The following is a 72089-nucleotide window of genomic DNA, read 5'->3' as shown; positions in this document are numbered from 1 at the left end:
CACAGCCTCTCCCCCATACAGCCCTCTACCTATAATAACACAGCCTCTCCCCATACAGCACTCTACCTATAATAACACAGCCTCCCCCCATACAGCCCTCTACCTATAATAACACAGCCTCCCCCCCATACAGCACTCTACCTATAATAACACAGCCTCCCCCCCATACAGCACTCTACCTATAATAACACAGCCTCCCCCATACAGCCCTCTACCTATAATAACACAGCCTCCCCCCCATACAGCACTCTACCTATAATAACACAGCCTCCCCCATACAGCACTCTACCTATAATAACACAGCCTCCCCCCATACAGCACTCTACCTATAATAACACAGCCTCCCCCCCATACAGCACTCTACCTATAATAACACAGCCTCCCCCCATACAGCACTCTATCTATAATAACACAGCCTCTCCCCATACAGCACTCTACCTATAATAACACAGCCTCCCCCCATACAGCCCTCTACCTATAATAACACAGCCTCCCCCCCATACAGCACTCTACCTATAATAATACAGCCTCCCCCATACAGCCCTCTACCTATAATAACACAGCCTCCCCCCCATACAGCTCTCTACCTATAATAACACAGCCCCCCCCCCATACAGCCCTCTACCTATAATAACACAGCCTCCCCCCCATATAGCACTCTACCTATAATAACACAGCCTCCCCCCATACAGCACTCTACCTATAATAACACAGCCTCTCCCCATACAGCACTCTACCTATAATAACACAGCCTCCCCCATACAGCACTCTACCTATAATAACACAGCCTCCCCCCATACAGCACTCTACCTATAATAACACAGCCTCCCCCATACAGCACTCTATCTATAATAACACAGCCTCCCCCCATACAGCCCTCTACCTATTACACAGCCTCCCCCCATACAGCACTCTACCTATAATAACACAGCCTCCCCCCATACAGCACTCTACCTATAATAATACAGCCTCTCCCCATACAGCCCTCTACCTATAATAACACAGCCTCCCCCATACAGCACTCTACCTATAATAACACAGCCTCTCCCCATACAGCACTCTACCTATAATAACACAGCCTCCCACATACAGCACTCTACCTATAATAACACAGCCTCCCCCATACAGCACTCTACCTATAATAACACAGCCTCCCCCCATACAGCACTCTACCTATAATAACACTGCCTTCCCCCCCATACAGCACTCTACCTATAATAACACTGCCCCCCATACAGCACTCTACCTATCATAACATTGCCCCCCCATACAGTACTTTACCTATAATAACACAGCCTTCCCCTCCATACAGCACTCTACCTATCATAACACTGCCCCGCCCATACAGCACACTATCATAACACTGCCCCCCCATACAGCACTCTATCATAACACTGCCCCCCCATACAGCACTCTACATATCATAACACTGCCCCCCATACAGCACTCTACCTATCGTAACACAGCCTCCCCCCCCATACAGCACTCTATCATAACACTGCCCCCCCATACAGCACTCTATCATAACACTGCCCCCCCATACAGCACTCTACCTATCGTAACACAGCCTCCCCCCCCATACAGCACTCTATCATAACACTGCCCCCCCATACAGCACTCTATCATAACACTGCCCCCCCATACAGCACTCTACCTATCGTAACACAGCCTCCCCCCCCATACAGCACTCTATCATAACACTGCCCCTCTCCCCCCATCCATTCAGTACTGACAAGTTATTTATTAATATCTGCTGTATTAGCAAATTATATATAAAAAACCTAAAGGCGAGGAATTGGACACAAACCCAAATATTTCTGTGACATATAAAGTTCTGAGTCTCTGGCCAGCACTTCAGATTAGTTTTTCCATGAAGGGGCAGATGGTCTATGGGAAAGGTAACTCTCAACCAATTGGTAAAATTGATTTAAAATCCAGTAACCCATTGTCCTGCCTCTTACAGCAGATCACGAGGAAGAGACGTGGTATGTCAATAGAATCCGCTTTACTTCATCTGTCAGTTTGTGGAGTAGATTCATTCCTGCACTTCATGGAATAACTGCTGGTCACCAATGAATAGCCCAATGCTGGCATTGAACACAAAGGAAGAACCGGATTGGCTGGGGAGACTTAGCCACGTTCTTTTTGGAAGTGTCTCAAACTGTGGACATATCTTGTTATTTATTTTTCACAAATGATCTTTCTTTGCATTTTTATAAAGTCATGTCTCCATAGCATATTACGGAGGGGGGAGCAGCTTCAGCGGGTAGCACTTCAACACATTCCACTGTTTGATAAAGAAAAACTACAAAACTGGTAAAAAATAAAGACTTTTTATTATTAACATCTAAATAAATATAAAGAGTACAAATGAGAGAGTGACATAACGATGGCAGAAAGATTGAGATGTTATGGAGATGGCATGGCACTTGGCACAGAGAGCAGACTGAGGATTGGATGCCAATGACTTGGGCATCAGGCTCAGCTATTCAACAGCATGAAGTCACTAGGGAGAGCACAGATGGGATCTCATTGGGGATCATGGAAATTCTTTGGAGAATCCTATAAGCCAAAGGAAAAAATAGAGAGATCAGTAATCTGCATGACAAATCATGAGACACAACGGACTGTGAGGTCTGGACATAGCAATACCAGGGTACTCTTTATATAGAAAAGACAGGGAAGGCAATAAAGGGGGAGGGGTGGCCCTGTATGTGAAGGATAGCATAAAATCTAGCCTAATAAAGGTTAGTGAGACGAACATAGAGTCCATTTGGGTTACGTTAGAATTTGGTAATCACACAGTAGTTCGTGTAGGTGTGATTTATAGGCCCCCAGGACAAATTGAAGAGTTAGATAATCTACTAGTTGAAGAAATAGCTAAAATGACAATGAAGGGGGAAGTTATCATCATGGGTGACTTTAATCTTCCTGATGTGAATTGTAAAACAAAAATAGCTACTTGTGCCAGGAGCACACATATTCTAAACTCCCTACTGGGATTATCTCTAAAATAAGTCGTTGAGGATCCAACTCGTAAAGAGGCCATACTAGATTTAGTGTTGGAGATTTGGTATCAGATATTACTGTAGGTGAAAGTTTAGGATCCAGTGATCATCAGTCAGTGTGGTTTAATATAAGAACAGTGACTGAGTCACAACACACAAAAACAAAAGTTTTAGACTTTAGAAAAACAGACTATTCTAAAATTAGAATATGTGTAAAGGAGTCATTATCAGACTGGAGCAATTTAAATGGAGTCCAAAAGAAATGGGATTATTTAAAAGTTGCACTACTGAAGGCAACAGAAAATTGCATTAGGCTTGTCAGTAAAAGCAAAAAATTCAAGAAACACTGTGGTACTCCGCAGATGTGGCCAAAATAGTAAAAAACAAAAAGTTAGCATTTAGTAATTATAAAAAAAACCAGAGTGAGGAAGACAGAATGACCTATAAGATTAGGCAGAAAGAGGCTAAGCAAGTTAAAAGAGCTTCCAAATCACACACAGAAGAGAAAATAGCACAGTCAGTAAAAAAGGGGGACAAAACTTTTTTTAGATACATAAGTGAGAAAAGAAAAGTAAAACAAGGATTAGTTAGATTAAAAACAAAAGAAGGAAGGTATGTAGATGAGGATAAAGGTCTAGCTGACTGCCTCAATGAATATTTTTGTTCGGTATTTACAGATGAAAATGAAGGAAAGGGACCTCAGTTAAGAAAAAGGATAAATGAGTCATTTATTACACGTGAGTTTACAGAGGAACAGGTTCTATTTCAACTGTCAAAAGTAAAGACAAATAAGTCAATGGGACCTGATGGAATACACCCGGTCACTTAAAATTTTTTTTAAAAAAAATGTAAATCATAAACAGAGCTGAATACCCTCAGGCTTATTAACTAAAGTGTGCATTGTCAGGAGTTCATAGCGAATTTCACATTTTAGACTAAAATTGGCTATATTTTCAGTTTTGGCTATTTTGTAGCCAAAAGAAAGCCATGAAGATCACTGGAAATGTTGAAACATCGAGACGTTATTCCGCCATCTCGTGGTATTTTCACCAGACTAACATTTATCTTCAAGCTTCGTAAAAAAGATCCTGGCCTACAGTCCAATCCAGGGACAGTCTGAAGCGCTTCCAATTTTGCAACAAAGTAGGAAAAGAAAACTTCTTGACCCCAAAATAACAGTCAGATGTCTCCTTGGATCAAGCAGCTATTACCCCACTAATTAGAAATTATATCCCTGTATGTTATGTTTTTGCAAGTATTTATCCAATTGCAGTTTAAACACCTGTATGGACTCTGACAAAACCACCTCTTCAGGCAGAGAATTCCATATCCTTATTGCTCTTACTGTAAAGAAATCCTATCCTTTGCCTTAGATGAAATCTTCTTTCTTCCAGTCTAAACGTGTGACCTTGTGTCCTATGTAAAGTCCGCTTTGTGAATAGATGTCCACACAATGGCTTGTATTGGCCCCGAATATATTTGTATATTGCTATCATATCCCCTCTTGGGTGCCCTTTTTCTAAACTAAAGAGGTTTAAATTCAACCTTTATTCATAGCTAAAATATTAAATTCCTCTTTCTAATTTTGTAGTCTCTGAATTTTTCCTAGTGCCATAATATCCTTCTTTAGAACAGGTGCCCAAAATTGCACAGCATATTCGAGATGTGGTCTTACTAGTGATTTATAAAGAGGCAAAAATATATATTCATCCCAAGAATTAATTTATTTTTCTTATACATGACATAACCTTACTGACCTCAGTCGCTGCTGCTTGACATTGCACATTGTTCCATAGTTTTCTGCTTATAACAATTCCTAAATCCTTCTCTGTTGTTATCCCTAATTCACTACCATTTAGGGTGTACTGGAACATTCTATGGAATATCTTGCTACTCTGGGAGGTTTGGTTATCATGGAAATTATGTATACCAACATGGCACTTCCTGCATCATGGCTTTTAGCAGGATCCCACTTGGACCAGAGCCAAGTATCTAGGGGCCAAAGGGGTCTCTGAGAGGAGGAGAATCCACTCCTTACTCAGGGCTCAATGAACCATTAACCCTTTTATAACAAGTGCACGTCACATTTTTACTGGCAGTCTGTTACCGTGCTCCGTCACAAAAGGCGACACTGTGTATGATTTTACTGTGGGCTACGGTGAATGATGCAATGGCTAGTGCCATTGAAGCACCCTGAGTCTTTATTCTAAAGTGGTACTTACCATGCTTGATGTGTGCAGCGACATCGGGGTGCAGAGCATCCTGCCGTTTCCCAAGGGTAAACCCCAATATGGACAGAACCAGAGCATCAAATGTTCCTAGGATGGCTAGGACAAAGCCCCAATGCACAGAGCAGCCCCCCAACTCATATCTGTCCGAACGATGCCCACAGAGGGAGCGCACCATGGGGGAGTCCCATCCATCAGGGAAAAGGAGGCAGGCAATGGCCTGGCAAGAGGCTGAAATAAACCGGAAAATGGTAGGAAACTCACATAAACCCCCCGCCACAGGGCTCCCTCTTCACCATCACACCCCTCTACTCACCAACACAGCCTTTCACCCCCAGTTACTGCACACAGTGCACCCCTACTCACCACGAACCCCCGAGCCATGATACATGATGCACCCCCCCACTCACCGACACACCACGAACACCCCCACTCATCAATACATGATGCAGCCCCCATACTCACTGAAACACAATGCTCCCCCAACTCACTGGCACACAGTGCAACCCCCATATTATCACCGACACACAACGCAGTCCCTTACGCACCGACACACAAAGAACCCCCCCCACTCACCGGCAGACAGCTGAAGCCAAGCACATAGTTTGAAGACGGTTCCTGAGTGACAAAACCACAAGAGTCCAGAGCAGCCCAAACTGAGCAGCACCAGCAACAGTGCCCCGACCATGAATCCGGCAGCAGTTTGGAAAGATGGCAGAGCCTGCAGGGCCCCTGGGGAACCTCGACACTCTGGCCCCCAATTAGAATCCTCACACACCTGGTAAAGGCCAAAGTGTCCACTTCCCTCTGCACCTAAAACCCACGATGGCTCCAACAGCACCACAATCTCCAGTACCCCAAGGAACAGGGTACACGCTGCCCACAGGGCGGCGACAGCGCGACCATTCCGGACAAAGGCTGTGTCAAGCATAGGAACATGCTCCAGGGCGTACCTAGGGGGGGCATCTAGAGAAAAAGCAAAACATTACATCATGCAGGCGGCCCACCAGTTACTGTTTAGGAGATATAAGATGTGGGACAGCACACGGCACAAAACAGTGGAGAGACACTCCACTGTCCAAACAGAAAAATAATCACCCAATTAATACATGCTTGCATTTAATGAGGCATTTTTTTTAATTGTGGTTATATCTAAAATTGGCTTGCAAAACCTGCAGTTATTTTTCTGCACTTTAGCTTTGTAACCCCACACACAGCGACGCACAGTCTATCACCCCCACTTACTGCACACACACCCTATCACCCCCAGTTACTGCACACACAGTAACACACAGCCTATCACCCCCAGTTTCTGCACACACAGTGACACACAGCCTATCAAACCCAGTTACTGCACACACAGTGACACACAGCATATCACCCCCAGTTACTGCCCACAGTGACACACAGCATATCACCCCCAGTTACTGCACACAGTGACACACAGCCTATCACCCCCAGTTACTGCACACAGCGACACACAGCATATCACCCCCAGTTACTGCACACAGTGACACACAGCCTATCACCCCCAGTTACTGCACACAGTGACACACAGCATATCACCCCCACTTACTGCACACACAGTGACACACAGCCTATCACCCCCAGTTACTGCACACAGTGACACACAGCCTATCACCCCCAGTTACTGCACACAGTGACACACAGCCTATCACCCCCAGTTACTGCACACACAGTCACACACAGCCTATCACCCCAGTTACTGCACACACAGCCCATCACCCCCAGTTACTGCACACACAGTGACACACAGCCTATCACCCCAGCTACTGCACACACAGTGACACACAGCCTATCACCCCAGTTACTGCACACACAGCCTATCCCCCCCAGTTACTGCACACAGTGACACACAGCATATCACCCCCAGTTACTGCACACACAGTGACACACAGCCTATCACCCCCACTTACTGCACACACAGCCTATCACCCCCAGTTACTGCACACAAAGTGACACACAGCCTATCACCCCCAGTTACTGCACACACAGTGACACACAGCCTATCACCCCCAGTTACTGCAAACAGTGACACACAGGCAGGGCCGCCACCAGAAATTTTGGGGCCCCTAACTCAGCTCAGGGTCTGGGCCCCCTGGGGCCCGCCTCCAAATACCGCTCACTGGGTCCACACACAGACACAAACGCACACACTGATACATACTAACAGACACACATACTGAAACAGACATACACGCATACAGGCATACATACTGACACATACACACAGGCATACATAGTGACAGACAGACACACATACATACAGACACCGACATACATACATACACACACACACACACATTCATACATACAGACACCGACATACATACACACATACATTCATAATGGCATACAGACATACAGACTGACATACATGCATATATACAGACATACTGACAGACATACATGCATACAGACATCCATACACACATACACACAGACCTACGTTCATAATAATATGCAGACATACATTCATACTGACATACATATATAATGACATACAGACATACATACATACATACAGACATACATGTATGCATACAGACCTACACAAACATACATAGACAGACATACATACGTAGACATGCATGCATGCAGTCAGACAGACATAGACATACACACAGACATGCATCCAGACATACATACAGACATACATACATACACACAGACATACGGACAGACATACATGCATGCAGACAGACAGACATACATACACAGACAGACATACATACACATACATGCATACAGACATGCAGACAGACATACATACACATACATGCATCCAGACACACAGACATACACGCATACAGACAGACATAGACATACAGACAGACATGCATGCATCCAGACAGACATACATAGACATACAGACAGACAGACATACAGACACACAGACATGCATACAGACACACAGACATGCATACAGACACACAGACATGCATACAGACACACAGATAGACAGACAGACATACACATACATACATACATGCACACACACAGCTCATTTTCCAGCCACCCTCCTGTCTCTTACCTTTTCTTTGCAGGAGGGTGGCTGGGGATGATGGGAGTCGGCGCTGCTCCCTCTTCATTGCCGGGCTCTCCCTCTTTACGGCTGGGCGGGCGCGCTCCTCCCGCGCGGAGTGAGCTGGGAGGAAGTGAGCACTTCCTCCCAGCAGCACTTGCGGCTGCTTTTTTTTTTTTTTTTTAAAGGGGCCTGGTCGCGCTATACAACGGCCATAGCGCTGACCGGGCCCCTGAAGGAGGGGGCTCATCGGGTGGCCCTAAGTGTGTGGGCCACCCGATGGGCCCCACATGTGGGGCCCGGGCCGCCGGGCCCCCCAGGGCCGCCGGGCCCCCCAGGGCCGCCGGGCCCATGACAACTGTTATGGTTGTCATGCCCTGATGGCGGCCCTGCACACAGCCTATCACCCCCAGTTACTGCACACACAGCCTATCACCCCCAGTTACTGCACACACAGCCTATCACCCCCAGTTACTGCACACACAGTGACACACAGCCTATCACCCCCAGTTACTGCACACACAGCCTATCACCCCCAGTTACTGCACACAGTGACACACAGCATATCACCCCCAGTTACTGCACACACAGCGACACACAGCCTATCACCCCCAGTTACTGCACACACAGTGACACACAGCCTATCACCCCCAGTTACTGCACACAGTGACACACAGCATATCACCCCCAGTTACTGCACACACAGCGACACACAGCCTATCACCCTCAGTTACTGCACACAGTGACACACAGCCTATCACCCCCAGTTACTGCACACAGTGACACACAGCATATCACCCCCAGTTACTGCACACAGTGACACACAGCCTATCACCCCCAGTTACTGCACACAGTGACACACAGCCTATCACCCCCAGTTACTGCACACACAGTGACACACAGCATATCACCCCCAGTTACGGCAAACAGTGACACACAGCATATCACCCTCAGTTACTGCACACAGTGACACATAGCCTATCACCCCCAGTTACTGCACACAGTGACACACAGCATATCACCCCCAGTTACTGCACACACAGTGACACACAGCATATCACCCCCAGTTACTGCACACAGTGACACACAGCATATCACCCCCAGTTACTGCACACACAGTGACACACAGCCTATCACCCCCAGTTACTGCACACACAGCGACACACAGCATATCACCCCCAGTTACTGCACACACAGCGACACACAGCATATCACCCCCAGTTACTGCACACACAGCGACACACAGCATATCACCCCCAGTTACTGCACACAGTGACACACAGCATATCACCCCCAGTTACTGCACACACAGCGACACACAGCCTATCACCCTCAGTTACTGCACACACAGTGACACACAGCATATCACCCCCAGTTACTGCACACAGTGACACACAGCATATCACCCCCAGTTACTGCACACACAGCGACACACAGCCTATCACCCTCAGTTACTGCACACACAGCGACACACAGCATATCACCCTCAGTTACTGCACACAGTGACACACAGCCTATCACCCCAGTTACTGCACACAGTGACACACAGCATATCACCCCCAGTTACTGCACACAGTGACACACAGCCTATCACCCCCAGTTACTGCACACAGTGACACACAGCCTATCACCCCCAGTTACTGCACACAGTGACACACAGCCTATCACCCCCAGTTACTGCACACACAGTGACACACAGCATATCACCCCCAGTTACGGCAAACAGTGACACACAGCATATCACCCTCAGTTACTGCACACAGTGACACATAGCCTATCACCCCCAGTTACTGCACACAGTGACACACAGCATATCACCCCCAGTTACTGCACACAGTGACACACAGCATATCACCCCCAGTTACTGCACACACAGTGACACACAGCCTATCACCCCCAGTTACTGCACACACAGCGACACACAGCATATCACCCCCAGTTACTGCACACACAGCGACACACAGCATATCACCCCCAGTTACTGCACACACAGCGACACACAGCATATCACCCCCAGTTACTGCACACAGTGACACACAGCCTATCACCCCCAGTTACTGCACACAGTGACACACAGCCTATCACCCCCAGTTACTGCACACAGTGACACACAGCATATCACCCCCAGTTACTGCACACACAGTGACACACAGCATATCACCCCCAGTTACTGCACACACAGTGACACACAGCATATCACCCCCAGTTACTGCACACACAGTGACACACAGCCTATCACCCCCAGTTACTGCACACAGTGACACACAGCATATCACCCCCAGTTACTGCACACAGTGACACACAGCATATCACCCCCAGTTACTGCACACACAGCGACACACAGCCTATCACCCTCAGTTACTGCACACACAGTGACACACAGCATATCACCCCCAGTTACTGCACACAGTGACACACAGCATATCACCCCCAGTTACTGCACACACAGCGACACACAGCCTATCACCCTCAGTTACTGCACACACAGCGACACACAGCATATCACCCTCAGTTACTGCACACAGTGACACACAGCCTATCACCCCCAGTTACTGCACACAGTGACACACAGCATATCACCCCCAGTTACTGCACACAGTGACACACAGCCTATCACCCCCAGTTACTGCACACAGTGACACACAGCCTATCACCCCCAGTTACTGCACACAGTGACACACAGCCTATCACCCCCAGTTACTGCACACACAGTGACACACAGCATATCACCCCCAGTTACGGCAAACAGTGACACACAGCATATCACCCTCAGTTACTGCACACAGTGACACATAGCCTATCACCCCCAGTTACTGCACACAGTGACACACAGCATATCACCCCCAGTTACTGCACACAGTGACACACAGCATATCACCCCCAGTTACTGCACACACAGTGACACACAGCCTATCACCCCCAGTTACTGCACACACAGCGACACACAGCATATCACCCCCAGTTACTGCACACACAGCGACACACAGCATATCACCCCCAGTTACTGCACACACAGCGACACACAGCATATCACCCCCAGTTACTGCACACAGTGACACACAGCATATCACCCCCAGTTACTGCACACACAGCGACACACAGCCTATCACCCTCAGTTACTGCACACACAGTGACACACAGCATATCACCCCCAGTTACTGCACACAGTGACACACAGCATATCACCCCCAGTTACTGCACACACAGCGACACACAGCCTATCACCCTCAGTTACTGCACACACAGCGACACACAGCATATCACCCTCAGTTACTGCACACAGTGACACACAGCCTATCACCCCCAGTTACTGCACACAGTGACACACAGCATATCACCCCCAGTTACTGCACACAGTGACACACAGCCTATCACCCCCAGTTACTGCACACAGTGACACACAGCCTATCACCCCCAGTTACTGCACACAGTGACACACAGCCTATCACCCCCAGTTACTGCACACACAGTGACACACAGCATATCACCCCCAGTTACGGCAAACAGTGACACACAGCATATCACCCTCAGTTACTGCACACAGTGACACATAGCCTATCACCCCCAGTTACTGCACACAGTGACACACAGCATATCACCCCCAGTTACTGCACACAGTGACACACAGCATATCACCCCCAGTTACTGCACACACAGTGACACACAGCCTATCACCCCCAGTTACTGCACACACAGCGACACACAGCATATCACCCCCAGTTACTGCACACACAGCGACACACAGCATATCACCCCCAGTTACTGCACACACAGCGACACACAGCATATCACCCCCAGTTACTGCACACAGTGACACACAGCATATCACCCCCAGTTACTGCACACACAGCGACACACAGCCTATCACCCTCAGTTACTGCACACACAGTGACACACAGCATATCACCCCCAGTTACTGCACACAGTGACACACAGCATATCACCCCCAGTTACTGCACACACAGCGACACACAGCCTATCACCCTCAGTTACTGCACACACAGCGACACACAGCATATCACCCTCAGTTACTGCACACAGTGACACACAGCCTATCACCCCCAGTTACTGCACACAGTGACACACAGCATATCACCCCCAGTTACTGCACACAGTGACACACAGCCTATCACCCCCAGTTACTGCACACAGTGACACACAGCCTATCACCCCCAGTTACTGCACACAGTGACACACAGCCTATCACCCCCAGTTACTGCACACACAGTGACACACAGCATATCACCCCCAGTTACGGCAAACAGTGACACACAGCATATCACCCTCAGTTACTGCACACAGTGACACATAGCCTATCACCCCCAGTTACTGCACACAGTGACACACAGCATATCACCCCCAGTTACTGCACACAGTGACACACAGCATATCACCCCCAGTTACTGCACACACAGTGACACACAGCCTATCACCCCCAGTTACTGCACACACAGCGACACACAGCATATCACCCCCAGTTACTGCACACACAGCGACACACAGCATATCACCCCCAGTTACTGCACACACAGCGACACACAGCATATCACCCCCAGTTACTGCACACAGTGACACACAGCCTATCACCCCCAGTTACTGCACACAGTGACACACAGCCTATCACCCCCAGTTACTGCACACAGTGACACACAGCATATCACCCCCAGTTACTGCACACACAGTGACACACAGCATATCACCCCCAGTTACTGCACACACAGTGACACACAGCATATCACCCCCAGTTACTGCACACACAGTGACACACAGCCTATCACCCCCAGTTACTGCACACAGTGACACACAGCATATCACCCCCAGTTACTGCACACAGTGACACACAGCATATCACCCCCAGTTACTGCACACACAGTGACACACAGCCTATCACCCCCAGTTACTGCACACACAGTGACACACAGCCTATCACCCCCAGTTACTGCACACACAGCGACACACAGCATATCACCCCCAGTTACTGCACACACAGTGACACACAGCATATCACCCCCAGTTACGGCAAACAGTGACACACAGCATATAACCCTCAGTTACTGCACACAGTGACACATAGCCTATCACCCCCAGTTACTGCACACAGTGACACACAGCATATCACCCCCAGTTACTGCACACAGTGACACACAGCATATCACCCCCAGTTACTGCACACACAGTGACACACAGCCTATCACCCCCAGTTACTGCACACACAGCGACACACAGCATATCACCCCCAGTTACTGCACACACAGCGACACACAGCATATCACCCCCAGTTACTGCACACACAGCGACACACAGCATATCACCCCCAGTTACTGCACACAGTGACACACAGCCTATCACCCCCAGTTACTGCACACAGTGACACACAACCTATCACCCCCAGTTACTGCACACAGTGACACACAGCATATCACCCCCAGTTACTGCACACACAGTGACACACAGCATATCACCCCCAGTTACTGCACACACAGTGACACACAGCATATCACCCCCAGTTACTGCACACAGTGACACACAGCATATCACCCCCAGTTACTGCACACACAGTGACACACAGCCTATCACCCCCAGTTACTGCACACACAGTGACACACAGCCTATCACCCCCAGTTACTGCACACACAGTGACACACAGCCTATCACCCCCAGTTACTGCACACACAGTGACACACAGCCTATCACCCCCAGTTACTGCACACACAGTGACACACAGCCTATCAAACCCAGTTACTGCACACACAGTGACACACAGCCTATCACCCCCAGTTACTGCACACACAGTGACACACAGCATATCACCCCCAGTTACTGCACACACAGTGACACACAGCCTATCACCCCCAGTTACTGCACACACAGCGACACACAGCATATCACCCCCAGTTACTGCACACACAGTGACACACAGCATATCACCCCCAGTTACTGCACACAGTGACACACAGCATATCACCCCCAGTTACTGCACACACAGTGACACACAGCCTATCACCCCCAGTTACTGCACACACAGTGACACACAGCCTATCACCCCCAGTTACTGCACACACAGCGACACACAGCATATCACCCCCAGTTACTGCACACACAGTGACACACAGCCTATCACCCCCAGTTACTGCACACACAGTGACACACAGCCTATCAAACCCAGTTACTGCACACACAGTGACACACAGCCTATCACCCCCAGTTACTGCACACAGCGACACACAGCATATCACCCCCAGTTACTGCACACACAGTGACACACAGCCTATCACCCCCAGTTACTGCACACACAGCGACACACAGCATATCACCCTCAGTTACTGCACACAGTGACACACAGCCTATCACCCCCAGTTACTGCACACACAGTGACACACAGCATATCACCCCCAGTTACTGCACACACAGTGACACACAGCCTATCACCCCCAGTTACTGCACACAGCGACACACAGCATATCACCCCCAGTTACTGCACACACAGTGACACACAGCCTATCACCCCCAGTTACTGCACACACAGTGACACACAGCCTATCACCCCCAGTTACTGCACACACAGCGACACACAGCCTATCACCCTCAGTTACTGCACACAGTGACACACAGCATATCACCCCCAGTTACTGCACACACAGCGACACACAGCCTATCACCCTCAGTTACTGCACACAGTGACACACAGCATATCACCCCCAGTTACTGCACACAGTGACACACAGCATATCACCCCCACTTACTGCACACACAGTGACACACAGCCTATCACCCCCAGTTACTGCACACAGTGACACACAGCATATCACCCCCAGTTACTGCACACAGTGACACACAGCCTATCACCCCCAGTTACTGCACACACAGTGACACACAGCCTATCACCCCCAGTTACTGCACACACAGTGACACACAGCCTATCACCCCCAGTTACTGCAAACAGTGACACACAGCCTATCACCCCCAGTTACTGCAAACAGTGACACACAGCATATCACCCCCAAATACTGCACACACAGTGACACACAGCCTATCACCCCCAGTTACTGCACACACAGTGACACACAGCATATCACCCCCAGTTACTGCACACACAGTGACACACAGCCTATCACCCCCAGTTACTGCACACAGCGACACACAGCATATCACCCCCAGTTACTGCACACACAGTGACACACAGCCTATCACCCCCAGTTACTGCACACACAGTGACACACAGCCTATCACCCCCAGTTACTGCACACACAGCGACACACAGCCTATCACCCTCAGTTACTGCACACAGTGACACACAGCATATCACCCCCAGTTACTGCACACACAGCGACACACAGCCTATCACCCTCAGTTACTGCACACAGTGACACACAGCATATCACCCCCAGTTACTGCACACAGTGACACACAGCATATCACCCCCACTTACTGCACACACAGTGACACACAGCCTATCACCCCCAGTTACTGCACACAGTGACACACAGCCTATCACCCCCAGTTACTGCACACAGTGACACACAGCATATCACCCCCAGTTACTGCACACAGCGACACACAGCCTATCACCCCCAGTTACTGTCCACAGTGACACACAGCATATCACCCCAGTTACTGCACACACAGCCTATCACCCCCAGTTACTGCACACATAGTGACACACAGCATATCACCCCCAGTTACTGCACACAGTGACACACAGTCTATCACCCCAGTTACTGCACACACAGCCTATCACCCCCAGTTACTGCACACACAGTGACACACAGCCCATCACCCCCAGTTACTGCACACACAGTGACACACAGCCTATCAAACCCAGTTACTGCACACAGTGACACACAGCATATCACCCCCAGTTACTGCACACACAGTCACACACAGCAGATCATCCCCCGGTTACTGCACACACAGTCACACACAGCCCACCACCCCCAGTTACTGCACACACAGTGTGTCCTATTAGTCTCTCTAACACATGTCATGATATTCAATTATCCAATTATTTGGACTCACCCAGAGCCATTTCCTCCTTGTCTCATTACACACATCGAGGTGAACCATGCAATCCTTCTCTAATCCAGGAGAACAAAGACCCTCCCTCTCTGCAGCTCACATATCCCTCCCTACACATTATATACAGTCACCGCACCTCCTATCTCTCCCTACACATTATTTACAGTCACCGCACACCCTATCTCTCCCTACACATTATATACAGTCACCGCACCTCCTATCCCTCCCTACACATTATATACAGTCACCGCACACCCTATCTCTCCCTACACATTATATACAGTCACCGCACACCCTATCTCTCCCTACACATTATATAGTCACCGCACCTCCTATCTCTCCCTACACATTATATACAGTCACCGCACCTCCTATCTCTCCCTACACATTATATACAGTCACCGCACACCCTATCTCTCCCTACACATTATATACAGTCACCGCACCTCCTATCCCTCCCTACACATTATATACAGTCACCGCACACCCTCTCTCTCCCTACACATTATATACAGTCACCGCACACCCTATCTCTCCCTACACATTATATACAGTCACCGCACACCCTATCTCTCCCTACACATTATATACAGTCACCGCACACCCTATCTCTCCCTACACATTATATACAGTCACCGCACACCCTATCTCTCCCTACACATTATATACAGTCACCGCACCTCCTATCTCTCCCTACACATTATATACAGTCACCCCACACCCTATCTCTCCCTACACATTATATACAGTCACCGCACACCCTCTCTCTCCCTACACATTATATACAGTCACCGCACACCCTATCTCTCCCTACACATTATATACAGTCACCGCACACCCTATCTCTCCCTACACAATATATACAGTCACCGCACACCCTCTCTCTCCCTACACATTATATACAGTCACCGCACCTCCTATCTCTCCCTACACATTATATACAGTCACCGCACACCCTATCTCTCCCTACACATTATATACAGTCACCGCACCTCCTATCCCGCCCTACACATTATATACAGTCACCGCACCTCCTATCCCTCCCTACACATTATATACAGTCACCGCACCTCCTATCCCTCCCTACACATTATATACAGTCACCGCACCTCCTATCTCTCCCTACACATTATATACAGTCACCGCACACCCTATCTCTCCCTACACATTATATACAGTCACCGCACACCCTATCTCTCCCTACACATTATATACAGTCACCGCACCTCCTATCTCTCCCTACACATTATATACAGTCACCGCACACCCTATCTCTCCCTACACATTATATACAGTCACCGCACACCCTATCTCTCCCTACACATTATATACAGTCACCGCACCTCCTATCCCTCCCTACACATTATATACAGTCACCGCACCTCCTATCTCTCCCTACACATTATATACAGTCACCGCACACCCTCTCTCTCCCTACACATTATATACAGTCACTGCACACCCTATCTCTCCCTACACATTATATACAGTCACCGCACCTCCTATCTCTCCCTACACATTATATACAGTCACCGCACACCCTCTCTCCCTACACATTATATACAGTCACCGCACACCCTATCTCTCCCTACACATTATATACAGTCACCGCACACCCTATCTCTCCCTACACATTATATACAGTCATCGCACCTCCTATCTCTCCCTACACATTATATACAGTCACCCCACACCCTATCTCTCCCTACACATTATATACAGTCACCGCACACCCTATCTCTCCCTACACATTATATACAGTCACCGCACACCCTATCTCTCCCTACACATTATATACAGTCACCGCACACCCTCTCTCTCCCTACACATTATATACAGTCACCGCACCTCCTATCTCTCCCTACACATTATATACAGTCACCGCAAACCCTATCTCTCCCTACACATTATATACAGTCACCGCACCTCCTATCCCGCCCTACACATTATATACAGTCACCGCACCTCCTATCCCTCCCTACACATTATATACAGTCACCGCACCTCCTATCCCTCCCTACACATTATATACAGTCACCGCACCTCCTATCTCTCCCTACACATTATATACAGTCACCGCACACCCTATCTCTCCCTACACATTATATACAGTCACCGCACACCCTATCTCTCCCTACACATTATATACAGTCACCGCACCTCCTATCTCTCCCTACACATTATATACAGTAACCGCACACCCTCTCTCCCTACACATTATATACAGTCACCGCACACCCTATCTCTCCCTACACATTATATACAGTCACCGCACCTCCTATCCCTCCCTACACATTATATACAGTCACCGCACCTCCTATCCCTCCCTACACATTATATACAGTCACCGCACCTCCTATCTCTCCCTACACATTATATACAGTCACCGCACACCCTATCTCTCCCTACACATTATATACAGTCACTGCACACCCTATCTCTCCCTACACATTATATACAGTCACCGCACCTCCTATCTCTCCCTACACATTATATACAGTCACCGCACACCCTCTCTCCCTACACATTATATACAGTCACCGCACCTCCTATCTCTCCCTACACATTATATACAGTCACCGCACCTCCTATCTCTCCCTACACATTATATACAGTCACCGCACACCCTATCCCTCCCTACACATTATATACAGTCACCTCACACCCTATCTCTCCCTACACATTATATACAGTCACCGCACACCCTCTCTCCCTACACATTATATACAGTCACCGCACACCCTATCTCTCCCTACACATTATATACAGTCACCGCACCTCCTATCCCTCCCTACACATTATATACAGTCACCGCACCTCCTATCCCTCCCTACACATTATATACAGTCACCGCACCTCCTATCTCTCCCTACACATTATATACAGTCACCGCACACCCTATCTCTCCCTACACATTATATACAGTCACTGCACACCCTATCTCTCCCTACACATTATATACAGTCACCGCACCTCCTATCTCTCCCTACACATTATATACAGTCACCGCACACCCTCTCTCCCTACACATTATATACAGTCACCGCACCTCCTATCTCTCCCTACACATTATATACAGTCACCGCACCTCCTATCTCTCCCTACACATTATATACAGTCACCGCACACCCTATCCCTCCCTACACATTATATACAGTCACCTCACACCCTATCTCTCCCTACACATTATATACAGTCACCGCACCTCCTCTCTCCCTACACATTATATACAGTCACCGCACACCCTATCTCTCCCTACACATTATATACAGTCACCGCACCTCCTATCTCTCCCTACACATTATATACAGTCACCGCACACCCTATCTCTCCCTACACATTATATACAGTCACCGCACCTCCTATCTCTCCCTACACATTATATACAGTCACCGCACCTCCTATCTCCCTACACATTATATAGTCACCCCAACTCCTATCTCTCCTTACACACTATATACACAAAGTTTTCTCGTGTGAGGGTCTGTTTATGCATAGTCTCCAATTCATTAATGGTTTTAATGAGGGATTGCATCCTGGATTTGTGGTCTCTTTTAAGTCTGGATCTCCATTTAATCAGGATTCCTCTAATGACTCCTGTGGCCAGGGGAGGGCTGGCAGCCTCAGGCCTGGGGGGCAAATCCAGTCAAGTGGCCCATTGCACCCCTGAATTAGCTCACCATCCATGGCCACCTTTTCCTGGTTTTATAACGGATATTGATATTATGCTAATTAGTAGCTCTTTGCCATACCCACTCCTTTGCGCCTCTGACTTTCAATGTTGTTAGAGCGCAGGCTGAGAATCTCTGAGCCTGTGCTCTGACTCACTAACAGAGCGCCGGAACCACGAGGGAGAGGATATGATCTGACGGCACCTACTGCTGGTGCGCACCAGTGGACCACCAGCGAATCGTTTAAATTAAATATGCTGGTGTACCCAACTTGTGAGCTGTGTTGGCCGCCGGGCGCCTCTGTTGTTATTGCGCCCTACATGACCCCACAGCTTGCATACCTCAAAGGCTGGCCCTGCTGACAGACACACTGGACCTCACTCTCAATAACATACACACACAAACCCTGACAAACACTCACTGACAGGCAGACACATACACACACACACTGACAGGCAGACACACACACACACATTCACTGACAGACACTTACTTGACAGACACACTTGCTGACACACACACACACTGACAGACACTGGGGCCCTGCCTACACAACTTACAGGAATAAAAATGTAAATTGTAGATACAACGAAGATTATATTTAGAAGTACCTCCAACAAATGCAATGCATACATTCAATACATACACACAGACTGCCGAATGCAGTCACACACCGACTGCTGAATGCATACACACGACGACTGATGAATACACGCATACAGACTGACGAATAGACACACACACACACACACAGACTGCTGAGTACACATAGAGAGTGCTGAATACATACACAGTCCGCTGAATACAAATATACACAAACATACACACAGACGGCTGAATACATACACAGACGGCTGAATACACAGACACAACAGTGAGGGGTGCAGTGTATGTGTTTGTGTGTATGGGTGCGGTGTGTGTGGGATGCTGTGTGTGTGTGGAATGCTATGTGAGTGTGGGGTTCTCTGTGTGTGTGTGGAGTGCTATGTGAGTGGGGTGCTGTGTGTGTGTGTGTGTGTGGAGTGCTATGTGAGTGGGGTGCTGCGTGTGTGTGGAGTGCTATATGTGTGTTGGGTGCTGTGTGTGTGTTTGAGGGGTGCAGGTAGCAAATGTTTTTTGTTTTTTAATACTACTATACGTTAAATAAAATCTATATGTCCCCCCCACCCTTCTTCTTACCTTTGGTGAAAGAGGCTGGGACACAGCCAGCCCTGGTGGTCCAGTTGTGAATTCTGTACAGCCTGCAGCTTGTCTGGCTGCAGGCTATCTCCTGTCCTACTGCGCGCAGAATGCTGTGTGGAGCATTGCAATGGTAATGCGCTGCAACGCTCCACACAGCCTGCTTGCGGGAGGAACGATCTGCCTTACAGGTCGGCCTCTCCTGCAGCCCTGGGTCCTAGGCAGCTTCCTCTCTCCCCGATTGAATTGAGATCTCCCTCATCGGCACAAGGCCAGAAAACAAGGCCACCTCTCCGTTGGCTGGCAGGGGAGATCAAAGGATCTCCCCTGTCGGCCGGGCATGCTGGGCAGCGCGGTAGGGCCCCATGCGGAAAGACGTCCCTGACAGACACACACAAACACTTCCAGACACACACACACTTCCAGACACACACACACACACTTCCAGACACACACACTTCCACACACACACACACACTTCCAGACACACACACACACACACACACTTCCAGACACACACACACACACTTCCAGACACACACACACTTCCAGACACACACACACATTTCCAGACACACACACACACGCACACTTCCAGACACACACACACACACACTTACACTTCCTGACACACACACTTCCAGACACACACACACACACACACACACTTCCAGACACACACACGCACACACACTTCCAGACACACACACACACTTCCAGACACACACACACACGCACACTTCCAGACACACACACACACACACTTACACTTCCTGACACACACACTTCCAGACACACACACACACACACACTTACACACAAACACACACTTCCAGACACACACACACGCACACACACTTCCAGACACACACACACTTCCAGACACACACACACACTTCCAGACACACACACACACACACTTACACTTCCTGACACACACACTTACACACACACACACACACACACACGCACACACACGCACACTTCCAGACACACACACACTTCCAGACACACACACACTCAGACACACACACACACACACACACACACAGACTCTTACACTTCCTGACACACACACACACACTTCCAGACACACACACACACTTCCAGACACACACACACTTCCAGACACACACACACTTCCAGACACACACACACACACACACTCACACTTCCTGACACACACACTTCCAGACACACACACACACACACACACTTACACACACACACACACTTCCAGACACACACACGCACACACACTTCCAGACACACACACACACACTTCCAGACACACACACACACACACACACGCACACACACTTCCAGACACACACACACACACTTCCAGACACACACACACACACACTTACACTTCCTGACACACACACTTCCAGACACACACACACACACTTACACACACACACGCACACACACACACGCACACACACGCACACGCACACTTCCAGACACACACACACTTCCAGACACACACACACACACACACTTACACTTCCTGACACACACACACACACACACTTACAGACACAAACACACACACACACACTTACTTTCAGACACACACACACAAATGTATTTTATTTCTTGTTGCTCCTACCTTTAGGAGTGCTCTGGGTCCTTTCCCCGGGGTCCAGTGACTTCCTCCGTGATATTCCTGCTCCTCTCTGCTCCCTCACGCAGTTTAGTGATGCAGGGCCGGAATGACGTCATATTCCGGCTCCCGACATCAACAGAGAGGGCGCGCGAGGGAGCAGGAAGATCATCAGCAGAGCTCCCTCGCTGCTGCATGCCTCCTTCCTCACCCGGCCGGTATATTGCTGCAGAGTAGGCACCTGCCATCTGGGACAAGCAGGTGCCTACTCTGCCTTGCTACTGGGGCACTGTAAGTGGCCAGCTGGCCACCTGCTGGGCTCCTTGTGACAGGCTATCAGCCTGCTCCGCGCGGCACCCCCTCCTCCTGGCGCCCAGGACCGGCCCTGCAGTGGCCATTTTTCTAATTACTTAGGGCGGCCTGGGGGGCAATTGCCTCCCTGCCCCCCGGCCCAGCCCGCCCCTGCCTGTGGCGGAACCATCCTCGCCACTGGGCATTGGAAAAGCCTGTTTGCCCGCCTCCTGCCTGCTGACTATGGCCCCTGGGAGATTTGACCCTTTAAATACAGGATTTGGGCATGTTGTATTGTATTATGCTGCTACTGGCCCTTTAAGAACCATCTGGGGACATACTGTGGAGTTACTGGGTGGCCACCATTTCATGTATCAGAGGCACATGGTGAGAACAATGGATGAAGCACATGGTGAGAACAATGGATGGCGGCCATTTTAACTCACAGACACTGTTGTGACTTTTCTACACGGTGCCATCTCGACGGTATTTGGTGCACGGAGACATCGTACAGTGGTTTTGAACTGTACAACAGGGGACACATTGTACAGTGATTGTTTTTTATATAATCTGTATATGTTCTGCGGAATCTGCATTAAACTGTATCTTCCAAACTACTTAATGGATCTGGGTGAATTTTGGATATGTGGTTCACCCAGATCCCCCGGTTCTGAGGATATACTTTATATGGGGTTGTTGAATGTTTTGGGGTCCCTGTGGTATGTTTTATAAAACTGTATTTCTCTGTCTGTGATAATTATATAACCCATTGTGTTCAGTAATCATATCACAGGCAGAGGGGAGGATTTTGTGTGGGAGTGTCTGTGTGTATTGTACGTATTGATTGGTTGTTCTGTAAAACCCTGTGGGCAGTACTATGTTTGTGGATTGGGAATAAAAGAGGCTGTATGTGCCAGTACAGTCAGTTCTGCTTGACCTCAAAACGAAGTATCATCTCATTATTGGGGGAATTGGATTGTATGCTGATTGCCAGGAGTGTAAGCTGACTGTATGCTTTTCCTGTTCAGCTGTTTACAGCATTCATATGCTTGAGAGCATTCGTATGCTTCTCTGGTTCGGTGGTTGTGGTGTCTGCTGCAGTGCTTGAAGTCCTCAGGAAGCGCTAGGAGCATCCTTCAACGGAGGTACCCAGTCGGGGTGCCCGTCGATCCGTTACAACTCCCTTATGTGCCTCCTATACCCAGGGGACTGTAGTATCGGGTGTAGTATTCTCTTCAAAATACCTGCTCAATGTTGTGTGGAGATCTTCCTCTACCCAAGGGTCATCTAGGAGAGTATCGTTCAGGCGCCAGTTGTTGTTGCATCTGGTGCCACCCTGTGTGTTTATAGTCAGGAATATAGGGTGTAACGGAATGCAGTATATTAGTCCACGATATCCGTTGGTATCCTCAGGAAATCCACAGTCAGAGCAGAAAGCACGGCAATATTCCCCATCCTCCCAATAACCGGACGAAACACAGTTTGGGAGTCAACTAACTCAGTTTATTCACAGGCTGGCATATTTAAGCAGTTCCCCATGCAAGGGGTTTCCTTACAGATAATCCAGGGGATTTCTTCCAACATGCATTGTTCTTTTCCCAGCAGGCATTGCTGCACGAGAGGGATACTCCCACTAAAATGGACGATTAAGTGGATTATCCCCTCGTGCAGCAGAACTGACAATTTACTTTAAAATACATATTTTCCACAATATTCGGTATTTTAAGATGACTGAACGTTCGGTAGATAGCTGGGGTCGAAGCGCATACTTCGTGGGAATACCGCTTCGATCCCAGCTGAATTGACCGAACGCCGCACAAAACACATTAAAACATTGAGTTCGGTTTAAAAGTACAGCTAGGGGGAACAGAACGTGCCGAACGCGGAACTCCCGAACGCTCTGGAAGTCCAGCGGTGTTCGGATCATTGAGTAGCCGTTTTCAGTTCCAGGCTCTCGACGACCGAACACCGCTGCAGAGACAAAGGATCCAAGATGGCCGACCGCCGCATGGTCGGTAGCCGAACGACGGCTACCTAGGAGAGCCCTTAATTACCGATTGCAACATTGTTGCAATCGGTTAATTGGTGCCACACGACTTGTGAATGGGTGGTCTACCTGGGGAGCCCGCATTCGTACGGCGAACGGCTGGGATAGCCGTGTTTCGTCGAACGAATGCTTTGTATGCTGGCAGCGTACGGCTGCCAGCATGCGAACGGCCATAACACAGCACATATACAGGTAAGGACACACAGTATGCATTCAGCCTATGGACAACCTACAGTAAATATAGTTCAGAAGTGGCTAGGTTTGCCACAATGCTCCCCCAGAACCAAGCCGGCATACACAGTCTGATCCCAACGGATCGGCTTGGGGATGTCCGGGAGAGTACTCACAGATCACTTCTCGAGTTCAGTCTGTCTGGATAACCCGTCAGCGTTACAGTTTTGTTTTCCTGGCCGGTAATGGATGGTAAAGTCAAAGGGCTGCAGCGCCAAACTCCAGCGCAGCAGCCTGGCATTGTCTCCAGACACACGGTTTAGCCACACCAACGGGTTGTGATCTGTGAGTAAGGAAAAAGGTTGTCCATACAAATACGGCTGTAACTTTTTAAGGGCCCACACCACGGCCAGGCATTCTTTCTCAATGGCGGCGTAGCTCACTTCACGGGGCAACAACTTGCGGCTTAAGTAGGCTACGGGATGTTCTCCGCCATCGGCTCCCACTTGACTCAGCACTGCCCCCAATCCAAACATTGAAGCGTCTGTGTGGACAAGAAATCTTTTAGTTGGATCAGGAGCAGTTAACACAGGAGCATTAGTTAGGGCTGTCTTGAGTTGTTGGAATGCCTGCTCACACTCTGGGGCCCAGACAACCAGTCGGGGAAGGTTCTTTTTGGTCAGGTCCGTCAGGGGTTTGGCCAGGGTGCTGTAGTCGGGTACAAATTTCCTATAATACCCTGCAGTCCCTAGAAACGCTAGCACCTGAGTTTTGGTCCTTGGGGTAGGCCACTTAGCTACGGCCTCAATTTTGGCTGGCTCGGGTCTCTGCTGCCCACACCCTACTCGGTGTCCCAGATACTGCACCTCGGCCATACCTACGTGGCACTTACTAGGTTTTAAAGTTAACCCGGCTTCCCCAATACGGTCCAAGATCGCCCCTATATGGTGTAGGTGATCTTCCCAGGTCTGGCTGAAGATGGCTATGTCATCCAGATAGGCACAGGCATACTCCTGGAAGCCGTCCAGTAGCCGATCTACCATCCGCTGAAAGGTAGCCGGAGCGTTTTTCATTCCGAAGGGCATGACCTTAAACTGGTACAGGCCAAACGGAGTGACAAACGCCGACTTGGGGATGGCATCATCGGCTAGAGGAATTTGCCAGTATCCCTTACACAAGTCAATGGTAGTGAGATACTGACCCCGTGCCATCTTATCTAGCAGATCGTCTATCCGAGGCATCGGGTAGGCATCAGACACTGTCTTGTCATTCAGCCTCTGGTAGTCAACGCAGAATCGGGTAGTGCCGTCCTTTTTAGGCACCAGGACTACCGGCGATGCCCAGGGGCTATCTGAGGGTTCGATAACTCCTAGCTGCAGCATTTCATCTAACTCGGCCTTCATATGGGTCCGGACTGATTCCGGAACCCTATATGGAGCCTGTCGCATAGGTAGCTGTCCCGGGGTTTCGACTCGGTGGGTGGCTAGCGGAGTGTACCCAGGTAAATTGGAGAAGGTAGCCCCTTTAGCTACGATCAGCGCCTGTACCTGAGCACGCTCGTGAGGGCTTAGCCGCTCCCACAGCTGGACCCCCCGGGAGGGCTCTATCGGTTCTTCCGGTTCTAGTAGATCAGGTAGTGGCAGGTTCTCCTGATCTTCTAAGGCGGAGGCACAGATGGCCGTCACATCCTCTATCCTCTCATGGTAGGGTTTGAGCATGTTTACGTGGAGCATGCGTCTCTTCCCTACCCCTGAGCAGGGGCCGATCACATAGGTAGTGTCGCATCGCTGCTCTACTACCTGGTATGGGCCTTGCCAGATGGCCTGCAGCTTGTCTGTGCGGACAGGTTTTAAAATCAAAACCTTCTGTCCCACTTGAAAGCTGCGGTCCCTGGCTCCTCTATCGTACCAGCGTCGCTGACGTTGTTGCGCCGCCTGGAGGTTGGTGTGCACAGCCTGAGTTAGCGCCTCCAGACGGTCTCTGAACTCCAGTACATATGATACGATAGGGGTTTCGCTAGCCGTACTCTCCCCCTCCCAGTGTTCCCTAATCAAGTTCAAGGGTCCCCGTACCCTTCTCCCAAACAATAGTTCAAATGGGGAGAACCCGGTCGATTCTTGGGGAACCTCTCTATACGCAAAGAGCAGGTGAGGCAGGAACCTCTCCCAGTCTTTGTGGGTTTCCCCGAACGTCCGAAGCATCTGCTTCAGCGTCCCATTGAATCTCTCACATAGTCCATTGGACTGGGGGTGGTAGGCGGAATTGAATATTGGCTTAATGCCACATACCTTCCACATATGTTGGGTGACCTCGGCAGTAAATTGGGTGCCCCGGTCGGATATTATTTCTTGGGGGAATCCTACCCTGGAAAACACTTTCATTAAGGCTTCAGCTACGGTTTCAGCATGAATGTTAGTGAGGGCCACCGCTTCGGGGTACCTGGTGGCGTAGTCCACCACGGTTAAAATATACTTTTTGCCAGAGGGACTGGGTTTTGGCAGGGGCCCTACTATGTCTACCGCTACCCTGCTGAAGGGTTCGGCAATAATGGGTAGGGGGCATAACTTGGCCTTGTGGCGATTCCCTCGTTTACCTACTCGCTGGCAAACGTCGCAGGAGGTGCAATACTGTCGCACATCCTGTGAGATTCCGGGCCAGAAAAACGCATGCGTCAGGCGGTATCGGGTGCGGGTCATCCCTAGGTGTCCCGACAAGGGGATATCATGAGCAATTCTAAGCAGCTCCTGCCTATACTTCTGTGGTACCACTAACTATTTGTTAGTCAAGGTGACAGATCCCCCCACGTCCTTGGCCGTGACACGGTACAATAATCCTTTCTCCCACGTGTAATGCTCCCCCTCTAGCCCCGTCTGGTTAGCTTGTGCCCGGTCCCTGTAGACTTGTAGAGTGGGATCGGTCTGTACTTCAGTGACAAAGGTAGTCGGGGTATCCCAGGACATGGGAGTCGGGTGGGTGTCATGATTTCTTACCTGAGCCTCAGAGTGTATTGGTGTAGCCGTGGTGCGAGCCTGTTGCCGTGTGGTTTCTGGATGGGCTTCCTGGTAGGGAGCCTGTGGAACAAAGGCAGAGGTCATCTGGCCCAAATCATTCCCTAGTACAACATCTGCTGGTAAGTTCTGCATTAGTCCCACTTCTACTGTCCCCTCTCCCGCACCCCAGTTCAAATGTACTTTCGCCGTGGGTAGTCGGTATACAGCTCCCCCGGCTACCCGAACGGCCACAGATCCACCAGTATGCGTGCCCTCCGATACCAAATGGGGTGCTATCAGGGTTAAGGTAGCTCCCGAATCCCGCAGTCCCTGAACCTCGTTCCCCTCAAGCGTTACCAGCTGCCGGTGATGTTGCCGGTTATCGGTGGCTCGGACCGACATTACCTCGTGCAAGATACCCAGGGGTTCCTCCGCATGAACACTCCACAACTCCTGAGTGGCTGGTTCCCTCTGGAAATGGTGAGCAGCCGCCCTGGGTACGGGGTTTGGACGCCCCTGATTCCAGGTGGGCCTGCCACGATTCTGGGTGCATTCTCGGGCCATATGCCCCCATTGTTTACAGGAATGGCACTGGATGTTGGCCCGCCCGTTGTATCTGGAAGGGGGCGGTACATGTCCTTGTGAAGGACGGAACGGGGTGGCTGTGGGTGCTAGAGGTGGTGGAGTGCTAGGTAGTCCTGTGGGTCGGGAGTAGCTTTTGGCTACAGGTCCCTGGTGCCTCCGGGCATCAAAGTGTTGATCGGCCAATCTAGCTGCTTCAGGTAGGGTGAGGGGTTTTCTGTCCCGCACCCATTCTTGAGTCTCCGGGGATAATCCATTAAAAAATTGCTCCAGCAACATCATCTGACGCAATTCCTCCATGGTGGTGGCGTTGCTGGCCTGTATCCACCCTTGGGAGGCTTGATCCAGTTTGTGTGCCCATTCGGCATGCGAATCTCGCTCTGGTTTGCGTAAGTGTCTGAACTTGCGCCGGTATGCCTCTGGGGTAATGGCATACCTCTCCAAGATTGCGCGCTTCACTTTTTCGTAATCTTTGCTGTCCTCACTGGGCACAGCACGGTAAGCGTCAGCTGCCCTACCTGCTAGTTTGCTTGCTAGCAGTTGCACCCATACTGACCGTTCTAGCTCATGTAGATCACACAGTCTTTCAAAGTCCTGCAAGTACCCATCGATCTCGTCCTTTTCCTCGCAAAAGGCTCTGAAGGCCTGGTACGGGAGCTTGGGCTTTACCGGGTTGTAAAGGGACCCTGTGTTGGACTCGGTTCGAGTCAAGGCGTGCTGCGGGCTGTGTGCCATTACGTATTCCTGCACGTTGGCCATCACCATATTCAACATGGCATCCGATATAGGCTGCGGCAAAAATGCTAGCCTGGTCCTCATCTCTCTTTCATAGAGCGTTTCTTCCATAACTACTGGGGGTGTAGCGCTGCGGGCTTGGTCTCCCTCCATCAGCTCGGCAATTAGTACCGCCTTGGTATTGCTGCTGGCTACTTTCCCCCTGGCTTCCAGTAGTTCTTTTAAAGTCTGTCGTTTCAGTATGGTATAATCAATCTCCATACAAATTGCCCTTGCTTTCCTTGTTCGGTAGTTCCAGTTACACGAACTCTGCTTTTCGGCTGTAAGGTTCGGATCCCGTCGCTTGCCACCAATTGTAACGGAATGCAGTATATTAGTCCACGATATCCGTTGGTATCCTCAGGAAATCCACAGTCAGAGCAGAAAGCACGGCAATATTCCCCATCCTCCCAATAACCGGACGAAACACAGTTTGGGAGTCAACTAACTCAGTTTATTCACAGGCTGGCATATTTAAGCAGTTCCCCATGCAAGGGGTTTCCTTACAGATAATCCAGGGGATTTCTCCCAACATGCATTGTTCTTTTCCCAGCAGGCATTGCTGCACGAGAGGGATACTCCCACTAAAATGGACGATTAAGTGGATTATCCCCTCGTGCAGCAGAACTGACAATTTACTTTAAAATACATATTTTCCACAATATTCGGTATTTTAAGATGACTGAACGTTCGGTAGATAGCTGGGGTCGAAGCGCATACTTCGTGGGAATACCGCTTCGATCCCAGCTGAATTGACCGAACGCCGCACAAAACACATTAAAACATTGAGTTCGGTTTAAAAGTACCGAACAGCTAGGGGGAACAGAACGTGCCGAACGCGGGACTCCCGAACGCTCTGGAAGTCCAGCGGTGTTCGGATCATTGAGTAGCCGTTTTCAGTTCCAGGCTCTCGACGACCGAACACCACTGCAGAGACAAAGGATCCAAGATGGCCGACCGCCGCATGGTCGGTAGCCGAACGACGGCCACCTAGGAGAGCCCTTAATTACCGATTGCAACATTGTTGCAATCGGTTAATTGGTGCCACACGACTTGTGAATGGGTGGTCTACCTGGGGAGCCCGCATTCGTACGGCGAACGGCTGGGATAGCCGTGTTTCGTCGAACGAATGCTTTGTATGCTGGCAGCGTACGGCTGCCAGCATGCGAACGGCCATAACACAGCACATATACAGGTAAGGACACACAGTATGCATTAAGCCTATGGACAACCTACAGTAAATATAGTTCAGAAGTGGCTAGGTTTGCCACATAGGGGCGTGGTCAGTCCAGGTGATATTACCTATGGATGCTTCCCTTACCAAATGAAGGTGTCTGTGGCGTAGGAGGAGTAACTGCCCGCTTCCTGAACCCCTGCTCTGGGTGATTATTGGATATGTTGTTCACCCAGATCAGGGCTATCCAGTGATGTATAATTTATGTGGATATGTGGTGTTCTCTCCCAAGCAGAGGGGAGGTGTGGCAGACCTCTCTGCCTTTGGATTATTATTTAAAACTTGATTTGTCTGTTTGTTCGGTTATTACAGGTCGTTCGTATGTTTTCTGTTTGCATTCACCCGAATACAAACAAACTACCGAATGGCAGGCCACCCAGCAGGGAAGTGTGCTGCTCGTTAACCTTTCTGCCCTCATTAACATTGTGGTTAACCGCAGACACTTCCAACTCCCGAACGGTCGGCTGGGTGGTCGTCGTTCGTATGAACGAACACGTGGCGGCAGCCATCTTGGACAGTCGAACGCCCAGCGGTGTTCGCCAACAAAGTCATGGAACTGATTTCAGACACGGCTTCCCACGAACACCGCTGAAATCACCGTCCCTCCATCGGTCTGTTTCAAGTTCATACGAACGCCGTGCCATTCGGTAAATTTACAATGCACGAATGGAACTGTACCAGATAGCAAACCCATGGAGCTTATTCGTTTAGTCAAACGCACAATGTACAAGACTTTAACTCCATGGCGATTGAACTGCATATATGGGATCTGAGCGCAGTTCGGTTATATTGAGCGCTCAGATCTAAGCTATCTGGGGATACGTTGAATGTGGAGGTTCCGTTCGGTATATTTGGAAATATATATTTTTCTGTGTTTTTACCAGTAATGTAAAATGGAGGATATTCTATATACCTGGAGGTAATTGAGTTGCTTCAAGCACTTAACCCAATTATCTCCAGGATAGAGAGGAGGAGTTGCACTGTTTGTGTTGGAGTGTTTGCATTCTGTGTTACCCTCTGCCAGGCCTCTGCCTACTTATTCCCTATTATTATTAGCGCTGACCTCTTAACTTTTTACATTCTGTATTTGGACATGATTGGTTACTGTAAAAACTGTCTCAGTCTTCCACAAGGTCCCTATGAGAGTGTCCCTTGCTGGAAGACCTGCATAAAATGCTGACATGTAGCCCCCATTAAACCGATCCTGCTTGACCCTCAATACAGAGCCTCGTCTCGTATTTGGGGGGATAATTTGTATGATTCCTGTTCGGTGCTTAGGAGTGTTCGGTAACTGACTTCGTATTCGGGAAAAAGAACAGCTTTGGCGGTGTTAACCCCTTCCCTACTCGGGGTGCCGTTACAGGAGGGTTTGTGTACATTATCTGGGAGTGTCTAACTATACAAGTCTGTCCTGATTGGTTTTGCAACGTTGTATCCTGTGTACCACAAGGTCCATGTGGGTGGTAACCTTGTGGGAAAAACATGTATATAAGAGACAATAAACCCTCAGACTGCTTAGTTCTTGTTTTACCCTCAACATACAGCCTCGTCTCATGTGTGGGGGAAAAGGCTGCATCTACACTGGGGATTGCTATACGCTGTATACTCCCCTGGCTACAATCACTAAGCTCTTTTAAGAGCTTGTTCCTGCTTCGCTCTCTGAAGGAAGAGAGGTTCACCCACTGGAGCCTGGTCGTAGGTCCAGGGTGGCTAGGAGACGGCGAGACCCCCAACCAAGCTGCGGCGGTTCGTGGAGCCTGCAGTGCTTATGGTGTCAAGTGGAGCGCTTGGAGCCCTCGGGAAGCACTTGGAGCATCCATCAACGGAGGTACCCAGTCGGGGTGCTAGGTGATCCGTTACAACCATATTCCAATCACTCTCCACTATAAGAATCCCCTCTACAAACCCCTCCAATTTCCTCAGGCAGGAGCGGGCAAAGGCAATCTGACCCAAATTCGGAGCATATACATTAGCCAGGGTAACAAGCTGGTCATTTACGTTCCCCTTGACAAATAACATCCTCCATCCTCAATAAACCAAATGCGCTCTCAGATAACCAAAGAAGTGGAAACCACAAGAGGGCGAGAAATAAATTGGCTTATATAGCCCTTCCCATTCATTTATTGGTGGACCGGGATCACCTGACTCCAGGACGTGCGTGTGCGTTCTTTGTGTGACCGCACATGCACGTCTGTGTGACCTCTAACTCTGCTGGAGACAGGGCTATATCTTCTGCTGCTTTTACAGCGGCCGGCGTACAAAGGAACGCCGCGCTCGCTTGGGATGGACACGCCGGCGTATCTGGCTGTGATCTGCTGCAACTTAGGTAAGTCTATTTTATTTTTTAAGTGACCGCAACGAAAGGGAGGCGGGCATGGAAAGAGTGGAGAAGACGACCCTCATGGATGTCCAACGCGAGAACCCAGGAGTGTTCCTCAAGACCATATCCCTTCCATTCTACCAGGTATTGCAAAGAACCACGAGTCAGCCGTGAGTCCAAAATAGAACGGATTTCATACTCCTCCTGACCTCCAACCACCGAAGGAGAAGGACGGACAGAAGGAGAGATATAACGATTACACACGAGTGGTTTGAGCAAAGACACATGGAAAGTACGGAGGAATACGGAGTCTGGCAGGAAGGTCAAGCACATAAGATACAGGGTTAATCCTACGTAAGACCCGAAAAGGTCCAGTATATCAAGGGGCAAACTTTTTGCCGATGTAATGATTGGTAAAGAGGTGAGGAGTGGAGTTAGTGAGGGCTTTGTAGGTGTGTTAGCAGTGTGAAGATTACAGGAAGCCGATGTAATGATTGGTAAAGGAGTGAGGCGTAAGGCATGGAGTTAGTGAGGGTGTTCTAAGTTAGTGTTAGCAGTTTGAAGGGTACAGGAAGCCAATGTAATGATTGGTAAAGGAGTGAGGAGTGGAGTTAGTGAGGGCTTTGTAGGTTAGTTTTTCAGTTTGAAGGGTACAGGAAGCCAATGTAATGATTGGTAAAGGGGTGAGGAGTGAAGTTAGTGAGGGATTTGTAGGTTAGTATTAGCAGTTTGAATGGTACAGTAAGCCAATGTAATGATAGGTAGAGGGGTGAGGAATGGAGTTAGTGGGGCTTTGTAGGTTAGTATTAGCAGTTTGAAGGGTAAAGGAAGCCGATGTAATGATAGGTAGAGGGGTGAGGAATGGAGTTAGTGGGGCTTTGTAGGTTAGTGTTAGCAGTTTGAAGGGTACAGGAAGCCGATGTAATGATTGTGAAGGGGTGAGGAATGGAGTTGGTGAGGGCTTTGTAGGTTAGTGTAACGGATCACCTGGCACCACGATTGGGTACCTCCGTTGAAGGATGCTTCTAGCGCTTCCTGAGGGCACTCCTGAGGGCACTCCAAGCACTCCTGCCGACACCATAACCACCGTAGACTCCTTCAGAGAGCAAGACCGGAACAAGCTTTTACAAGAGCTTAGTAGTAATATAGCAAGGGAGTATGACTAGCATAGCAATCTCTCGTAGCAGATTCCCCCAATAAGAGACGGCACTCCAAATGGAGGGTGAAGTAGAATTGACAGAGCTGTGGGTTTATTGTTCTTATATACACATTCTTACACATTAGTACCACCCACAGGGTTTTGAAGTACAACCAATCAATACATACAATACACTCAGACACTACCACACAAAATCCTCCCCTCTGCCTGTGATATAATTACTGAACACAATGGTCTACCTTAATTATCACAGGCAGGAAAAGACACAGTTTTACACAATATTCATAACTCCAAAAGTATACACCACATTCACATAAACACACACTTACATTTTCAGAATCAGCATACTTCGAATATAAATATATTCAAAAATCATTCAAATTGGTCCAGTGGTTCAAAAGTTAGGTCGAAAGTCCTTTGTGATCACTAAAGCATGGATTTTCTGCCCAAAACCAGTTCCACAGAGTCTTCTATCCTGGAGATAATTTGGAAGTAATCCAATTATCTCCAAGGACAGAGGCAAAACTCCATTAACCACATGGCTTGCAAAATACAATAAAATACATAAAAATATATAACTGTGCAGCTATTGCATAAAACAGGTACATTCAACATATCCTCAGATAGCTTAGATCTGAGCGCACATTATTACTCAATGGCGCTCAGATCACATACAGACAGTTCAATTGCCATTGAGCCAAAGTCTTTCCCATTGTCTTTCGTTATACGAATGGGCTCCATGGCATAGCTATCTGGGGTATCACTGTTCAAATAGGAAAAGTACCGAATGACCCGGCTTTTGGGTCTTTGCAGGGGAAAATCAAGCGTTTCAACATAGGGCCATAGTCCAGAGGGAGCAGGCGAGCAACCAGGCTCTTCCAATGCCCAATGGCGGAGTTGGTACCATCACAAGTGTAACGGAGCTTCCTGTACCCCGGTTGGGTACCTCCGCTGACGGATACTCCTAGTGCTCACCGAGGACTCCAAGCACTCCACCAGACACCATCAGCACTGCAGTCTCCACGTCCAGCATTACAGCTGGGCTGGGAACTCACCGTCCTCCACCCACCCTGGACCCAAGATCAGGATCCAGCTTCCAGTGGGTAAACCTCTCCTACTTCAGAGAGCGTAGCAGGAACAGCTCTTAAAAGAGCTAGTGATTATAATCCCAGGGGAGTATAGCGATATAGCAATCCCCAGGGTAGATGCAGCCTTTTCCCCCACACATGAGAAAAGGCTCTATGTTGAGGGTAAAACAGGAACTCAGCTTTAATTGGGCACACTGGCCTTTTATGCAAGTTTCCAAACAAGGTTCTATCACCTACACTCACCCCTTCTACATACTTACACAGGAGACTAAGCTTGGACCAGAATATTGGACCTCTAGTTTTGAAAACAGCTTCAAGGTAAAAGTTTGCAATTTGTATAAATCTCAGGGTATTTCATTCATTTTGAATGCTCACATTACCACCACATCCACACACCCGTCTCAGACCCTCTGTTTCATAAGCCTGATCCTGTGCCCCTTATTTACAACACGTCCATACCATATTGTCCCTTATTCTCTCCTCCAAGGAATCCCTTCCATTCTTCATTCTGTTCAATCTGACGTACAACACAGCACCAGCCAAAAAGAGTAAAAACTCACAACACATTTATTGGTGGGGAAAATATTTGTGCACAGGAAATAACTTTAAATACACGTAAGAAAGATACGGTCGGTCTGGGTGGCTCAGTAGCCTGGCATTTCCTCTCCAAATTTGGCATAGTAAGCAGCGGCTTTCGCAGGGAGCAGGACCTGAGAGATGAAAATGGAAGTTGGTCAGGGAACAGCAAAGCTTCAGGTGGTTAAAGTTCATTATAATCAACGCTACATGACATACCACGTACCTCGTTATTTACGTAGGACTCACACGCATAGCACCACACTGACAGATCGGAGAAACTGAGAACAACATTGTGTCCAAACGTCGCTTGGTGAGACAACATGTGCTGAGCAATGTACCTTCCACAGTGCACCTGGAAGAAACCCACAGCATGAACCTGTTCCCAGGAGACATTACACCCTCAGCCATCCTCTGAGAGAGATCCATTGCTACTGGTTAACACACACAGCGTAAACCTGTTCCCAGGAGACATTACACCCTCAGTCATCCTCCGAGAGGGATCCATGGCTACCGGTTAACACACACAGCACGAACCTGTTGCCAGGAGATATGACACCCTCAGACATCCTCCAAGAGATCCATTGCTACTGGTTAACACACACAGCATGAACCTGTCCCCAGGAGACATTACACCCTCAGCCATCCTCCGAAAGAGATGCATGGCTAGCAGTTAACACACACAGACAAATCTGTCCCCAGGAGACATGACACCCTCAGATATCCTCAGAGAGATCCATGGCTATCGGTTAACACACAGCATGAACTTGTCCCTAGGAGACATTACACCCTCAGACATCCTTGGAGAGATCCATGGCTACCAGTTAACACACACAGCATGAACCTGTCCCCAGGAGACATTACACCCTCAGCCATCTTCCGAGAGAGATCCATGGCTACCGGTTAACACACACAACATGAACCTGTCCCCAGGAGACATTACATCCTCAGCCATCCTCCGAGAGAGATCCATGGCTACCGGTTAACACACACAGCATGAACCTGTCCCCAGGAGACATTACACCCTCAGACATCCTCCGAGAAAGATCCATGGCCTACCTGGAGACATTTCACCTATAGACAGCCCTGGAGAGAGATCCATGGCCCAGTTAGAGACATTTCACCCTTAGACAGCCCTGGAGAGAGATTCATGGCATACCTAGAAACATTTCACCCTTAGACAGACCCTAGGAAATCCATGGCCTACCTGGTAACAAGTTAGACACACCCAGTTCTCCTTGACACTGCCACACGAGACGCATGGCTCCATTACATTCAGACTGTCCGACGGCACTACATTCACTGTCACCAAGTGAGGACACCAGGAAAGAGGTACTGCAAAGCCGGAGCACTGCAACCAGAAAGTTAAGCATTACACATTGGCATGCTTAACCAAAAACATCACAGACTGGCACTGGTCATACACCAAGCCCTCCTACCAGTCACATTAACGAGCCCCAGTAATGTCCACACATACAGAGGGCAGTACTAACGAGCCCCAGTAATGTCCACACATACAGAGGGCAGTACTAACGAGCCCTGGTAATGTGCACACATACAGAGGGCAGTACTAACGAGCCCTGGTAATGTGCACACATATAGAGGGCAGTACTAAAGAGCCCCGGTAATGTTCACACATACAGAGTAGTAATGATTGCTATTATTACACACCAACAGCAAGTGATAAAATACTTAACAGTGGGACATGGCTTCACTCACCGATTCATCCTGCAAAGCATCCACAAACCCTTGGAACAAGGAATGAACGTCAGAGCCACCAGTAGCCTCCGATAGCAGCTCTTGCTCATTGTGGCGGTCCACACACTAAGAGAAAGAAGCTGATTTAACAAAAGTATGATGGAACTCTGGGTTCCTTCCCCTTAGTACAACTGCACCTCGTTGCATTCTCCTGTGCCTCCGTTTTATTAATTACACTCCAGAGACTGGCCTCATTTAAGCCGCTAATAATTAAATCTACTGGTATGTACAGCATGAGCCGTACAAGAAGCACACGTAGATAGAAAATTTAACTTCATCATCGTCATCTGGTACCAAAGTCATGGCAAACATCTGCTACATAAAGCTTTGTGTGCATTTCGCGTAATATCTCCCAGAGCGTTTTACTCTCAGATGGAATATAGAAATTATCGGAAACATAAACATACAGACATTATTACCCCAGCTCCCCTCGCTCCATGCCTACCTAACACACATCTTACCGGAGCTTCCTCTTGCACTGTATGATCTCTGGCGATCTCATCTCCAGCCTCTCGTACAGTGGAGACTAAACTTTTGCTGGAAACCCGGTTAACCGGAGAGGCCTTAGTGTGAGATGCAAAGTCTCTGTCATCTCCCAGCTGCAAGTCTCTAAGCTTGAGAAGAGGATCTATAGGAAATTCCCCTGAGGCCTGCAGCCCTGGCTCATTTACTGGGGTACATGGTGGCTCCCCCATTAATATGACATTTGGTAAGTGCTGTTGTGAGGAAGGCACCGATACGTGGCTTTTGATTGATGGCTCTTGAAGATGCCTCTCTTTGGAAGGTTGTTCACCAATTCCACCTGCACCTGCGTGTTTAGGAGACAACCCCAGTACAGACTCATTTAAAATGTTCTTTGGTCCTCCCACAGAGCCTTCCTTGTCTTCACATATGGTAGTTTGGAACTCTAAGATAGTTTGCTCCTGTGCTCCAGGTTCATAGCACTGTGTGATGGGTGTTATTAGAGTCATAGCTGTCGAACCACCAAAACCTCCTGGGTGAGAATCTGTCATTTCTCCTGGGTGAGAATCTACATTAGGGATGAGCACTTCAGGGGCACAAACAGGCAAAAATGATGTGAAAATGGAGCCAATCGTTTGTGATTGCCCAGTTAAATTAGAAATGGGTTGGATTGTTAGTCTGGGAGAACTGGAAATGGGCTGAGATGATGTAATGGGAGAGCTGAGGGTGGCTTGGGGGGATGCAATGGGAGAGTTGGAGAATTGTTGGGACAATGTGACAGGAGAGATGGAGACAGGCTGTGGGGATGTGGAAGGAGAGCTGGAGATGGGCTGGAGAGATGTGACAGGAGAACTGTGGATGGACTGATGTGATGGCACTGGAGAGCTGGAGATGGGCTGGAGAGATGTGACAGAAGAACAGTTGGTGGGCTGAGGTGATGGCACTAGAGAGCTGGAGATGGGCTGGAGAGATGTGGCAGGAGAACTGTGGGTGGGCTGAGGTGATGGCACTGGAGAGCTGGAATTGGGCTGGAGAGATGTGACAGGAGAACCGTCGGTGGACTGATGTGATGGCACTGGAGAGCTGGAGATGGGCTGGAGAGATGTGGCAGGAGAACAGTGGATGGACTGATGTGATGGCACTGGAGAGCTGGAGATGGTCTGGAGAGATGGCACTGGAGAGCTGGAGATGGTCTGGAGAGATGTGACAGGAGAACCGTCGGTGGACTGATGTGATGGCACTGAAGAGCTGGAGATGGGCTGGGGCGAAATGCCACCTTTGGTTTCAGGTTTTCGTTTACCAGGTCTGTTCTTGTGGGGGGACTGTAAGTAGACTTTTGTTTCTTCCGAAGAATGGCCGATTCGTTCTGTCACTGTAATAAATTAGTATATTATTAATATTTAATATTTATTATTATCATTAACTTCAACTATTTCCAATCAGAACATATGCAGCACTCACCATTCAGCCGCAGGCTATGCCAATATTTCCGATGTGTGGCGAGCACTTTATGGATTGATCGTATAGCTGACAGTCGAGGAGGTCGGAGGTCAAGGAGGGGGGGAAGAGGATCACCCAGGAGAGTCTGAGTGCACATTACCATGGACTCAGAAATGGATGTCAGATTATAACCACCCTGCAATCAGATTGAGATAAGGGAGCAACATCAGGGCATTTATTCATGGGAAAGGGGGCAGAGTCCAACATTAGCAGATTGGACTCTAGGCAGTGTGCTAGCAGGAGGCAATGTGCAGGGGCTGATGACAGCGGTGGGAATGAAGCAAATTAACCATTTGGGACCAGACACGTGTAGCTCCCACAGACTGCTGACAGAATGAATTCTGATGAGTTCACACTAAGTGCCAACTCCGTCCCCTTTACCAGAATGCTTAACCATGCAAGACAGCCAAGGAAGTTGTGACCATGCCAGTACCAGACCATGGCGAATAATGTCCCTTAATCAATCCGCTACCTCCTTTAATATGGTTACACCTATGGGTATACACACCTTATTTTTATAAAATGTGACTGATTGATGCGGTGTACATTATGGGCAGTTAACAAAGATGCACGTACTAAATGTCAATCATTTTATAATAGAGTGTTACAATGTTACACAGCAAAGGTGGCAATGTTAAACAGAGAGGGTGACAATGTTACACAGCGAGAATGACAATGTAACACAGCTAGGGTGACAATGTTACACAGAGAGGGTGACAATGTAACACAGCTAGGGTGGCAATATTAAACAAAGAGGGTGACAATGTAACACAGCTAGGGTGGCAATGTTACACAGAGAGGGTGACAATGTAACACAGCTAGGGTGACAATGTAACACAGCTAGGGTGACATTGTAACACAGCTAGGGTGACAATATTAAACAAAGAGGGTGACAATGTAACACAGCTAGGGTGGCAATATTAAACAAAGAGGGTGACAATGTAACACAGCTAGGGTGGCAATGTTACACAGCGAGAATGACAATGTAACACAGCTAGGGTGGCAATATTAAACAAAGAGGGTGACAATGTAACACAGCTAGGGTGGCAATGTTACACAGAGAGGGTGACAATGTAACACAGCTAGGGTGGCAATGTTAAACAGAGAGGGTGACAATGTAACACAGCTAGGGTGGCAATATTAAACAGAGAGGGTGACAATGTTACACAGAGAGGGTGGCAATGTTAAACAGAGAGGGTGACAATGTAACACAGCTAGGGTGACAATATTAAACAGAGAGGGTGACAATGTAACACAGCTAGGGTGACAATATTAAATAGAGAGGGTGACAATGTAACACAGCTAGGGTGGCAATATTAAACAAAGAGGGTGACAATGTAACACAGCTAGGGTGGCAATATTAAACAGAGAGGGTGACAATGTTAAACAGAGAGGGTGGCAATATTAAACAGAGAGGGTGACAATGTAACACAGCTAGGGTGGCAATGTTACACAGCGAGAATGACAATGTAACACAGCTAGGGTGACAATATTAAATAGAGAGGGTGACAATGTAACACAGCTAGGGTGATAATATTAAACAGAGAGGGTGACAATGTAACACAGCTAGGGTGACAATGTAACACAGCTAGGGTGGCAATGTTACACAGCGAGAATGACAATGTTACACAGCGAGAATGACAATATTAAACAGAGAGGGTGACAATGTTACACAGAGAGGGTGACAATGTAACACAGCTAGGGTGACAATGTTAAACAGAGAGGGTGACAATGTAACACAGCTAGGGTGACAATGTTAAACAGAGAGGGTGACAATGTAACACAGCTAGGATGACAATATTAAACAGAGAGGGTGACAATGTAACACAGCTAGGGTGACAATATTAAATAGAGAGGGTGACAATGTAACACAGCTAGGGTGATAATATTAAACAGAGAGGGTGACAATGTAACACAGCTAGGGTGGCAATATTAAACAGAGAGGGTGACAATGTAACACAGCTAGGGTGACAATGTAACACAGCTAGGGTGGCAATGTTAAACAGAGAGGGTGACAATGTAACACAGCTAGGGTGGCAATATTAAATAGAGAGGGTGACAATGTAACACAGCAAGGGTGATAATATTAAACAGAGAGGGTGACAATGTAACACAGCTAGGGTGGCAATGTTAAACAGAGAGGGTGACAATGTAACACAGCTAGGGTGGCAATGTTACACAGCGAGAATGACAATATTAAACAGAGAGGGTGACAATGTTACACAGAGAGGGTGACAATGTAACACAGCTAGGGTGGCAATGTTAAACAGAGAGGGTGACAATGTAACACAGCTAGGGTGACAATGTTACACAGCGAGAATGACAATATTAAACAGAGAGGGTGACAATGTTACACAGAGAGGGTGACAATGTAACACAGCTAGGGTGGCAATGTTAAACAGAGAGGGTGACAATGTAACACAGCTAGGGTGGCAATATTAAACAGAGAGGGTGACAATGTAACACAGCTAGGGTGACAATGTAACACAGCTAGGGTGGCAATGTTAAACAGAGAGGGTGACAATGTAACACAGCTAGGGTGGCAATATTAAATAGAGAGGGTGACAATGTAACACAGCAAGGGTGATAATATTAAACAGAGAGGGTGACAATGTAACACAGCTAGGGTGGCAATATTAAACAGAGAGGGTGACAATGTTAAACAGAGAGGGTGGCAATGTTAAACAGAGAGGGTGGCAATGTTAAACAGAGAGGGTGACAATGTAACACAGCTAGGGTGACAATGTAACACAGCTAGGGTGGCAATATTAAACAGAGAGGGTGACAATGTTAAACAGAGAGGGTGGCAATGTTAAACAGAGAGGGTGGCAATGTTAAACAGAGAGGGTGACAATGTAACACAGCTAGGGTGATAATATTAAACAGAGAGGGTGACAATGTAACACAGCTAGGGTGGCAATATTAAACAGAGAGGGTGACAATGTAACACAGCTAGGGTGACAATGTAACACAGCTAGGGTGGCAATATTAAACAGAGAGGGTGACAATGTTAAACAGAGAGGGTGGCAATGTTAAACAGAGAGGGTGGCAATGTTAAACAGAGAGGGTGACAATGTAACACAGCTAGGGTGACAATATTAAACAGAGAGGGTGACAATGTAACACAGCTAGGGTGGCAATATTAAACAGAGAGGGTGACAATGTAACACAGCTAGGGTGGCAATATTAAACAGAGAGGGTGACAATGTAACACAGCTAGGGTGACAATATTAAACAGAGAGGGTGACAATGTAACACAGCTAGGGTGGCAATATTAAACAGAGAGGGTGACAATGTAACACAGCTAGGGTGACAATATTAAATAGAGAGGGTGACAATGTAACACAGCTAGGGTGGCAATATTAAACAGAGAGGGTGACAATGTAACACAGCTAGGGTGGCAATATTAAACAGAGAGGGTGACAATGTTAAACAGAGAGGGTGACAATGTAACACAGCTAGGGTGGCAATATTAAACAGAGAGGGTGACAATGTTAAACAGAGAGGGTGACAATGTAACACAGCTAGGGTGGCAATATTAAACAGAGAGGGTGACAATGTTAAACAGAGAGGGTGGCAATATTAAACAGAGAGGGTGACAATGTTAAACAGAGAGGGTGGCAATATTAAACAGAGAGGGTGACAATGTTAAACAGAGAGGGTGACAATGTTAAACAGAGAGGGTGACAATGTAACACAGCTAGGGTGGCAATGTTAAACAGAGAGGGTGACAATGTAACACAGCTAGGGTGGCAATATTAAACAGAGAGGGTGACAATGTTAAACAGAGAGGGTGGCAATATTAAACAGAGAGGGTGACAATGTAACACAGCTAGGGTGGCAATGTTACACAGCGAGAATGACAATGTAACACAGCTAGGGTGACAATATTAAATAGAGAGGGTGACAATGTAACACAGCTAGGGTGATAATATTAAACAGAGAGGGTGACAATGTAACACAGCTAGGGTGGCAATGTTACACAGCGAGAATGACAATATTAAACAGAGAGGGTGACAATGTTACACAGAGAGGGTGACAATGTAACACAGCTAGGGTGGCAATGTTAAACAGAGAGGGTGACAATGTAACACAGCTAGGGTGACAATGTAACACAGCGAGAATGACAATGTAACACAGCAAGGGTGACAATATTAAATAGAGAGGGTGACAATGTAACACAGCTAGGGTGATAATATTAAACAGAGAGGGTGACAATGTAACACAGCTAGGGTGGCAATATTAAACAGAGAGGGTGACAATGTAACACAGCTAGGGTGGCAATGTTAAACAGAGAGGGTGACAATGTAACACAGCTAGGGTGACAATATTAAACAGAGAGGGTGACAATGTAACACAGCTAGGGTGGCAATGTTAAACAGAGAGGGTGACAATGTAACACAGCTAGGGTGACAATATTAAATAGAGAGGGTGACAATGTAACACAGCTAGGGTGGCAATATTAAACAGAGAGGGTGACAATGTTAAACAGAGAGGGTGGCAATGTTAAACAGAGAGGGTGACAATGTAACACAGCTAGGGTGACAATATTAAACAGAGAGGGTGACAATGTAACACAGCTAGGGTGGCAATATTAAACAGAGAGGGTGACAATGTAACACAGCTAGGGTGGCAATGTTACACAGAGAGGGTGACAATGTAACACAGCTAGGGTGACAATGTTAAACAGAGAGGGTGACAATGTAACACAGCTAGGGTGACAATGTTAAACAGAGAGGGTGACAATGTAACACAGCTAGGGTGACAATGTTAAACAGAGAGGGTGACAATGTTAAACAGAGAGGGTGGCAATGTTACACAGAGAGGGTGACAATGTAACACAGCTAGGGTGGCAATGTTAAACAGAGAGGGTGACAATGTAACACAGCTAGGGTGGCAATGTTACACAGCGAGGGTGACAATGTAACACAGCTAGGGTGACAATGTTAAACAGAGAGGGTGACAATGTAACACAGCTAGGGTGACAATGTAACACAGCTAGGGTGACAATGTAACACAGCTAGGGTGGCAATATTAAACAGAAAGGGTGACAATGTAACACAGCTAGGGTGACAATGTTAAACAGAGAGGGTGACAATGTAACACAGCTAGGGTGACAATGTTAAACAGAGAGGGTGACAATGTAACACAGCAGGGTGACAATGTTAAACAGAGAGGGTGACAATGTAACACAGCTAGGGTGACAATGTTACACAGCGAGGGTGGCAATGTTACACAGCGAGGGTGGCAATATTAAACAGAGAGGGTGACAATGTAACACAGCTAGGGTGACAATGTTACACAGCGAGGGTGGCAATGTTACACAGAGAGGGTGACAACGTAACACAGCTAGGGTGACAATGTTACACAGAGAGGGTGACAATGTTAAACAGAGAGGGTGACAATGTTAAACAGAGAGGGTGACAATGTTACACAGAGAGGGTGGCAATGTTAAACAGAGAGGGTGACAATGTAACACAGCTAGGGTGACAATGTTAAACAGAGAGGGTGACAATGTAACACAGCTAGGGTGGCAATGTTAAACAGAGAGGGTGACAATGTTAAACAGAGAGGGTGACAATGTTACACAGAGAGGGTGGCAATGTTAAACAGAGAGGGTGACAATGTAACACAGCTAGGGTGGCAATGTTAAACAGAGAGGGTGACAATGTAACACAGCTAGGGTGACAATGTTAAACAGAGAGGGTGACAATGTAACATAGCGATGGAGACAATGTTACACAGCACAGTTACCTGTCCGTCCATTTTATACAGTTAAAGATGAGGAGGAATAATAAAGAGCTGTATGTTTATATGCTCTTATTCTGCAATCCTATAGATTGTAAGCTTGTTTGAGCAGGGTCCTCTTCAACCTATTGTTCCTGTAAGTTTATTTGTAATTGTCCTATTTATAGTTAAATCTCCCCCCCCCTCTTATAATATTGTAAAGCGCTACGGAATCTGTTGGCGCTATATTAATTGCAATAATAATAATGCTAAATGTCCCAGGCAGAATGACACCCTGATAAAGATAGAGCATGTATGTGAAATACTGGAATGAATAGCAGCTAAATTGAGGCAGTATAATCTGTAATAACCCACTTATTTCAAAAAATAAACAGCACCGTGTGTTATGCAGGAATTGGGGTAAAATAAAATCCCAAGCCTGAATATTGAATTCGATGGAAAGAACTGCTCACACTGTGTGTATAGTTTGTGTAATGTGTTTGCACACAATGAGATCTTATAATTAGAGTTTTATGAATTATCTCCTGGAAATACAGAATGTTAACTAATCCGAGGGCAAGGGGTGCGCAGGCAGGGCAGTATTTAAACAATGTAGTAAATTAAGAGGATGACAGCAGTCGTTATGTTGTGGGTAAAGTTTTAATGCCCATAATTTAGATATATGGGCTATATCCTGGTCAGTCTGAGACCCACAATAGACATTATTAAAGGTCCACGAGGCTCAGCATCTCTTGGGCTGTATTAAATAAAGGGCTGGAATAGTCACTAAAACCTACTGGCTGCTCTATATAACAGCGTATGGCAGATATTAACCAGCAAGGCTGGAATAGTCACTAAAACCTACTGTATATAACAACGTACGGCAGATATTAATCAACAAGGTTAGAAAGGCGCCCTCCTTCATGAGACTTGGTCTTACCTCAAGCACAAGCACCAGCTTGCCCCCTGCTAGACCCATCAGCAAGTGGGTCATGTGTGCGTAACCTTCTGGGGTGACACGGCAGCCTCCGAGAGGGTCTCCTCGGGCAGCATCAAATCCAGCAGAAACCAACACCAGCTGTGGGTTGAACTGAAGAACAGAAAAGATCAACGTAAGTCTCCATATAGGTCTCTCCTTCTAATGTGTCCGACCCCTGTCTTCCCCAAATCATGCGTATACCTGCTCTAATGCACGCTACAACTTTCCCCAATGCAAATGGCCCCCTTCACCACCCCCAAAGTAAGATCCCCCTTGTGCCAACCCAATCCCTCAAAGCATGTTTCCGTTCTCCACTCATTATATCTCATCCTTCCTCACCTCATACGCAATGGGCATCACCACCCTGTGAAATGCCATGAGATACTCCGCATCACCCATCTTTCCACCATCCCACGGAATGTTCACGTTGAATCCTTCGCCGGGCCCGCGCCCAACATGCTGATGTGATGCATCCTCGGAACACGGGAAGAATTGACCATGGTCATAGCGGTGGATGGACACGTACAGCACGCTGACACAGAACAGGTGGGTAGTCAGTACACGTGCACTCGTACATGCATACAGAAAGTGGCAATTCACATGGAACTGCACTCACCTGGCATCTTCCTGGAATATATGTTGGGTGCCATTTCCGTGGTGCACGTCCCAATCCAGAATCAGGATCCTGGCGGGAAACACAGCAGAGAAATTAAACATCTATACCAGTTACAGGTTACATCAGAAAAGTGCAATGTTCACGTGGCTTGTACCTTAGTGGAGGTTCGGAGACACTCTTTAGACTCTGTGCATAGCGAGCTGCCAGTGCCACTGTGTTAAAGAAACAGAAACCACAGGCAGAATCTTGCTCCGCATGGTGACCAGGCGGGCGGACAATACAAACTGCATTCTGTACCTGAAGGATTGGAGGAGAGGAATTTAAACAACTGATTAGTAGAAACATTGGAAATGTGAGGCCGGTAACAGGGAGAGTGTTCGATACACAGGGGGACAGTGCCAGGCCGGTGTCATGTAGAGTGTCAGACATAGGGGGAAGAGTGCCAGGCCGGTATCAGGGAGAGTGTTAGACACACAGGGGGAGAGTGCCAGGGAGAGTGATGGACACACAGGGGGAGACTGCCAGGCCGGTGTAAGGGAGAGTGTTAGACACATGGGGGAGAGTGCCCACCGGTGTCAGGGAAAGAGTTAGACACACAGGGGGGGCTAGGGGTTGAGAGTGCCATAGAGAGTGTTAGACACACAGGAGGAGAGTGACAGGCCAGTGTCAGAGAGAGAGTTAGACACACAGGGGTAGAGTGCCATGCCGCTGTCAGGGAGAGTGTTAGACACACGGAGGGAGAGGGCCAGGGAGAGTGTTAGACACACAGGGGGAAAGTGCAAGGCCGGAGTCAGGGAGAGTGTTAGATACACAGGGGGAGAGTACCATGCCAGTGTCAGGGAGAGTGTTAGACACACAGGGATAGAGTGCCAGGCCGGAGTCAGGGAAAGTTTTAGATACACAGGGGGAGAGTGCCAGGTCGGTGTCATGTAGAGTGTTAGACACATGGGAGGAGAGTGCGAGGGAGAGTGCCAGGTCAGTGTCAGGGAGAGTTAGACACACATGAGGAGAGTGCCATGCCGGTGTCAGAGAGAGAGTTGGACACACAGGGGGAGAATGCCAGGCCGGTGTCAGAGAGAGAGACACACGGGAGGTGGGAAGGGGTGGAGAGTGCCAGAGAGAGTGTTAGACACACAGGAGGAGAGTGCCAGGCCGGTGTCAGAGAGAGAGTTACATACAGGGGGAGAGTGCCAGGCCGGTGTCAGGGAGAGTGTTAGACACACGGAGGGAGAGTGCCAGGGAGAGTGTTAGACACACAGGAGGGGTGGAGAGTGCCAGAGAGAGTGTTAGACACACAGGAGGACAGTGCCAGGCCGGTGTCAGAGAGAGAGTTACATACAGGGGGAGAGTCCCAGGCTGGTGTCAGGGAGAGTGATAGATACACAGGAGTAGAGTGCCAGGCCGATGTCAGGAAGAGAATTAGATACACAGGAGGAGAGTGCCAGGCTGGTGTCAGGGAGAGTGATAGATACACAGGAGGAGAGTGCCAGGCTGGTGTCAGGTGTTAGATACACAGGGGGAGAGTGCCAGGTTGGTGTCAGGGAGAGTGATAGATACACAGGGGGAAGAGTGCCAGGCAGGTCTAAGGGAGGGTGTTAGACACACGGAGGGAGAGTGCCAGTGAGAGTGTTAGACACACAGGGGGAGAGTGCCAGGCCGAAGTCAGGGAGAGTGTTCGATACATAGGGAGAGAGTACCATGCCAGTGTCAGGGAGAGTGTTAGATACACAAGGGGAGAGTGCCTGACTGGTGCCAGGGAGCGTTTTAGACACACAGGAGGAGAGTTCCAGGCCAGTGTCAGAGAGAGAGAGTTAGACACACAGGGGAAGAGTGTCAGGCTGGTGTCAGAGAGAGAGTTAGACACAGAGGCAATGAGTGAAAGACTGGTTTCAGGGAGAGTGTTAGACACACAGGGATAGAGTGCGAGGGAGAGTGCCAGGTCAGTGTCAGGGAGAGTGATAGATACACAGGGGGAAGAGTGCCAGGCCGGTCTAAGGGAGGGTATTAGATACACAGGGGGAGAGAGCCAGGCCGGTGTCAGGGAGAGTGATAGATACACAGGGGGAGAGTGCCAGGCGGTCTAAGGGAGGGTGTTAGACACATTGGAGGAGAGTGCCAGGTAAGGGAAAGTTTTGAGGATAAAGTTGCAGAGTGCCAGAGAGAAGGCAGATGCAGGGTCAAGTGAGATAGAATGCCAGGCTATTACAAAGTAAAGGTTAACGGGGAGCAGAGTGCTAAGAAAGTTAGAACCTCGGAGGAAGAGACTTACCGTCCCAGACAGCACAGCCTCCACAGCAGAGAACGTGGAGCCCGTAGCCAGGCAGGCGCTGCTGTATGACTTCGTATTTATATAAATGGAGTTATATTCGGAGCCCAGTCTATGCAGGTCCCGCGGCTTCATGTGTGCAGTGGCTTCCATCTTCTGTATATGGCCGAGACTGAGGAAAACAACAAGTGACTCATAGAGATAAGTGGCAGGAGACAGGACTAAAAATGGGAACGTTACTGGAGTCAGAGGCGCTGAGCAGTGTGGAAGGGAATGAGGAGGAGAAAACGCAATCCGCAATCCACATCGCAGAGACGGTGAGTGAATGCAGACACACTGTGTGTTCCTGGAAGATATACAATTCCTTGCATGCAGGAAGGCATAATAACTGAGAGCTTAAAGGCATTAACTAGGGGGTTAAACTATAGAGAGGGCACAGAGAATCCTGCAGTGACCCACCTATGACACAGCTGCAATTCAGTTTGAGCTGCCACGCGTCCAGGGAAGCGAGTGCAGCGACTCACTAGCCCCATCTCCTTGTGTCTCTGAAATATCTGAGAAATCCTCTGTGGAGCCTCTGGGTGGTGACTACGATCATAAGAAAGAAATACAGGATTAGAAGATAGCCAGCTCACATGTACTTTCTCACGCGCTCCAGACACAACATGCATGTTCTACCCTGTGCAGTATTGTCCTCACCCGTCCCACATATTATAATGTTCCTTCATGCGTTCGTCATACACCAGTCCTGTGCGTTGCTCCGGGATCGGCCTCATTAATTCCTGCTGCGAAGCATTCAGGATCTCCAGCACAGCATTGTCCGTTACAGCCGCATCTCCCTCTGTTACTACTGCTGGATCCACATCCTCTCTAACATCTGAAACAAATATAATTATTATTTATAGACTGATATAATGTTATCACGGGATGTACTAACAGATCTCCAGTTCCCACCATGTACAAGCATTGCTGGAGAAGTATTAAGAAACCTCCACTCTCAGGCCATGCATTACATCCACTCACACAGACTCTCCTTGTCACACAGAGGGAGCAATACTCTGCCAGCTGGAGCTCACCAAGGTCCTGGAAGATCCTCCATAACGTCCTGTGGGCCAGTATGGTGTCAGAAATGGAATCCAAGGCACTGTCAGGGTGAAACCAGGTGTCAGATGGAAATGTCCACGTACTAGGAATCTCACACCAGCCACTGCAGTGACCACGCACTCACCTTTTGCATGGACACAATGGCGAGGGCAGATTTGGGCAGGGGTCTCCCAGTAAGGTTTTCAGGGAAGCACAGGCTCCTTCAGCCAGGGAGCGGTGGTTGTATCCTCCCTGCAAAGCAAAGAGAGAGAGCAATGAGATCACACAGAGGTCGGGAGCCCTCACTGAGACATCTTGTTCTAGAGCTTTTACTGCTTTCACCTCAAGGGACAGGATCAGCCGTCCGTGGGCCAGAGCCATCAGTAGGTGGGTGAGATGTGCAAAGCATGATGGGGAAGCCAACATTTCTCCCTGTAGACAAACGTAAACTGTAAAAAGCATGCACATATCATCCCGAAACTCACTCCTTGGCCTCCAACCATGCCACTCACATGGGCACACACTCTCTAAAGTTACTGCGCTCACATTCAAGTTGTCACAGGCATTTGATCAGCAATTGGTCCTTGTGCTGCATTTAAATTATTATTTTTTTCTTTGTACTATGGTTGATAATAAATACAGAATTTCAAGTTTAGATCAGAGATCTTTTGCTGTGTGAAAAGCCAGATCCCAGGTATCCAAACATACTCTGTTTCTATTCGGACACATTCTACATGATCGGTGGAATTTTCCTTTCCTTATTCAGCAGTTACAATTTATAGATACGTATAGATAAGTGGTATAATATTGTTATGTGGGCTTTAGGTTTACTTCCAATATGTACTAGTTAGGAGATATTAAGGCTGATGAAATATATAAAAACTGCAAATTTATCACAAATGTATCTAATTACTCAAATGAACTTTGAATCGAATAAGTTGGATGACAGTCGATATGTTGTTTTATTTAAAAGTGCTTTGAATAGATCACTAGTTTTTATAAGTTTGCCAATTCATTTCTTTGTTATTCAATAAATATTCAGAGAAACGTATATATGAGAAATACTCTTTTCCTGAAAGCTTGAAAAGATAAACTAATCACAATTTAAGCAGAACCACTGAAACCATTAATTATATTGCATAAACCTTCTTACCTTTGGATCCCCCACAACAGAGTCATATCCTGCGGCCACCAAGACGAGCTGTGGCTGAAACTATGAAAGAATAACACAAAATAAGTGAGATGGGGGGCCGTGGCGCAATGGGCGGGCAGTTATTGTATCTATATAAATAATGACGCAATAAAAGAGTAAGTTATGGGTTGGGAGATGAAAGGACACAATGGCTGACTAAGGAAAAGATATCCAGATCACGTACCTCGTAGGCGACTGGTAGGAGGAGATGTAAGAAGGCCATGATATAATCTGCGTCTGTCATTCCCGTCTGCAGGAAATAAATAACTGGTGTGAACACACAGACACACCCACCTCTCAGATCATTTATCAAACACCCAGGTTCTTGCATCACAGACTCATTATTACCGAGTGACAGAAACAGGCTGGCTACATTCATTCTAAAAGCTGCCGGCAGTTATATCACAAATCACAGATCAATTTAAAGGGACACTATAGCCACCAGAACAACTACAGCTTATTGAATTTGTTCTGGTGAGTAGAATCATTACCTTCAGGCTTTTTGCTGTAAACAGTCTTTTCAGAGAAAATGCAGTGTTTACATTACATGTTACTTGCCACCCGCCCCTGACAAAGTCTTTTAGACGAAACGCGTAGGGTGGCAGGATTTCTTTAGTCTTACTGTTTTATTTTCGTTTGTCTTCCTTCCTGATTGTATATCTATTTCCTTCTGGATTTTGAAGACATCTTACGATCTGATGGGCTTTTTTTACTAACTTAATCTTGTAAGTGCAACCAATAAAGTTATCCTTTTTATACATACAGCTATACACTAGGTCTTGCTTTTCTACTTTATCCTAAAGCTTTAAAGTGGAAAAAAGAAGAAGAGAAGTACCTGAATTTATGTACTTCGCCTGTTTTATCCATATGTTTGTGAGTGTATCTTGGTTTTTTATTTGTTTGGTTATTTATTTTATCTGCACTACTGTGGTCTCTCTGTGTTTTATACATTTTAGGTTGTGCACTTTATATATTTTTGTTTACATTACAGCCTAGTGATAACTTCACTGGTCACTCCTCAGATGGCTGTTAGAGATCCTTCCTGGGTCATGGCTGCCTTAAATGCATCCAAACATTCAGTATCTCCTCCCTCTGCATGCAGACTCTGAACTTTCCTCATAGAGATTCATTGATTCAATTCATCTCTATTAGGAGATGCTGATTGGCCAGGGCTGTGTTTGAATCATGCTGGCTCTGCCCCTGATCTGCCTCTTTGTCAGTCTCAGCCAATCCTATGGGGAAGCATTGCGATTGGATCACCACTGATGATGTCAGCAGACTGCTTGTTTTTCTGAATCTAACAGCATGCAGAGTTACAGCTTCAGGCTTGAATATAGTAAGATTTTGCTATATTTATGGAGGCATGAGAGGCCCAGGGGGGCTAGACGGTGGTGTTAACACTTCAATTCTTACTCATACAATTAACACCACTAATCACACTGCCCAAACAGTGGCGGCATCTTAATAATTGACTAACTTTTTATGCAACTCCAGCAAGCTTCAAATGGGTTTTTACATTCAACTAGTTTTCATGGAATTTCTTGGAATCAAACACTGTTCACCGTCACTGCTTTTAGATAAAGAATCCACTGGTTTTTTTTTAGATTATTATTTTGAGATATTGGAAGAATTTTAGAATTTTTTTAAAAAAAAATCATATCTGTTTTCATGTTTGAGGAAAGTCTCATATCTACTGTATTTACATGAATGATTATGTGTCTGATTTTGGGGTGTTTGAAAAATCAATCTAAAGTTACAGCCCACGTTTAATTACTTTTTGGACACTTATTAATCGTATCGGTTTAGGGTGGTCATTGTATTCATATCTGCACAAATACAGTGGTACCAGTGATTGTAATTAAACTATGATTGGGGTTACTACATTAAATACTGCTTATTGTATCTTGTTTTAGCATTAATTGGTAAAAGCTTTTTTTTCTGGTTCCTGCAGTTTTACTTTATCAAACAATATTTAATTACTTATTTATTACTTACTGTCTACACTTTCTTCTTTTTGATATCATTTGTAAGGCTATCTACAGAGCTACCTAACGCAAATAAACAAAATGATGACTATGTCTGACACATAGAAGAAAGGGGTAAGGCTGGCTACATGCTTACCCAACATACAGAGACAATAGAGGAAGGCTGGCCACGTTCCCTCCCAGAGTACAGAGACACAAGGGGAAGACTGGCCATGGTCCCTACCAGGGTAAGGAGACACAGAGGGAAAACTGGCCACGTTCCCTCCCAGGGTAAGGAGACACAGAGGGAAGACTGGCCACGTTCTCTCCCAGGGTAAGGAGACACAGAGGGAAGACTGGCCATGTTCCCTCACAGGGTAAGGAGACACAGAGGGAAGACTGTCCACGTTCCCTCCCAGGGTAAGGAGACACAGAGGGAAGACTGTCCACGTTCCCTCCCAGGGTAAGGAGACACAGAGGGAAGACTGGCCACGTTCCCTCCCAGGGTAAGGAGACACAGAGGGAAGACTGGCCACGTTCCCTCCCAGGGTAAGGAGACACAGAGGGAAGACTGGCCATGTTCCCTCCCAGGGTAAGGAGACACAGAGGGAACACTGGCCACTTTCTATCCCAGGCTACAGAGACACAAGGGGAAGGCTAGCTACGTTTCCTCCCAACGTAAGGAGACACAGAGGGAAGACTGGCCACTTTCTATCCCAGGCTACAGAGACACAAGGGGAAGGCTAGCTACGTTTCCTCCCAACGTAAGGAGACACAGAGGGAAGACTGGCCACTTTCTATCCCAGGCTACAGAGACACAAGGGGAAGGCTAGCTACGTTTCCTCCCAACGTAAGGAGACACAGAGGGAAGACTGGCCACTTTCTATCCCAGGCTACAGAGACACAAGGGGAAGGCTAGCTACGTTTCCTCCCAACGTAAGGAGACACAGAGGGAAGACAGGCCACTTTCTATCCCAGGCTATAGAGACACAGAGGGAAGACTTGTCACTTTCTATCCCAGGCTACAGAGACACAGAGGGAAGACTGGTCACTTTCTATCCCAGGCTACAGAGACACAGAGGGAAGACTGGTCACTTTCTATCCCAGGCTACAGAGACACAGAGGGAAGACTGGTCACTTTCTATCCCAGGCTACAGAGACACAGAGTGAAGACTGGTCACTTTCTATCCCAGGCTACAGAGACACAGAGGGAAGACTGGTCACTTTCTATCCCAGACTACAGAGACACAGAGGGAAGACTGGTCACTTTCTATCCCAGGCTACAGAGACACAAGGGGAAGGCTAGCTACGTTCCCTCCCAAGGTAAGGAGACACAGAGGGAAGACTGGACACATTCCTTCCCAAGGTAAGGAGACACAGAGGGAAGACTGGCCACATTCCTTCCCAGGGTAAGGAGACACAGAGGGAAGACTGGCCACGGTTCCCTTTCCAGGGTAAGGAGACACAGAGGGAAGACTGGCCACGTTCCTCTTTCCAGGGTAAGGAGACAGAGGGAAGACTGGCCACGTTCCTCTTTCCAGGGTAAGGAGACACAGAGGGAAGACTGGCCACGTTCTATCCCAAGCTACAGAGATACAGAGGGAAGACTGTCCACTTTCTATTCCAGGCTACCGAGACACAGAGGGAAGACTGGCCCCTTTCTATCCCAGGCTACAGAGACACAGAAGAAAGACTGGCCACTTTCTACCCCAGGCTACAGAGACACAGAGGGAAGACTGGCCACATTCCCTCCCAGGATAAGGAGACACAGAGGGAAGACTGGCCACTTTCTATCCCAGGCTACAGAGACACAGAAGAAAGACTGGCCACTTTCTACCCCAGGCTACAGAGACACAGAGGGAAGACTGGCCACATTCCCTCCCAGGATAAGGAGACACAGAGGGAAGACTGACCACTTTCTATCCCAGGCTACAGAGACACAGAAGAAAGACTGGCCACTTTCTATCCCAGGCTACCGAGACACAGAGGGATGACTGGCCACTTTCTATCCCAGGCTACAGAGACACAGGGGGAAGACTGGCCACATTCAATCCCGGGCTACAGAGACACAGAGGGAAGACTGGTCACTTTCTATCCAAGGCTAAAGAGTACGGCGACACAGAGGGAAGACTAACCATGTCCTTTTCTAGAGTACATCAACACAAAAGGAAAAGTTGGCCATGTCCTGCCCCAAGCAACTGAGAGAAAGAGGGATGGCTGGCCACATTCCTTACCAACGTACAGAGAGATGGTGACAATAACTATTGTTGATGACTATAGAGCAGGGTTATTACCTTGTTCCATGGTACATTGATGTTGTACCGTACGCCGCGGTCTTTGCCCACAGCTGTACAAGAAGATTCTGTGAGATGGGGCCAGAAACTACCATTTTCGTAACGGTGAATAGAAAAATAAAGGACACTAAAGAAACAGAAAACAACCTTGAACAAGTAACCATCATAATCATAAAATAATATTTTAAAAAACATACCCAATCATCTCTTATAAAAAGCAAATATCCCAAAACAGAGAGTGGAACCGCTCCACCCCAGATAACAGAGATAAGAGTCGCTCTTCCCCTGATAACAGAGATACAGGAGCCGCTCCTCCCCAGATAACAGAGATACAGGAGCCTCTCCTCCCCCGATAACAGAGATACAGGAGCCGCTCCTCCTCAGATAACAGCCGCTCCTCCCCCGATAACAGAGATACAGGAGCGGCTCCTCCCCCGATAACAGAGATACAGGAGCCGCTCCTCCCCCGATAACAGAGATACAGGAGCCGCTCTCCCCCGATAACAGAGATACAGGAGCCGCTCCTCCCCAGATAACAGAGATACAGGAGCCGCTCCTCCCCAGATAACAGAGATACAGGAGCCGCTCCTCCCCAGATAACAGAGATACAGGAGCCGCTCTTCCCCCGATAACAGAGATACAGGAGTCACTCCTCCTCTGATAACAGAGATACAGAAGCCGCTCCTCCCCAGATAACAGAGACACAGGAGCCGCTCCTCCCCTGATAACAGAGATACAGGAGCCGCTCCTCCCCTGATAACAGAGATACAGGAGTCACTCCTCCTCTGATAACAGAGATACAGAAGCCGCTCCTCCCCAGATAACAGAGACACAGGAGCCGCTCCTCCCCTGATAACAGAGATACAGGAGCCGCTCCTCCCCCGATAACAGAGATACAGGAGCCGCTCCTCCCCCGATAACAGAGATACAGGAGCCGCTCCTCCCCAGATAACAGAGATACAGGAGCCGCTCCTCCCCAGATAACAGAGATACAGGAGCCGCTCTTCCCCCGATAACAGAGATACAGGAGTCACTCCTCCTCTGATAACAGAGATACAGAAGCCGCTCCTCCCCAGATAACAGAGATACAGGAGCCGCTCCTCCCCAGATAACAGAGATACAGGAGCCGCTCTTCCCCTGATAACAGAGATACAGAAGCCGCTCCTCCCCAGATAACAGAGACACAGGAGCCGCTCCTCCCCTGATAACAGAGATACAGGAGCCGCTTCTCCCCTGATAACAGAGATACAGGAGCCGCTTGTGGGGTTAATTTTACCAACCTTGAGTCATGTTCAAATAGAAATTGTGTTCCTTGTCCATGGTGAACATCCCAGTCTACGATGAGAACCCTGAAAAAGGAAAAAATCCACTGGATTGATTAGAGACCCAAAGACTATACTCAGAGTATAATAATAAGAATATAGTCAGAGTATAATAATAAGAATATAGTCAGTGTATAATAATAAGAATATAGTCAGTGTATAATAATAAGAATATAGTCAGTGTATAATAATAAGAATATAGTCAGTGTATAATAATAAGAATATATTCAGAGTATAATAATAAGAATATAGTCAGTGTATAATAATAAGAATATAGTCAGTGTATAATAATAAGAATATAGTCAGAGTATAATAATAAGAATATAGTCAGAGTATAATAATAAGAATATAGTCAGAGTATAATAATAAGAATATAGTCAGTGTATAATAATAAGAATATAGTCAGAGTATAATAATGAGAATATAGTCAGAGTATAATAATAAGAATATAGTCAGAGTATAATAATAAGAATATAGTCAGAGTATAATAATAAGAATATAGTCAGAGTATAATAATAAGAGTATACTCAGAGTATAATAATAAGAGTATACTCAGAGTATAATAATAAGAATATAGTCAGAGTATAATAATAAGAATATAGTCAGAGTATAATAAGAATATAGTCAGAGTATAATAATAAGAATATAGTCAGAGTATAATAATAAGAATATAGTCAGAGTATAATAATAAGAGTATAGTCAGAGTATAATAAGAATATATTCAGAGTATAATAATAAGAATATAGTCAGAGTATAATAATAAGAGTATACTCAGTGTATAATAATAAGAATATAGTCAGTGTATAATAATAAGAATATAGTCAGTGTATAATAATAAGAATATAGTCAGAGTATAATAATAAGAATATAGTCAGAGTATAATAATAAGAATATAGTCAGAGTATAATAATAAGAGTATACTCAGAGTATAATAATAAGAGTATACTCAGAGTATAATAATAAGAGTATACTCAGTGTATAATAATAAGAATATAGTCAGTGTATAATAATAAGAATATAGTCAGTGTATAATAATAAGAATATAGTCAGAGTATAATAATAAGAATATAGTCAGTGTATAATAATAAGAATATAGTCAGAGTATAATAATAAGAATATAGTCAGAGTATAATAATAAGAATATAGTCAGAGTATAATAATAAGAATATAGTCAGAGTATAATAATAAGAGTATACTCAGAGTATAATAATAAGAGTATACTCAGAGTATAATAATAAGAATATAGTCAGAGTATAATAATAAGAATATAGTCAGAGTATAATAAGAATATATTCAGAGTATAATAATAAGAATATAGTCAGAGTATAATAATAAGAATATAGTCAGAGTATAATAATAAGAGTATACTCAGAGTATAATAATAAGAGTATACTCAGAGTATAATAATAAGAATATAGTCAGAGTATAATAATAAGAGTATAGTCAGAGTATAATAAGAATATATTCAGAGTATAATAATAAGAATATAGTCAGAGTATAATAATAAGAGTATACTCAGAGTATAATAATAAGAATATAGTCAGAGTATAATAATAAGAATATAGTCAGAGTATAATAATAAGAATATACTCAGAGTATAATAAGAGTATTGTCAGAGTATAATAATAAGAATATAGTCAGAGTATAATAATAAGAATATAGTCAGAGTATAATAATAAGAATATAGTCAGAGTATAATAATAAGAGTATTGTCAGAGTATAATAATAAGAATATAGACAGAGTATAATAATAAGAGTATAGACAGAGAATAATAATAAGAATGTACTCAGAGTATAATAATAAGAGTATAGTCAGAGTATAATAAAATGAGTATAGTCAGAGGATGATAAGATGAGTATAGTCAGAGTATAATAAGATGAGTATAGTCAGAGTATAATAAGATGAGTATAGTCAGAGTATAATAAGATGAGTATAGTCAGAGTATAATATTAAGAGTATAGTCAGAGTATAACAATAAGAATATATCCAGAGTATAATATTAAGAGTATACTCAGTGTATAATAAGAATATATCCAGAGTATAATATTAAGAGTATAGACAGAGTATAATAATAAGAGTATAGACAGAGTGTAATAATACGAGTATAGTCAGAGTATAATAATAAGAATTTAGTCAGAGTATAATAATAAGAATATAGTCAGAGTATAATAATAAGAGTATAGTCAGGGTATAATAATAAGAATATAGTCAGGGTATAATAATAAGAATATAGTCAGGGTATAATAATAAGAGTATAGACAGAGTATAATAATAAGAGTATAGACAGAGTATAATAATAAGAGTATAGTCAGAGTATAATAAGAATATATTCAGAGTATAATAATAAGAGTATAGTCAGGGTATAATAATAAGAGTATAGACAGAGTATAATAATAAGAATATATTCAGAGTATAATAATAAGAGTATAGTCAGGGTATAATAATAAGAGTATAGACAGAGTATAATAATAAGAGTATAGTCAGGGTATAATAATAAGAGTATAGTCAGGGTATAATAATAAGAGTATAGACAGAGTATAATAATAAGAGTATAGTCAGAGTATAATAAGAATATATTCAGAGTATAATAATAAGAATATAGTCAGTGTATAATAATAAGAATATAGGCAGTGTATAATAATAAGAATATAGTCAGAGTATAATAATAAGAGTATACTCAGAGTATAATAATAAGAATATAGTCAGAGTATAATAATAAGAGTATAGTCAGAGTATAATAATAAGAGTATAGTCAGAGTATAATAATAAGAATATAGTCAGAGTATAATAATAAGAATATAGTCAGTGTATAATAATAAGAATATAGTCAGAGTATAATAATAAGAATATAGTCAGAGTATAATAATAAGAATATAGTCAGAGTATAATAATAAGAGTATAGTCAGGGTATAATAATAAGAGTATAGTCAGGGTATAATACTCTCCCATCTTACCTCTTGATCCCGTGGGAGCACTGGGCGTATCGTGCTGCTACAGCCAGCTGGTTGAACATACAGTACCCATTCATCTGGTCACTGTGGGCATGGTGTCCGGGAGGCCTGCAGAAAGCAATGTGGGCTGCACAAACCATCATCACCGATTACTAATGGAGCACAATACATTGTAGCCAAGTTCCTCACCTGACTATGGCTAATCCATTCCGAACCTCTGCATGCAGGACCTTATCCACTAACTGAAGAACCGAACCAACAGCCATACAGGAGGCAAGGTATGATTTCTGAGAATACAGAGGACGCAGTGAGAGCTGTGATACACAATGATACACAATGCTGTATGGACATCATTGATAGAGTAATGCACTGAACATTGGAAGCAGACTCACAGGGTGAAGGAAGACAGAGTCATACTGGTCAGACAAGGCCTTCAGATCCTCTGTATTCATGTTCTGCGTGGATTTCATGAGCTCAATGTAGTGAGGACTGAAAAACATAAAGAAATCACTAAATGCTCGCTGGGCTAAACACCAATATTAATAAAGAGGATTGTTTTGGGGGTACCTGTGAACGAGTAAGAGCTCATCTTCAGATGCCTCTCTTGCCTATAAGAAGACAAAGTCACACTTACAGCTTGTTCATGACTCCCAACTTATCATTCCCACTCAGTTCTTCTATACATACGACATACCGGTACTGGCATGCAGCGAGCCATCAAGCCATACTCGTTCAGCTTATCCCTTACGGCAAGAAGACGAGCTGGACACTCAGGGAATCTGGCAGCCAAAAAATAAGATCGAAAGCTACCACAGGGTTCTCCAAATCCAATAAGAATCCAAAGCATTAGGAACAGCCTCCAAAGGAAAAGGAGCATGCAGGAGCTGTAGGGTCAAATATATGACATGACTTACCCATCATCCCACAGGCAGCAAGGTTCGGCCATGAGCTCATCGTAAACCAGTCCTGTTCCTTCCACAGTAGGTTCACTGGTCAGCTCCTACAAACATAGGGGATAGAAGGGTGAATACTCTGTGAGTTAGAAAATAGCTTTTCAATGGTGTTTCAAGAAATGGCTAAAAATTAGTCTGACAGCATGACACTGTTCCCTCTCACCAGTCCTTCTAGCTGCTCACAAAGTTCCCTCTCAGGAGTCTTTCTTGCCCTGTGGCCCCTTTTCTTTAATTCCTGCAGGTTATGCGGAGAACTGGAGCTCTTTCCTTTCCTGGAAGTCTTCTTCTGCAAACACACGCAGAGCACACATTACTATATAGACAGAGTTTATTATTATATACATCAGAACAGATGCATTAGATATGTACTTTGGGGATGGACGTTCTAATTTGATGATTAATTAATTGCCAGACAGGAATCACAATTACAATGGTGACATATACTAAAAAACACCATTTAAACACTGGAGACTCGACCTATGACAGTCCTGATGTGCTAGTGGCACACATTTAGGTGGCTTGTGGCAGTGCCATGGAACGCTGATTACAATCCACTGCATTATAGTAGTCAAAGGTAACGTAGCATTAGATGCTAGAGCATGTACCACAGGAGATGTGTTCACTGCAGGGGAGCGAGAAGGTCCTCTGGCACCAGCGGGTTTCCGTTCCTGAGGAGAGGCCATTCTGTACAAACTGCAAAGGAATCAGAGAGAATGTGGGTCTCGGCAGCAGAGAGTACAGTAATGTGCTAAAGTGTAAGTTGTCATGAATTCAGCATGAATTTCAAATTTTAGGTTAACCCCTCAAGAACCAAACTTCTGAAATAAAAGGGAATCATGACATGTCACACATGTCATGTGTCCTTAAGGGGTTAAAATAAAATTGGATAAACTATCCAAGTCATTCATGTTTCCATTTCAACTATTTAAGTGAAAATGTGAAAAAATATATTTTTTAAAGGAATAAAGGACAAATGCTATCAAAATGTTACAGTGGTGTTCCTTAATTGAAGGCACTTCAGCGTGCTAAAATACTTCATGTGTAAGGAGTGTGTCCTCTTTTTCTCATTTCGTCCTCGATTTAATATTTTTCAAAGCTTTTCAAATGATTTACTATTTTTGCATACTTATTTTTTCAAAATATAAAAATATGCATTAAAAAAATATATCAATATTTAAAAAAAAAATTGTTGAGCTCAGTGGAGATAAACCCAAGAGACAGCTATTGCCCAGAGCACCTGCCTTTCAAAGACTTCTCGTTGAGCTGCATTGGGAAGCCTGATTAGACAGTCACAGAAAGTCTGGGTTAATACGGAAAGGTGTGTAGTAGCTGCAGATACAAGATCTGCAGCTGTTGCAAGTAAAGATTTTATACACCCTGCAAAGAAAACATGCAGAAACAAATTACATGCAGCTTTTCTTTGGGGTGAGATTTTTCTTTGAGTCTACTAAATGATTTTTTGTTCCTAATTCGTATTCCATTCTAATATATCAATGCAATTTGTAATATATCCAAAAATGTGAGATGCAAATTAACCAACAATATATGTATACCCCCTAGTATATACAAGGGAGCAGTGTCTGTCTCTCCCCAGTTATATATTAGGGGGGTGTCTGTTAGTCCCCAGTAATATTTCTGGAAGGAGTGTCTGTCTGTCCCCCAGTAATATATCAGTGGGGAATGCTAATTTGCATAATTAGTTACATATGCTTGACCCCCCCCCTCGGTGAAGGTCATCCTGGGAGTCCATATATTGCTGTGGATACCTACCTTGTCCAGGTAGCAGATGTGATGGTGATGGCGAAAAATCTGCTCATTGACTTCAATGTGGGCGGTCCCACGGACAGAGGTTTGCCAAGATGACATAACAACAGATATAAGAAAGATGATCATAGAAAAGCTAGCCGTACTTGACAACGGGACAGGATTACCAAAGATCCCTGACCACAATCCAAACCAACACCATTACAGAGAATCTGTATCCATTCTTTATTAAGATCTGGTCAAGAATTTGGAGGACCACTGATGCTGTGTCATATATGACATTATTATGTCATATATGACACAGCATCAGTGGTCCTCCAAATTCTTGACCAGATCATAATAAAGAATGGATACAGATTCAATAGTGGAGCTACCATCAGTCACCTACTCTACATGAATAACATCAAGCTGTAAGCCAAGATCAGGACATTGACTCACTGATCCACCCAACTAGGATATACAGCAAGGACACTGGAGTGTCGTTCATACTGGATAGGTGTGGCAGATGATAGCCAAAAGAGGGAAGATGATCATGACAGAAGGGGCTCAAGTCCCAGAAGGTCAAAAAGGAGATGTAAAGAACAGCTACTAGTACCTGGGTTTACCACAAGCACATGGCAACCATGCGGAAGAGGCAAGAAGAATAGCAACATCCAAGTACCTCCAGAGATTCAGATGGATCTGGAAGTCCCATCTCAATGGCAAGAACAAGATCCACGTCAGCAACACATATGCCCTACCTGTCATCATGTAACCAGCTGGTATAATAACCTGGCCAAGAGAAAAGCTGGTCACCATGGATGTCAAGATCCGGAAACTACTCACTATGAATGGAGGATTCCACTTGAAATCCAGCACCCAGAGACAGTACACCAGCCGGAAGGAAGGAGGTCGGGACCTAATAAGTGTCAAGGCCACAGTCCTGGATGAAACACAGAGCATCCACAATTATATCACGATGGCTCCCAAAGACGAACTGTTAAAGGAATGCCTGAAAGAACAACAGATAGAGGATGTGGAAAAGGGGGAGGTTCCATCTCAAGAAAAACCTCTCCATGGGGTGTACCACCGACAGGTAGTGGATGTGGCTCACATTACAAAAACCTACCAGTGGTCGGAAAATACAGGACTGAAAGACGGCACTGAGGCATTATTCCTAGCAGCACAGGAACAGGCACTTAGCAGCAGATCGATAGACGCTGGGGGTCTACCACACCAGGCAAGATGCAAGGCTCAGACTGTGCAAAGGACTCAGAGACAATCCAGCACATAGTAACCGAGTGCAAGATCTTAGCAGGAACAGCAAACACAGAGAGACACAACCAAGTTTCTGGAATTGTGTACCGAAATATGTGCACAGAATATGAATTAAACCTGCCTAAGTCCAGATGGGAGATCCTGTGGGACTTTCAGATCCAGACAAACAAGTGGTGGCCAACCAACCCGACATCGTGGTGGTAGACAAGGAACGGAAGACTGCAGTCGTGGTGGATGTGGCAATACCCAGTAACTATAACATCAGGAAGAAGGAACATGAGAAGGTGGACAAATACCAAGGACAAAGAAGAACTAGAAAGGATGTGGAAAGTAAAGGCAGTAGTAGTCCTAGTTGTGATCGTAGTCCTAGTTGTGATCGAAGCACTCGGGGCTTTGACTCCCAAGTTGGGGGAATGGCTTCAGCAGATTCCAGGTGGGACATCTGAGATCGCTGTCCAGAAGAGTGCAGTTCTAGGAGCAGCTAAGATACAGTGCAGAACCCTTAGACTCCCAGGCCTCTGGTACAGGACCCGGGAATGAGGAGTAAACATGCCACCCAGGAGCGGTATGAAACAAAATTGATACATACATTTTTTGGTGATTTAAAAGTTAAGATTTATTTCTGGTTGAATGTGTTTGGCAGATCTTTATTTAGGGGTTATCCCCCCCATCTTTGAATTCAGTCATTTTTGCTATATCCACATTTCAAGGTATCATACTGCTGTGGATGTCTACACACATCATGCACAGCCAGGTGACTGTTAGGAGCTGCCTGTCAGATACACTGACTCCTGCAACCTTGCTCCTCACTCTCAGCCAGCCTGGCTTTCACTCTCAGCCAGTCAATATAATCACTCTCACAGACACAGTAAGTACCGGCCCGGTGGGGGGAGGTAGGTGTCCTTTGCCAAGATTTAGGGGTGTGTGTGCTTTGCCCATTGGGGGGGTGTGGTTTGCCCAGGTTGGGGGAGGGGGGGAGGAGTGCTTTGCCCAGGTAGGGGGGTGGGGTGCTTTGCCCAGGTTGGGGGGTGGGGGAATGCTTTGCCCAGGTTGGGGGGGGGGGGAGGAATGCTTTGCCCAGGTAGGGGAGGGCGTGCTTTGCCCAGGTTGGGAGGGGAGGGGGTGTGCTTTGGCCAGGTTGGGGGGGTGCTTTGCCCATGTTGGGGGGGGGGGTGTCACTTTGCCCAGGTTGGGGGGGTCACTTTGCCCAGGTTGGGGGGGGTGGGGAGGTGGTCACTTTGCCCAGGTTGGGGGCGGGAGTGCTTTGCCCATGTTGGGGGGGGGTCACTTTGCCCATGTTGGGGGGGGGGGTGTCACTTTGCCCAGGTTGGGGGGGGGTGTCACTTTGCCCAGGTTGGGGGGGGGGTGTCACTTTGCCCAGGTTGGGGGGGGGGGTCACTTTGCCCAGGTTGGGGGGGGGGGGTCACTTTGCCCAGGTTGGGGGGGCGGTGTCACTTTGCCCAGGTTGGGGGGGCGGTGTCACTTTGCCCAGGTTGGGGGGGGGCGGTGTCACTTTGCCCAGGTTGGGGGGGGGTGTCACTTTGCCCAGGTTGGGAGGGCGGTGTCACTTTGCCCAGGTTGGGGGGGGGAGTGCTTTGCCCAGGTTGGGGGGGGGGGAGTGCTTTGCCCATGTTTGGGGGGGGGGGGGTCACTTTGCCCAGGTTGGGGGGGGAGTGCTTTGTCCATGTTGGGGAGAGTAGGTCGGGGGGGGGGGTGCGGTGGTATATCGGGGGGGACATTAGGACGTTGCGCTCACCCTTTCTATTTGTACTCCGCTCTCTCGCTCGGGCCGCGACGTCACTTCCGCCCAGTATGGCCCCGCCCCCAACTGGGGAGTAAAGATGGCGGCCATGTGACCGATCCCATCACTGGGAAACCTACCGGGAGGGAGAGAGGGAGAGCTGGGTTCAGAGAGAGAGCTATTGAGCTGGGAGGGAGAGCTGGGTTCAGAGAGAGCTATTGAGTTGGGGAGAGAGAGCTGGGTTCAGAGAGAGAGCTATTGAGCTGGGAGAGAGAGCTGGGTTCATAGAGAGAGCTATTGAGCTGGGGAGAGAGAGCTATTGAGCTGGGGAGAGAGAGCTGGGTTCAGAGAGAGAGCTATTGAGCTGGGGAGAGAGAGCTGGGTTCAGAGAGAGAGCTATTGAGCTGGGGAGAGAGAGCTGGGTTCAGAGAGAGAGCTATTGAGCTGGGAGAGAGAGCTGGGTTCATAGAGAGAGCTATTGAGCTGGGGAGAGAGAGCTATTGAGCTGGGGAGAGAGAGCTGGGTTCAGAGAGAGAGCTATTGAGCTGGGGAGAGAGAGCTGGGTTCAGAGAGAGAGCTATTGAGCTGGGGAGAGAGAGCTGGGTTCAGAGAGAGAGCTATTGAGCTGGGGAGAGAGAGCTGGGTTCAGAGAGAGAGCTATTGAGCTGGGAGAGAGAGCTGGGTTCAGAGAGAGCTATTGAGCTGGGGAGAGAGAGCTGGGTTCAGAGAGAGAGCTATTGAGCTGGGAAGAGAGAGCTGGGTTCAGAGAGAGAGCTATTGAGCTGGGGAGAGAGAGCTGGGTTCAGAGAGAGAGCTATTGAGCTGGGGAGAGAGAGCTGGGTTCAGAGAGAGAGCTATTGAGCTGGGGAGAGAGAGCTGGGTTCAGAGAGAGAGCTATTGAGCTGGGGAGAGAGAGCTGGGTTCAGAGAGAGAGCTATTGAGCTGGGGAGAGAGAGATGTGTCAGAATGTGTCAGATTCCAGTAACAAACGCAGGCAATAGATTTCCTTCCAATTCCTGCATCTGAGACATTTGTTGATGAAAATCCATGGGCTACAATACAATGCTAAAGCAATCACATAAGAAATGGTTTAACAATAATAATAAAACAAGTTTAGATAGGTAACCAGCAAACTCCTACTGATCATTTAGTAACCAGCAAGATGTACTTACCTCGCATCCGACTAAACATTTTACACGTTTTGTGGGACACAGCTACATAACATTGCATATCAACCCATCGTAATCTAGACACATTGGAGGTTACCCATGGTCCAGTAATGATGCTCACATCCTATTTAAAGGCACTTTCAGTGATGTGCAGGGGCCATCATGGACAATTCCAGCTACAGTAGCTCTCTGTGTGCTTGGACCAGGCAGACTTGCCTTCGCTCTCCATGTGAATCAATGAGCTTTGGGTGCCCCTGACCCGGATGCCAGGTCACCGGTAGTCTTTCTTTGCACCACTTTTGGTAGGTACTAACCATTGCATACCGTGAACACCCCGCAAGACTTGCTGTTTTGGAGATTCTCTGACCCAGTTGCCATCACTATTTAACCCTTGTCAAAGTCACTCAGATCTTTTCGCCGGACTGTTCACCTCCTATCTAATATATCCAGAACCAACATAAGTTGTCGTTACACCAAATATGGGAAGTGTTGTGGAAATGAAATATTATCCTGATTTCTTTAAACTAGTAAAATGTATATTTACTTTATATAGTTCTCAATCAGCATTTATCGTTTTATATGATTTACTTAAAATGGCCGCTAGGGCCAGGGAGTTTCCCTTAGTCATCGAATAACACCCTCACTAACAAGATGGCGCTGGAGTCTGGGGGAGACCCGCACGATGCCAGTGACATCACACCCGGTAGGACGAGCAATAAATCAACCACTTAACCCCTAACCAATTATTGATGGATAAATCAATGTTATCTCTGACAATGCCTATGATGTAATTTTGCTTTATAAGGGGCATGCCACCCCCTTCTAATAAACATTCCTCAAGTTCTTCATTAACCTGAAACTTGTGTCTGGTGTGAATTACTTCAGGGAGCGTGCACGCACTGTTTCTTTAATTTGGCCAGGGGCAGATACACAAAATAATCAACTTATTGATTGATTTCCACTTCAGGAAGCAAACATAAAAGTTTATTTTCTCCAATGGATGAAAAAGGAAATATATCTTACTCATTTCTGACACTGCAGATCCAATTCATTGTGGATAAATACCAAAGTGGAAATTGCCCACAGAAGATATCCAGGAAAATTACTCCAAGTAACAAGTCATTGCTGGTACTAGTTTCTTGTAAGAAAAAAAAATATATATATATATAACATGGTGTAACGGAGCTCCAATAATCTCCAGTACCTCAGTAAAAAGTTCCCTTTTGCTAGAGAAGACCGCGCTGACGTGAATATAGCCGTTTCCCCAAACACCAGAAAACACTCCCGTGAAGGGTAAAAAACACACGTTACTGGGACATAGGCAAACATTTATAGGGACAATCACAACAGGGGTCATCAACTAGGACAATAGGTTTTCTCGCTAGCGGCACTTTGTCTGTGAGATAACTCAGTTAAGTGCAAATCATTTTATAAACTTTCAGACAACACGGTGCCTTACAACAGTAACTTTAAAAACACATAACAAAATTGTACATCCCCAGGCAAGCCTCATCCCTACAAGCAAGATGTCCACAAAGTACTCCGATCGATTGTGCCCAGTCTGAGAAATCATGAAATCTAGTTTAGCGAGCTATTTCCTGATCCAGCGAGGAGTTCCAGGCTACTGCTTGCTAAGGGACTCTGGAAAAGAGTCATCCTGCCTTTGGAGAAGGGGGCTTCCCCTGGCTCTCGGTGTGCATTGATGGTTCTATATCTTCACTTCAAGTAGTGCTCTTCTGGGCAACTGTGTAACTGAGCAGTGACGAGCTTAAGTTGCACCAGCAGCCGCCTCGTACTTGACCAAGTTAGATTTTCCGGCGGTTAGCACCTGGTCTCGCTGGAGGAGTCCCAGGGATGGAAAATGAGACCCCGCTGCGGAATATGTTGGCGCTATGTAAATAATAAAACAGTTTTTCTAAGCTCAAGGTAATGAGCATTACTCAGTGATTATCATTGTTAGCAAACACATTGCTAAGCTGGGTTGTTAAAGAAATGAACATTGTTTTATTTAGCGTCTTCAGACTATGGCCTCTATTTAATCAGCTTTCTAAATGATTCACTACTGTTAGAATAACTTTAAAAAAAATCTACTGAAGTCACCCTTCACGTCTAGGAAGGAAGTTCTGAAGATAAGTAATTTATAACGTTTTTCCAACAGTACTGAATCATTTGGAAAGCTTTTTAAATATTAGATTAGATTGTAAGCTTCCCGGAGTAGAGCCTCACTGCCTCTTATTTCTGTAAAGCAGATTTGGGATTTAAATTTACTTATGAATCTTCAATTCATTGTACAGCGTTACAGAAGATGTTGGCATTTTAATAATAATTACCTGCCCTAAAAGTCCTCCTGCTGTCAGGGCTGGCCACAGCAAAAACCTAGACAAATGTATTTTCACAGCATTGCCTGCAGGGGGCAGTCTATATATTCACATGATTGCAAATTGTAACAAGAGCAGAACTTGAGATATACTAGATTGATGGGGCATGAGAAACATTGGGGGGGAGGGGGGAGACACTAGTTGGGGATAGTGATGTACCGAACTGTTCGCGTTCGCCGCGGCGGGCGAACACATGCGCGGTTCGATCCGCCCCCTATTCGTCATCATTGAGTAAACTTTGACCCTGTGCCTCACAGTCAGCAGACACATTCCAGCCAATCAGCAGCAGACCCTCCCTCCCAGACCCTCCCACCTCCTGTACAGCATCCATTTTACATTCATTCTGAAGCTGCATTCTTAGATAGAGGAGGGAAAGTGTAGCTGCTGCTCATTTGATAGGGAAATGGATAGCTAGGCTAGTGTATTCAGTGCCCACTACAGTCCTGAAGGACTCATCTGATCTCTGCTGTAAGGACAGCACCCCAAAAAGCCATTTTTAGGGCTAGAACATCAGTCTGCTTTTTTTCCTGTGTAATCTATTTGCAGTTGCCTGCCTGCCTGCCAGCTTCTGTGTCAGGCTCACAGTGGATACTGTGCCCACTTGCCCAGTGCCACCACTCAGATCTGGTGTCACAATAGCTTGCATTTAAAAACAAAAACATTTTTTTTCACTGTTATAGATTGAATAGCAGTTAGTTGCCTGCAAGCGGGTGTCAGGCCAACAGCGTGTACTCTGCCAACCTCTGCCAGTGCACAGTGCCACTCATATCTGGTGTCACAATAGCGTGCATTTAAAACCCAAATTTTTTTTTCACTGTTATAGATTGAATAGCAGTTAGTTGTCTTCAAGCGGGTGTGTCAAGCCTTGTAACGAAAATATACCCCAACTCGCAGGATTCAACTCGACAAAAGACAACACAGAGGAGAGATACGTCTACCGGACCTTAGAATGGCCGGACTCGACGTATATGAGAGGAGACAGAGTCAGGAACGATCCAAGGTCAAGGGCACAGAGAGACAGCGTAAACTAGGACTAGCCGGGGTCTGGTACACAGTAAACAGGAAGCCGGCAAACAGAACAGATAAGGATAAAGAGATAACGTAGTCAGAAACAAAGCCAAGGTCAATACGAAGGAACACAACTGAACACAACAAGCGCTAAAGGGAACTGAAACAGAAACCACGATAGGGCAGGGAGTAAAGGGAGAGGTAAGTTTAAATACCTTCAACTTATTCTTGATTGGCCCCTGTCATATCCACGCCCCCAAAATGTGAGAGTATGGGGAGTGTGGGGTGACAGGGGCCAATGGGAGACCGTTTTGATTTTCGGCTCCCACTTCCCCTTTAACAGCGTACTCGTAACGCGCAGCGCGCTCGCAGAGCTAGGCGGGACACGTGACCAAATTCCGCGGTCAGCGCCCGCCGTCATCGGCGCTCTGAGCGCGCCGGGAACAAAGGACCTCAGCTGGCCCCCGGACAAGGTAAGTAACGCTACAGGCCTACAGCGTGTACTCTGCCAACCTCTGCCAGTGCACATTGCCACTCATATCTGGTGTCACAGTAGCCTGCACGCATAGTACCACTAATCAAAAAAAAAAAATAACAGGCAGAGGCAGGTCACCCCGCAGGGGCCGTCATGGTCGTGGTGCTGTGATTCCCTTTTGCCCTAGAATAATGCCCAATTTTCAGAGGCCACGTACCCTGAACTTGAAAAGTTCTGAGGACATAGTTGACTGGCTAACACAGGACACCCAATCTTCTACAGCTTCCGCTCGGAACCTTGACTCACCATCCTCCTCCAGCTTAGCTTCGGGCACCTCTCAAGATACCACTCAACCGCCTGCCGCCACCACCAACACTAGCACCACAGCTGCTTCACTTTATCTGTCAGAGGAGTTATTTACACATCCGTTTGAAGAAATGAGTGATGCGCAACCATTATTGCCAGAGGATGTAGATAACAGGGATATGTCTCAGTCAGGCAGCATTACACACATGGACGTACGGTGTGATGATGATGATGTTTTACCCGCTGCTACTTCCTTTGCTGAGTTGTCAGATACAAGTGAAGTGGTTGATGATGACGATGCGTCCATAGATGTCACGTGGGTGCCCGCTCGGCAAGAAGAAGAACAGGGCGAAAGTTCAGATGGGGAGACAGAGAGGAGGAGGAGGAGACGAGTTGGAAGCAGGGGGAGGTCGTCGCAAGGAGCTAGTGGCACAGTCAGACAGCATGCATCGGCACGCATGCTGTGTCCACCACCAGAATGCCGTCATTGCAGAGTTCAGCAGTGTGGCATTTTTTTTGTGTGTCTGCCTCTGACAACAGCGATGCCATTTGCAACCTGTGCCAAAAGAGTCGTGGGAAGTTCAACACCAACCAAGTTACAACTGCTTTGCGTAGGCACATGATCGCACATCACAAACGCCTATGGGATTAACACATGAGTACAAGCAGCACACAAACTCAAAGCGGCCATCTTCCTCCTGGTCCAGCATCTTCAGCCACGTCAACCACTGCTGTCCTCCTTGCCCCCTCTCAACCATCCGCCACTCCGTCTCTCGCCTTGAGCAGTTCCCGCTCACCTGCCCACAGTCAGGTGTCTGTCAAGGACATGTTTGAGCGTAAGAAGCCAATGTCAGAAAGTCACCCCCTTGCCCAGCGTCTGACAGCTGGCTTGCCTGAACTATTAGCCCACCAGCTTTTACCATACAAGCTGGTG

At 46.9% G+C, this 72089-nt stretch overlaps 2 protein-coding genes across 2 annotated transcripts; both read right to left on the bottom strand.

Annotated features, from left to right (window-relative positions):
• Window positions 1-2319: 2319 nt before the first annotated feature.
• LOC134572685 (LHFPL tetraspan subfamily member 3 protein-like) lies at window positions 2320-16392 on the bottom strand. The gene is made up of 4 exons (XM_063431792.1): window positions 16299-16392; window positions 5813-6202; window positions 5231-5467; window positions 2320-2562 (listed from the first exon to the last, which is right to left on the bottom strand). Exons 1-4 carry the CDS (start codon window positions 16306-16308, stop codon window positions 2540-2542), a joined length of 660 nt encoding a protein of 219 aa, XP_063287862.1. The 5' UTR covers window positions 16309-16392; the 3' UTR covers window positions 2320-2539.
• Window positions 16393-35962: 19570 nt separating this feature from the next.
• HDAC6 (histone deacetylase 6) lies at window positions 35963-65896 on the bottom strand. The gene is made up of 29 exons (XM_063433052.1): window positions 65835-65896; window positions 61663-61750; window positions 61221-61343; window positions 61019-61104; window positions 60799-60883; window positions 60672-60712; window positions 60497-60593; window positions 60294-60391; window positions 60108-60212; window positions 57111-57179; window positions 55831-55957; window positions 51757-51822; window positions 51534-51593; window positions 50723-50812; window positions 50526-50632; window positions 50374-50441; window positions 49997-50174; window positions 49757-49885; window positions 49301-49469; window positions 47186-47328; window positions 47032-47100; window positions 46755-46947; window positions 46377-46526; window positions 39671-39845; window positions 38209-39581; window positions 37709-37813; window positions 37197-37340; window positions 36216-36344; window positions 35963-36123 (listed from the first exon to the last, which is right to left on the bottom strand). The coding sequence occupies exons 2-29, from the start codon at window positions 61738-61740 to the stop codon at window positions 36058-36060; spliced, it is 4323 nt and encodes a 1440-aa protein (XP_063289122.1). The 5' UTR covers window positions 61741-61750; window positions 65835-65896; the 3' UTR covers window positions 35963-36057.
• Window positions 65897-72089: the final 6193 nt, after the last annotated feature.

This window comes from Pelobates fuscus, chromosome 9, assembly GCF_036172605.1.
Source record: "Pelobates fuscus isolate aPelFus1 chromosome 9, aPelFus1.pri, whole genome shotgun sequence".
Taxonomy (NCBI): domain Eukaryota; kingdom Metazoa; phylum Chordata; class Amphibia; order Anura; family Pelobatidae; genus Pelobates; species Pelobates fuscus.
Note: the sequence above shows the minus strand (reverse complement) of the source record. Positions and strands in the feature narration are given on the sequence as shown.

Bases quoted from the DNA above. Each gene is read 5' to 3' on its own strand.
- LOC134572685 (XM_063431792.1), bottom strand. The intron at 5,468-5,812 runs GTGAGTGGGGGG...GGTTTATTTCAG, and splicing joins TTGGCTTCAGCTGTCTGCCG to CCTCTTGCCAGGCCATTGCC. The intron at 2,563-5,230 runs GTAAGTACCACT...TTTGGCTTATAG, and splicing joins CGCTGCACACATCAAGCATG to GATTCTCCAAAGAATTTCCA.
- HDAC6 (XM_063433052.1), bottom strand. From the start codon at position 61,740: ATGGCCTCTCCTCAGGAACGGAAACCCGCTGGTGCCAGAGGACCTTCT. The intron at 50,813-51,533 runs GTAAGAAGGTTT...GTTTGTCTACAG, and splicing joins CTGTTGTGGGGGATCCAAAG to GGAGAAATGTTGGCTTCCCC. The intron at 47,329-49,300 runs GTAAGTCTCTTC...CCAATCCTTCAG, and splicing joins AGGCTGTGCTGTCTGGGACG to GTACAGAATGCAGTTTGTAT.